This window comes from Canis lupus, chromosome 11 (assembly GCF_048164855.1).
Source record: "Canis lupus baileyi chromosome 11, mCanLup2.hap1, whole genome shotgun sequence".
Taxonomy (NCBI): Eukaryota; Metazoa; Chordata; class Mammalia; order Carnivora; family Canidae; genus Canis; species Canis lupus.
In genome coordinates, this window is record NC_132848.1 from 43,687,693 (window position 1) to 43,759,268 (window position 71,576).

At 47.0% G+C, this 71,576-nt stretch overlaps 1 protein-coding gene across 3 annotated transcripts; it reads right to left on the bottom strand.

Moving 5' to 3' along the window:
* Positions 1-1,546: 1,546 nt before the first annotated feature.
* IL1R2 (interleukin 1 receptor type 2) lies at positions 1,547-37,661 on the bottom strand. 3 transcript variants are annotated; one of them, XM_072844430.1, is made up of 9 exons: positions 37,503-37,661; positions 20,772-20,899; positions 19,759-20,023; positions 13,574-13,754; positions 10,985-11,159; positions 8,827-8,889; positions 6,402-6,537; positions 4,587-4,729; positions 1,547-2,436 (listed from the first exon to the last, which is right to left on the bottom strand). In XM_072844430.1, the coding sequence occupies exons 1-9, from the start codon at positions 37,514-37,516 to the stop codon at positions 2,294-2,296; spliced, it is 1,248 nt and encodes a 415-aa protein (XP_072700531.1). In that variant the 5' UTR covers positions 37,517-37,661; the 3' UTR covers positions 1,547-2,293. The 3 variants fall into 3 exon arrangements, with proteins under 3 accessions (XP_072700531.1, XP_072700530.1, XP_072700532.1); XM_072844429.1 differs by lacking the exon at positions 37,503-37,661 and adding an exon at positions 21,115-21,276; XM_072844431.1 differs by lacking the exons at positions 6,402-6,537; positions 37,503-37,661 and adding an exon at positions 21,115-21,304 and having other exon boundaries at positions 10,966-11,159.
* Positions 37,662-71,576: the final 33,915 nt, after the last annotated feature.

The following is a 71,576-nucleotide window of genomic DNA, read 5'->3' on the forward strand; positions in this document are numbered from 1 at the left end:
CCTGGTTGTCACAACGACTCTGCCTTCAAAGAGCAAAAGCAGCCACTGGCAGTACATCAACAACATGACTGGCCTCCAACAGGACTTCATTTACAGAAACAAAGCGCGGGCTGCATTCGGCCAGAGGCTGCAGGTTGTTGACCTTCAGTCTACACAGTACCACTGCTTTTATTCCTGTATATTCCTCCTATGTTGTTGATGATTAAATACAGCACCCTAGGAGAGTTCCTGTCGGTATCCCCATTTTCAGATGAGAAGACGGACCTATGGCAGAACCTAAGGCCTTGACTGGAAGCAGAAGCACCATGTGGTGAGCGTGCATTGGACCCAAGAAATCTGTCTTCAGAATCCTTGGGTTTTTTCTCCTTTTTCTAAATGCACATGAACTTTAATATAAATTGCATAAACAATATGCCATTTTTCCTTAACATCACAAATATTTTAGTCTTGCATTCTTGCTAATTATAACTTATCGTTGACACATAATAGCTCATCATCAGGGTAATAAGTTTCACTGAAATTTTTCAAACATCCATTTATATTCTCTTGTTGAATTAGTCTAAGGTTGATTCCCAAGAGCAGCATTCCCAGGGATCTCTAGGGCCCTGCAGCAGCGTGCTGGGGGGTGGAGAGGGGAGCGCTGGCCTGTGGCATTTGCCAGTTCCTATGGTGTCAGTACTCCCACTACAGTGGATTTCAAGCTACCGACATGACATCCTGAACAGAGCTCAGAAGAGATGCCACACTTGGCTCTTGCAAGGAGCAGGCTGTACCCAGCAGCCCCCTGGCTTGCTACAAATCGCCTTTCTACTTCCCAGTACGAAGATATAAATGGAATTACAGGATGTGGGAGTTACTATTTGGAAATGACCTTGACGTCGCCTTTTAAAACTTGATAGTGTGTGACTGCGTTGGTACCTCAATACTGCTTTAATTCACATCTCTATTACCAAAACAGATCGTTTTTCCATGGTTCTGTTATGTGTGTTTCTTCCACAAATTCCCTATTTGGGTTCCCCCATGCATGAGGGTTATGATGCCTTTGATGCCTTTCCTTAAACCCTGAATTACTCTATACGTTGTCATTATTAATTCCTTGGACTCGCCTAACATAATTTCCTTTACGTTTTGCCTTCATTCTTTTGTTACGCAGCAATTGTAACACAATCAAGCCTGTCCACTTATACTCTGGCGATTCTTTTATTGGTTGTGAACGCAAGAAAATTCATTCTACTGTCATCTATTCTACAAACATTCATTAAATGTTCAGTGTATAGCAGGCATGATTCCAGGTACTAGGGATATAGCTAGCCGTGACCAAAATAACATCTCTGCCCTCATGCAATTCCCGTGGGGAAAACTGAAAATAAACAAGTAAATATGTAATGGAAGCTGTGGTGGTGATAAGATCTATAATAACACAAAGCAGAGGGAGAAACAGAGAGGGATGGAAAGAGGTGCTATTCAGACTTGCCTCTGGGAAGGTTACTTAAACAAAGACTTGAATTCAAGTGAAAGAGTGAGTCATGCAAATTTTTCTGCAATCTGATTTTTTAAATTGAATTTATTAAGTTAACTGGGATTTGGGGGGAGGGGGATGGGTATATGCCATAAAAGAGGCTCCGGTTAATTTTTTTCCAATGTGTATGCAATTATCCCAATACCTTTCCATCCTCCTTATTTTCAGGAGCTTTGTTAGAAAGTTGAGTCTATTTCTCAGTTCACTAAAATGTCCTAACATGTATTTTTCTCATAGTCTATTCTATATTAACTGCTATTTGGGGGCTCATCCTTTTGAAAAAATTCACCAATTCTTGCTGATGCTCCTTCTTCGACATTTCTAAATCACTCCTTCCCGTCTCAAAATGAAATTCCATCTTCCCAAAAAAGGCAACCTACGTCTTAACTATCTCTGTATCTGGAACACCTTCCACGGAGCACAGCCAAAATTGATTTTTATTACATTTGTGTTAAATGAAGAACAAATGAATTATAAAACTTATTTCGATGTTTTTGACTCCTGCTCAGGCCTAGGGGCACCTCACTCTTCTCAACAGGTCACACAAGTGGCCGCAAGCCACTCTGCCACCCACAAGGCACACTTGCTCCTGTCCTTCAGTTTCAGAATAAACGTCACATTCACACTTCAGTCCTTTACCATAAACACAGCAGCTCGTTAAACCAACTGACGGAGACCAGAGTCCTCGCCAAGGCCAAGTCACTTCCATTAAACAGGGTATCACTTGTATTTGAATTCTTTTATTTCATTTTCCTTGGGTACGAGTGGGAAATCTTAGTGGCCGGTCTTGAACATGGTCCGACTGTATGCCTTTCCGCTTCTGTGTTTACACCGTCTATGCATCCATATTATTCCCACCAAAACCAAGATGACCAGGGAGAGGGGGGCCAGCACCATCCCCCAGGAGAACGAGGCAGCTGTAGGAAGAACAGAGCCACATCATGCACGGAAGGAACATTCTCCCGCTGCCAAACGGGACGGTGCAGTGCAGGTTAACAGAGCAGACAGGAACTGGAGTTTGTTTTCTCTAATAATTGTACACTTTTCAGAAAACACGTCCCTCATGTCAGATGATGGATATTTGAGAAGGGCATCTGCGGCATCAGGGAAACAAGCAAGGTAGGACAAAAATCCCCGGGAGAGAAAGAGCACGGCAGGGGGCGAGGCTGTTCTACCCCCGAACAGTGTGCAATAAGGTGTTAGTTACCCGTTTAGGTCTCAACTAGCCAACCGGGACGTGCCCAACGCCCAGCGTGCCCTCTTCCAACGAGCGTGCATGTCAGGAGGATTACATAAAGTGACACAGGACGAGATGACAAACTGAATAAAGGAGCTTTAGGTGTCAAGATGATTGCTTGGACCCAGTGACTTTATATTCTACCACTTGGCATCTTAGTGTCACAAAAGTGCAGAAAGAGTACGAATGAAGACGCAACAATCACACACCAGAACATGAGTGTTCTTGGACTCGTTGATAACGAGGCCAGAGTTCACGTTTTAAAGCTTCTATTTCTCATCATCTGTCTGGGCCTCCGGGAATCAACCCAATCTCAGTGTATTTCCCCAGATGCTTCTTCTACCTTAAAATCCCCCAAGGTTTAGAAATGCATCAAACTTGGCGCACCTGGGTGGCTCAGTTGGTTAAGCAGCTGCCTTTGGCTCAGGTCATGATCCCAGGGTCTTGGGATTGAGTCCCGCATCGGGCTCCCTGCTCAGCAGGGAACCTGCCTCTCCCTCTCCCTTGAACCCTTCCCTGTGTTCTCTCTCTCTCTCTCTCAAATGAATACATAAGAAAACTCTTAAAAAAAAAGGGGGGGGAAGAAAGAAAAAGAAATGTATCGAGCTTTAATTTTCTGCGCAGCCATCCAGATGCACCTCTCAAAGCTGGTGACAGGCTTTCAGCTGTGCCCTCTGCCATGAATCACGGTCAACCCAGCAATGGACGTGCAGGGAGATGGCTCATGTCATTGAAATGTTTGAAGGTTCTCAGCTTTGGGCCCGGACAAACCACAGGTTCCTTTGAGTCAAAATCTGAACCCTGGGAGTGGATTCTGGTTTTTCTGAGATGCTTCCTTTCCAAGTCTGCACAGCTACTGACTCTTTCATGGAAATGATCCCTTTCATTGTATATAAATCCTAGCACAATGGTTCACAAACCTGAATGTGAGAGGAGCCTGTGTGTCGTCTCTGGCCTTACCCTGGGAGAATCTGGGTAGACCTGGGGTGAGCCCAGAGCTCTGTGTTTTCAACTAGTGGCTCAAGTGGGTGATGCTGGCGGTGCTCAGACCACAACTGGAGAAAAGTGGTCTGTGTTGTCATGCTTGCCCCGAGGCTTAAACAAATCCTCAGTGTATCAATTACAAGTACGTCTGCAGTTGCCTTCCCAGCAAACACAGGGAATGTGGAGCAATTTGATTGCTACAGGCTGCCCAGAAGGCATAATTGAGACTGCAGCTGGAGATCACTTTTTGGCTGGTGCCTCGGTTTCCTCTCTGGCTGTCAACAGTCTCTGCGTTACCTGCGTTTCCCTTCCCGCTTGGTACTTAACACTGGGAAGAAGTCAATGTGGTCAAACTGATAGCACGAGTTTCTCTTTTCTCCTTTTTAAAATGTCCTTAAATGGGCACTGGGCTGATCTGATTAGTCAATCAAGGACTTTGCCTTAAAGCTGCCCTGAGCCCTGTGAATGTCCCAGTCCCCAGCTCTTGGAGAAGGGAGTTCCTCAATTTGGGGATAAAGAGTGCCTCACCATCCTGGAAGTGTCATGAAAAAACAGCTGATCCTGCTGAGCCAAGGGCAGAACCACACAAAGACACAGGGGTTTTTTGTTTATCTTTTTTCCAAAACTCAACTTGCTGTTTAAATTTTTATTTGAACATAATCTCCCAAAGCTGGCCCCCAACCTACAAAAAATAAATCATAAAAAATGAGAGATCTGCTTTGGGGGCTCCACTAACAGGAAACAGGGGTCTTCCTACGTGATCACCTAGAGAGCTAGCAGCTTTGTCTAGCACCCACAGAACACTGACTGTGCTGGTTTCCCCTTTAATGGTCCCAAAACACATACCTTCCTTGACTGTGGCATGGAGCATCTGAAAACTCAGTGTGTTTCGGACAAAGCATTTAAAATCCGTGTTCAAATCCTCTCTTATGACTGGATCAAAAATCAGTGGCACTTCGATGTAGTTCTCATTGTTTTCTGAGTATTCCCTGAGTGAGAAAACACGTACTTAAACACGACATATCAAATGCAAGCCCAGAGACATCCAAACATTCTCAATGGGAAGGACCCGCTGTGCTTAAATAGGTCTCAGGATTCATAAAGTCAGGAAAACTTGCCGTGATATTTGCTCCCTATTTGGGAGACTTTCTAAGCCTGTGCCTGAACATGGGGGTGACACTGAAGATGTGGGCCCCTGTAACAGGACACTTGTCACAAGGAGCCAGTTTCGTTTGGATAATGGAAAAATTCTTTTTTTTTTTTTTTAATGACCATTGATGAACAGAGAGGCAGTGGTGGGAAAAGAATGTCTGCCTTGAGGAAACTTGACTGTAAGGCCAATAAATTATTTGCATACTGAGGAGGAGGGAGTTTCCAGGAATCCTGGCCTCCACCATGTTTCCGCCTCTCATCTCCCTTGCCAGCTGTCATTCTGGAAACAAGTTCAGAGTGAAGGACCGCAGACAAGGCCGGGCCAGGGAATGGCTCTAGCCAGCATTACTGCTATTTGTAATGTGATCATAATCCGAAGATGCTTCACTGCCATCCAGGAGCATGAATAAAAATGTCACTGATGTGGATCTGCTAGAACTATCTTTTTAATCCTTGAGGGAAAACTAGACCCCTTTAAGCGAGTGGATGGTATGAGTAAGCTGACATGGGACATGTTAGTGATGCCAAGCTTTTCCCAACAAGGACTTTGCAGGCAGGCAGTTGTGCTAACCACATATAATTCTGATCCACTAGACTGCACCCAGAAACTTGCACAAAAATCAGCAAGCGGAAGTTCAGGCTAATTCATAGTACTGGAACTGTAATCTTTAAAATACTCGATAATTTGCAACATTGAATGGTCTCCCTTGCTCAAACACAAATGGTTCACATTTGCAAGATCTGATTACTCTACATTCGGAGTGAGAAAACATTTTCCAGAGATGAATGCTTATGAGAACAGAATTCTTCCTTTCTTTTAATATTAACCTTCCTCAGTGCCCTTGGCCGGCCTCAGATACTGTGGCTATTTTTCAGACTCTTTTGAAGGGTTTGCAAAAATGTCTGATGCTCAGGTTGCAGGGAGCGAAGTGGAAATGTATTAACTCCAAAGTATTTTTTTTTTAACTGCAAAACTCAGGAAACAAATGTTTAATGAAACAGCTAGAAAATGCAACATCAATGCCAAGTAGTAGATTACCACTCAGCTCCTAAAGGAAATTTGATCCTCAAGAACAACTGGTAATACTTAGCAAAACTCAATTTTTAAAATTCTAAAAATCTGGGGTGCATAGCTGGCTCAGTTGGTTAAGTGTGTGACCTGATTTCAGCTGGGCTCATGATCTCAGGGTTGTGGGATGGAGCCCCACGCTTGGCTCTACACTCAGCGTGGAGTCTGCTTGAGATTCTCTCTCTCTCCATCTCCCTCTGCCCCTCTCCCCATTTGTACACACTTTCTCTCTCTCTCTCTCTCTAAAATGAATAAATAAATCTTTAAAAAAAATTTAAAATTCTAGAAATCCAAGAGTTTAGAATCAAAAAAATTATTTTAACTATAGTGCCTGTGTCACATGAGTAGGTTTGGTATGACACGGTCTCTAAAAGGAAGAGTGAAGCCCTCAGAAGTCCCATAAGATGCTTCTCAGCAGACAAAGATCTTCACCCACTTACTGGCGCTGCCCCTGGGCCACACGGCCACCCTGGTAGGCGTTCTCAATTTTGGTGTTGTTGGCCATCCACCAGAGCATGGTGGTCGACTGTGTCCCAGCTCCCAGAAACACCTTACATGGGATTGTCAGTCTTGACCCTGTGTACAGCAAGACACCACACATCAAATGTCAGAACCCAGCCAGGGAACAGGGGTCACACAAATTCATGTGTCCACCAGCAAAACTTCCCCATTTTCTCAAACACCTCTCACCAGACAATTCTTTCCTTAGGAGGGAACCTAGGTCCCTGAAACAATTCAATTCAGATAGAACACTAGTATTTATCAAGTGTCTCCAGTTCCCTCTTGTCTTCTCAAGAGGTGAAAACCCCAGGGGGGGGGCAAATGGCTTCCTCAAAGCCACTCAGCTCCTACAAGGCCTTCTATTCATAGATGCCTTCTCCCACACTGTATTCTAGGTACCTCAAAAAGTCAGATTAACATTTGGATTCTTTCTCTCTGCCCATTGCTGGTCTCAGCCCTCATGTTCCCCCCAGGAACTCCCCAATCCCACATCCTGTTCATTTGGGATTAACTCTTTCAAAAGTCACTGTATTGGGGCACCTGGGTGGCTCAGTGGTTGAGCATATGCCTATGGCTCAGGTCATGATCCTGGAGTCCTGGGATGGGGTCCCATATCAGGCTCCCCTTGCAGAGCCTGCTTCTCCCTCTGCCTGTGTCTCTGCCTCTCTCTGTGTCTCTCATGAATAAATAAATAAAATCTTTTTTAAAAAGTCACTGTCTTTTATATGAATGGTGCCTTCTACAGTTGTTTGGTGTGATGGTACTGGGCCCTCCTTCTCACTCACTCTAAGTTATATATATATATAGATTTTAATTGCCAAAGGGGAGGAAAGAAAAAAAATGAACAAATCCTTCCCGTTTGTTTCTTCCTCATGGGTGATAAGCCTCCCTGTGGTGTTTTAATGTACGTAGCTTCACTTCAGACTTGAAATGCTAGCTCTTCTCCCTCCTTCACCACCTCTTACAACCTTCAAGATTTCTTGGCCAAAAGTGATCCATTAAATCTGGCCCCATGTGATTTTGCCACGCACATGAGTCCATTCAAAACAACGGAGTAGAGAACCCAGCTGACTGGGATTCCAAGTGCTAGAACCCAGTCAGCACCGACCACGTCTCCACTCCCCCAGGTTTCCAGGTGGTTGTTCCAAGGGCTTAGGCAGCCATCAGGAGCTGCAACTCATAGGCCAGGCAGCAGTCCCAGGGTTTGCACAAAAGTTCCCCTTTTCGGGGATCCCTGGGTGGCTCAGCGGTTTAGTGCCTGCCTTTGGCCCAGAGCACAATCCTGGAGTCCCGGGATCGAGTCCCGCATCAGGCTCCCAGCATGGAGCCTGCTTCTCCCTCTGCCTGTCCCTCTGTCTGCATCTCTGCCTCTCTCTCTCTCTCATAAATAAATAAATAAATAAATAAATAAATAAATAAATAAATAAAATCTTAAAAAAAAAAAAAGCTCCCCTTCTCTATGGTCACTAACTAAAATTTAAAATATAAGCCCAACACCGAACAGAAGAGAGAGCTGGATAGGTGGATGGGAAGGAATGAGGGAGGGAGGGTAGGAGGGGTGGAGGGAAGGTGGAAGGATAAGGCCTTCAAAACCATTATATGAAAACAAACACCAAAATGGTACAGGCTTCATGAACACACGGGCCTATCGGGACCCCAGCCTGACTTGCGTGTGGCTTCTGACCTTCAGTGAGCCACAGGGATGCCCTGAGCAGCTTTTCCTTCTGGGAAATGGGAGAAATGGGGCCTCCTGCAGGGTCGATGTTGGCACTAAGTGGCATCCTGTAAGACATAGTGACAGGCAACTGGGAAGAAAGCGCTGGTAGGGACAAGCCAGGCCACAGGCATAACGGGGTGAAAAATGGAAAACCCTGTCGGTCACTCTCTTTATCCAACCTGACCAGCTGACCAGCTATCTTGGCAACAAGAACTGTCTCGTGGGGCCAGCACTGGTAGAGTCGGCCTCACTTCACAGATGGACTCTTAAGGAAATGCTATGCATCAGCTGAGTTTTTGTAAAGTGAATTTTTAAAATATACTGCAGATGCTGGCTACATGAGAAGATCATGCTGCTAACCCTCTCACACAGTTGATAACTACCACCAGAACGTTCAGATTTTTACATTTCGATTTTTGTAGGGGGCTTTCACGTAACAAAGGATACCTATTTCCACACAATGCCATGTCTAACATCTGACAGAAGGAAATGTTCCCTCGAATCTGTTATTTCTGCCTCTCACACCGGGGTTCCAGGGTCCACCCAGGCATGCTGCACACCAAATGGGCAGGTGTAGTCAGCGGGCACAAGGGGCTGGGACCCCGGGCTTTGGGGTCTCACAGGGTGGCAGTTCTTGTAGGCCTTACCCAGTGAAGCCAATATGGTCTGGTGGGGGGAGATAATCACAGGAATTGTCTCCTCTTCTTTTTCTGAGAAAGATATGAAGGAAGAGATCCAATGAGGAAAGCTTTTGTTTCAAGCTGAGATTCAAGTTCCATTGTTTAGCTAATTAACAAAGTTATCCTCCCCAGGCCGGCCAGCCATTGTAAGATTCGACCTTTGTCTGGCAAAGGAAACAGGCTCTCCACAAAATTGAGCATCTTTGGCCAATGCCTTTCCCAGAAGAGATATTACTGGAAGAGGCCACAGCTAAATACACATTCCACTAACAGATGTTCTTTGCTCTGTGAAAAATAATTAACCATTCCCTTCCCTGGCTTCCTGAATGAATTCTTAATAGTAATGTTCTCAATGCACAAGATAGGCTTTACCCCAACATCTATTTGCCCTAAAATCTCTCCTTCCTTTCCATTCCTGCTTCCCCAAGTCCGTGCCACCAAATACTGCAGAGTCACTTCAAAAACAAACAGAGACACAGGAATGTGGGAACCACCTGTTTATCCTGCTAATCCCACACTGAGTGATAAAGAGCATAACCCAGCATTGGCTACTGTGTCTTGTTAACTGAGGACATAAACCCTTCGGGAGGCAGACAGAGGTAGACCTCTGAATAGGAACCCAGCTCCCCCAAGAGGCAGGCCTCCCAACAGCTTGAAGAAAGTAGGCACCTGAACTGGAGCAAAAAGCATGGCTAGGAGTGGGCCAAGGGCTGGCCATCTCCACACCTGCGCGCTCCATCCTTACGTCTTCCCTGCAGAGCATTTTGAAATCCTAACCTGAGTAAGCATTAGGCAGCAGAGGAACAGATGGCTTCTGGACCAAGACCAGGAGCCTCCCTACAATGGCCCTCACCCCCCAACACTCGCAACCACATGGCTGCCACCAAGGTTGGGACAACAGAGGCAAGGAAACAGCCTAAGAGGCTAAATACCTCTGTGTTTCTCAAACCTGAGGGTGCAATCAGTATCACGGGGCACAGCAGGTAGGGGGGCGATTGCTGTGCTCCCCACACCGTACCCCTGTTTCTAACCCAGTAGGTCTCGGCTGGAGACAGATTTTGCAAGTCTACTGAGCACCCCGGTGCTGGGCCACTCTTGGAGGAGCCCTGAGAAACAGTGTGATCACAAGCCCCTGTAACATGTGGTTTGGTCGCCCCCTGGCGGTCCTGTGCAGTATCACATGAACAGGATAATTCTGAGCTCCTTCAAAGCCACAGGAAGGCTCGATGATTCTCCTGGGGTGGGGGACAAGGAGTTGCTACGAATGAATCCTCACAAGACTGTGTAATCTAGAGATTTCCGTTCATGAGAGACACGATTTTCCCTGTGGTAAAATTGAATATCCGGATTTCTGGGAAAAAAAAGTTAATCTTCTCCCTTCATAGACCAACTATTTAACCTTAACGTATTTCCAAAGCCTTCTGAAATGCCCTAAAGGACTCCAATTGTGTATTCAGTATATAAAATAAGGAAAAGCAGTGGACTCCCTAGGGCAGATTCCAGGACTCAAATACTTTGATGTTCCTTGCACTAAGCTTGATGTCCAGCTTGTAGGCGGTAAGTGCTAAACCATTTTAATTACTCATCAACACTGTTCACGTTATTTTCCAGTAGAACTCATGAGAGCACTCACTATTTGAAATTCTGGTTTCAAGGGCCACGTGCCTTAGGGAAATCCAAGAAAGGGGAATTTCCACTGAATCTGCCAATGCATAGCCTTCTGACTGAAAAATCCAATAAAATCCTAGTGTCCTAGAATTATACACAAAGTTATGGCAACCATGTTCTGATGGCTGGCTCTGGAGGTGCAACCTTCCAAAGGGGGCTTTTCAGAGGGACCTTCAGAGTGAACCATTGTTTGGCCCCCTCTGCTGGTGTGTTTTAGCCACACGTGGAACTCTACCAACTACCCAGTGATGCACCTTTCATCATAAAAACACCCCACTTTCTATCTTTCAGAGCTTCACAACATGTCTTATTAGCCTGCTGCTTTAAGAGAATTGATAGGTCTGTTTTCCTTTCATACCAAAGACATTCAAGGAATTCCATGTGAACCCTAATTTGTTCTTTGCATGTGTATTATTGACAGGGTGGAGAGGTAGGTACCTCAGCAGCAAGTACTCACTGTTGACACGTAGTTCAATATTCCTGGACACGTTGTACAGCATGCCTTCGTGGGTGAATGTCACGGCACAGCTGTAATAACCCGCATCCTCCACAGATACATTATGTATGAGTAAGCGAGAGGTTCCCTTCACATTTAGAAACTTCTCGTTGTCTTGATCCAAAAGGACAGAATCCTTAAAGGAAAATATTTTTCAAAGTTATGCTATATACTAATTTATATCTCAAAAGCTATATAATAACATCTGTATTGTCAATGTTTTTTTTTTTTGTTTTTGTTTTTTTTTGTTTTTGTTTTTTTTGTATTGTCAATGTTGACTATGCGAGCCAAGAATTGCCCTGGTATTTACTTGGCAAACATACTTTGGACATAACACTAACTGTAATTTTTTTTTAAGATTTTATTTATTTATTCATGAGAGACACAAAGAGAGAAGCAGAGACACAAGCAGAGAGAGAAACAGGCTCCATGCAGGGAGCCCGATGTGGGACTCGATCCCAGGATCCCAGGTTCACACCCTGAGCCAAAGGCAGAAGCTCAACAGCTGAGCCACCCAGGCATCCCACTAACTGTATTTTTTAATAGAGGGAATTTAACATGTAAAATGAAATTGTAGGATTTGTTTAACCACAATGTTTACAGCACATCTGTGTGAGAACAACAGGGGAAAAAAGAAACTATCTCTTAGTTGATAAAGTAGGCCATTAACACCCTGGGCAACATGGAGAGAAGAGTAGTAGTATGTAGTCAGGATGACCTGAAAACTAACATTCAGAAGAAATGAAGAAATGATGTTGCAGTAATGACTTTAAAAATCATTTCAATTTTAGGAGCCAGTAAATGATGGAAAAAAATTTGTAAGAAAAAAATAAGTGTGAGAAACCAGGGCACAGTTTCCATATGGACAAAAAATTCTGTGGGCTCTGCACTACAGAACCCTGAAGAGCAGGCCTCCAATAACAGAAAACATTGAATGGGACTCAGGAAAACATCCCACTGAGCACAAAGTGTTCTTTCAAAACCACGATGATCAAAAGCTTGTGGTAGTCAAACATAACCTCGAGTCATCTCAAAATCTTGCTCTGAATACGAGCACACACATAACTAGAATAGTCTGTCAGCTAGTGGCTCATAAAGTATTATTTTACAATATATTTAATTTAAAAGAGAGAGTTGATTGTTCCTAATATGAGTCCCCAAACATGAAAAAAGCCAAATGGGGTTCAGCACCCCAGTTCTCCCAAGGCCCCAAGTCCCCAAGGCTCCCCCACATGGCAGTCGTATGTGCAACCTGGCCTCCCGTGCTGGAGTTCTGGCTTCACCATCTACCAAATGTGTGACCTTGGGCAAGTGCCTTACATTTCTGTCTCTCCATTTTCTAATCTGTAAAATGGAGATATTAACAATCCCTATTTTGTTAGATTATTTGCCAGGGAATCTAGAACAGAATTATACATAGTACATAATCAGTTATGATTAACGTTGATACGGTGTATATATAGCTCATAGCCATATCAGTCAACTGGTTGACCTTTTCTTGATTAAAGAATTAATTTCTATCAAAATTTAAACAAATAGCTGTACTTTTCAGTATCAATCTATGGTCTGTCTATATCAGGAGTCAGTACATTTTTCCTATAAAGCACCAGACAATAAGTACTTCAGGCCTACAGTCCATATGGCCTCTGTCCTCCGGTAAGTTTGAAGAGCTACTCAACTCAGCCCTTGCAGTATGAGACCACAGAAACAGCGTGGCCACATCCCAGTAAAACTATATTTATGGACACAGAAATTTGAATTTTATATCTTTTTCACATATCATTAAATCCTAGTCTTTTTTAAAGATTTATTTATTTTAGAGAGAGGGAGAGAGACAGAACACGTGCATACTCAGGGACAGGGGCAGAGGGAGATAACTTTGAAGCAGACTAGCCCCATGTGGGCTTAACCCTGAGATCATGACTTGGGCCAAAACCAAGAGTCAGACACTCAACCAACTGAGCCACCCTGATGCCCCTCTTTCAATTTTTTTTAATCATTTAAAAAAGTGAAAACTATCCTGAGCCGTCAGGCAGGTGGCAGGTCAATTTGGCCACTGGTTATAGCTAAAGTTTGCCCATACCTGGTCTACACAAATGATGTACAATAGTATTTATTCAACCAGATAAGAAAACAAACTGTTTACATTTACTCCTTTAATCCAAAAACTCTATTATCATGTGCTTTAAAAAAGCTTCATTAATATGTGTACACAGTTGTTAATGAAATCAATAGTCCTCTCTACATTTCTACAAATGACAGCGTAAAAACCTATTTTCTTCAGCTGTCACTTACTCTGCATTCATTTTGCATTCTGGCTTCTCAAAGTTCTACTCTGAAGACCCTTACTCAAACCACACAAAGATGAACAGAACACATTAATCACACCCCCTTTTAAAATAACTAGTTGGAAAAAAAACCCAAAAGTATAAAAGTGAATGTGTTGTCTTGAGAATAGGTATTTTATATCTTTCCTGTGGTTAGTAAGACACATTTTAATCAAAGTGTCAATTTTTTTTTTAATCAAAGTGTCAATTTTTAAAGATGTACCTTATACCACTGAATCTTCATGTCCATTTTGTTATGGGTAAATTCACTCAGATCAGGACAAACTAAGAACCCAGAGGTTGACAAGGTTAAAATTTGCGGGTACGATATGAAAGGCAGGGAAGCTTCTGTCTTCTCGAAAACCCTGAGCTCCACGGACATTTCATCACAGTAAGAGGCATTTCTGAAGTCAAGGGGAAAAAGCATAATAAGTAAAGGCAAAATAACGGTAAAGCTAAATGAAATTGAGACTAATTTCCCAAATCCCATTAAATTCTGTGTTCTGCATTTTCTTGATTAGTATTGCAACGCTTCTCTTCCTGAACTTTTTGAATCCTTAAGAGACAAAAAAGGTATCACATTATAACTACTCTAAAGAAATGATGACACGGTCTGCATTTTTCCCCAAGGACTCCCTGCAAGCCTGATTTCAATGCCATCGAGGGCCACTAAGAGATCCCCAAGTACCCTTCAAATGGGCCTGAACACTTCCAGGTTCTAGGAAGTCCCTGAGCCCAGCTCCAACATGCTTCAGCTTCCTGGCACAGGATACCATATCCGAAAGGAGGGCTGTTTCCTAAGAGCCACTGTTTACATGGGAAGAAAATTCCCTTTACTTCTCTTGAAAATCATCTATCAACTGAAGTCAAATCTCAGAAAACCGTCAAGAACTTTGTGGAAGATATCTAAAGTATTGTTGCAATACTGCACAGGGGAAATGAACTTGGCAAGTTTGTTTTTAATTTGGGTGTTTTTTTTGGCTGGCCTAAGTCTAATCTCAATATTATAACTGCAGCAAGACCTTAGAACTGGGGAAAGGGCAAACATGGATAGAAATGTGGCAAACATGGATAGAAATGTGGCAAAAAATAGAGAAAAACATAAAAATATAGTGATCTCAGCTAAGTTCCTGGCTACATAAGAAACAGGACATCTACAGAGACCCTGAGAATGTGCTGTATAAGGAGGGGAGTGAAGGGAAGGGAACCTGCACAGCAAAAGGTAGAAGTCTATATATCTAAGGAAGGAACAAAATATGAAAAATGGATATGACAAAAGGAACTGATAAAAGCTTGCCCTTGAAATTAAAAAGAATTAATTCAAAGATAAAATCCAATATCTATATTATATTTCTTGTCTGGTTAAAAAAAGGAAAAAGATGAACATTTTATGCACAAAGAAATGCAGAAAATTAACCATCACCTTGAAAAATACATAATCTCACTGTAAGTCAAAGAGCTTCACATGAGGACTGTCTAAAGGACAGTACACACTTGAAAATCATCATCCCAGCAGCTGGAAGAAGTGCATGCCAGGCCCTGTGTTGGATGCTCTACATGTGTTATTTTATTCATTCTCCAACCCTAAGCAGTAGGAATCATCATTTTTCGATGAGGAAAATTAGGCATACAGAAATTAAGTCATTTCCTAAGGCTGTAGAGCTACTAAGAGGTCAAACCAAGGTTAGAAGGCCAGTAAAGCTCCGGGAAAACCCGTAAATTAGGGCAATATCTCCGGAAACCAAACTTACTACACATATCGAGAGTTACAAACCTATTCACGTTTTCGATCTGGTAATTCCCCATGGGCAAGACAGTCCATGAAAATAACTCAAAAGAATGATGAGGGGGGTATAATTTAATCACCACTCACATTCTCCAAATAGTGTGGCATCCCCACAGCAAAGGATGGTGATCATTAGTGCTGTTCACCAAGTATGTCCAGTTTCCCTATCCTGAGCATACAATTGAATTACACATCGTAGCCCCACTGTGGGTGGGTGCAATTATATGACTCTTTCTAGTCAATGAGATGTATGTGTGTCACTTCCACACCAAAGTTTTAAAAGCCATCCAAGATACTCTAGAGCAAGTCTCCTTCCAGTATGGCACCAACAACATTTGAGATAATGGCGGCTCCTTCAGTTTTGGACCCTGATTGGCTGCCAACACATCATGGGCTTGTAGTCTTGCTGCATGTATGATAAATAAGCCTTTGTGGTTTTAAGTCACTGAGATTTGGGAGCTGTTTGATTTAGTTGCATAACTTGCCCACCCTGGTTGACAGAAAGAAAGGCTAAGTGGTTTCTAGATCAAAAGATTATACAAAAATCACAAGAACAGGGCTGTTTCCTGGCCTATGACTGTAAATGACAAAGAGTATTATGGCAACGACTTGGCAAGTCTCATCCCACTGGAACTCCAATTTTAGACCTGGAATAGAGTTCTAGAGATCAGCCAGGTAGACTCTGTCACATGCTAAGAAAGTTTGACCCACACTGGGATTTCTGCTGCCCTCTCAATCTCAGATTTCTTCATTTCTATAAGAATAGAAAACAAATGGATGCCTGGGTGGCTCAGTCAGTTGAGTCTAACTCTTCATTTCGCTCAGGTCATGATCTCAGGGTCATGAGATGGAGCCCTTCCTTGGGCTTCATGCTCAGCAGCAAGTATGTTCAAGATTCTTTCTCTCCTTCTGCCCCTCCCCTCTAAAATAAATAAATCTTTTTTAAAAAAGAAAATAAGGGTATTAGGTACAATTTTTTTTTATTTTTTTAAGATTATTTATTTGAGAGAACGAGAGAGAATGAACAGAAAAGGGCAGAAGGAGAGAGAATCTCAAGCAGACTCCACATTGAGCATGGAGTCCAACAGGGGCTCAATCTCACAACCCTGAGATCACAACCTGAGCAGAAATCCAGAGTAGAACACTTAGCCAACTGTGCCACCCAGGGGCACCTGTATAGTTATTTAAATCAAATATAAAAACAAACTTTAAATGAACAGGACTCAGCTCATATCTCCTTGATTTTTGCATATTATCACTTCAGTACTCAATACATCTTGCCTTTGGGAAAGAAAAGGCATTCCTATGTATATATGCACCATCTTCTATGGTGCTCCCCATAACTAGATGCTTCACATGCTGCAATTCCACAAGACTCTCCCAACAAATCCCTCTACAGAGGAGAAAGCTGAAACCCATAAATACCAAATCACAAGACAAAGGTTCTACCAGCTAGAAAATGAGAGGGCTAGGATTCATGCTCACACAATTCTAATTCCCAATTCCATTCTTTTTCTACCACACTATGAAGTTTCCTGGTAGCACTCTGCAGGAAAACACATTGGCATTTTCTACACTAGAAAGAAAGAAAAACCATCCATTTATAGCTATTGTAAAATCAGACATCCACATTTCCCTGATACAGAAATAAGAGACTTGTCTATTTCCTAGGCAGGGTTCACTGACAATCAGAGTTCATTGATTGAACACACACACACACACACACACACACACACACACCCCATCTGGGACTGGGGCTGATGTTGTTTGAAATTCTCCCATTCTCCAGTAATTCCTTTGTGCTATAAATGTGCTTTCTTTGATTCTCTTCCTAAGTGAAAATAATCACAGGTACAGTGTCTCCTAAATCAAACAGATGGAGAGAGATCCTAAAGCTGGCTGATAAAAGGAGTGGGAAGGACACAGGGGAGAAGACTGTTCCCAACCAATATGCCCTGGTCCTTTCAGGAGAACTTAGCAAGGAAATGTTTAAGAGCACCAAAACTAACCACCCTTACAACTTCCTTCTGCATGAAGCAGCAAGCTTTTCCAAGACCATTCAATGAGGAATGGTCTTTTCAATCAAAGGTGTCAGGAAAAGTGGATAGCCACTTGCAAGAGAATGAAGTTGGGACCATTACCCTCTATATGTATATACCCATATATATATACATATACATATATATATATGTATATGTATATATATTAACTTTAACTCAAAATGGATTAAAGACCTAAACATAAAAGCTAAAACTCGAAAGACTATTAGATTAAAACATGAGGCAAAATATCTAATGATGTATTAGATATAGCAATGATTCTTTGGATAGGACATCAAAGCACAGGCCACCAAAGAAAAAATAAATAAGTGAACTTTATCAAAATTAAAAACCTTTGCACATCAAAGGACATTATCAAAAGAGTAAAATGGCAACCTGTGGCATGGGAGAAAATAGTTGTAAATCATATCTGGAAAGCAATCAGTATATAAAGAATTCCTACAATTCAGAAATAATTCGATTAAAGAATGGGTAAGGAAGTCACACACACACACACACACACACACACACACACTGGAATATGACTCAGCCATAAAAAAGAGTGAGATCTTTTACAATGACATGAATGGATAAATCTAGAGGGTATTATACTAAGTGAAACAAGTCAATTAGAGAAAAACAAAAACCATATGATTTCACTCACAGTTGGAATTTAAGAAATAAAACAGAGAACAAACAAAGAAAAAAAGAGACAAAGAAACAAAAAGATTCTTAAACACAAAGAACAAACTGGTGGTTGCCAGAGGGGAGGTGGGAGAAATAGAGGAAGGGGATTAAGATTGTACTCAGGGATGAGAACTGAGATGTATATAGAACTATCGAATCATTATACTATGTACCTGAAACTAACATAACACTGCATGTTAATTATCCTACAATTTTTAAAAGAAATTAAAAAGATTAAGACAAAAAAATAAAAATTAAAAATTAAAAATAGACAAAGGACTTGAATAGACATTTAGCCATAAAAAGGCATGGAAAGATGCTCAGCATAACTAATCATTAGGGAAATGCAAATCAAAACCATAATAATATATCACTTCATGCTCATTAGCGTGGCTATTATCCCTCTCCATGAAAAACCCAGAAAATAGTAAGTGTTGGTGAAGATACGGAGAAACTGGAACCCATGTACATTGCTGATGAGGATGTAAAATGGAACAGCCACTGTGCCAAACGTTATGATGGTTCCTCAAAAAATTGAACATAGAATTACCTTATGATCCACCAATCTCTCCTGGGTTTATACCAAAAAGAATTAAGAGCAGAGACTCAGATAGATCCTTGTACACCTATGTTCAGAGCAGCATTACTCACAACAGCCAAAAGGCAGAGATTGTCCATTGACAAATAAATGGATAACCAAAATGCGGTCTGTTTATGCAATGGAATATTATTCAGCCTTAAAAAGGAAAGAAACGCTTTTTCAAAGATTTTATTTATTCATGAGAGACACAGAGAGAGAGGCAAAGACACAGGCAGAAGGAGAAGCAGGCTCCCTGTGGGGACCCCAATGCAGGACTCAATCCCAGGACCTTAGGATCATGACCCAAGCCGAAGGCAGGCGCTCAGTCAACCATTGAGCCACCCAGGCACCCCAAGGAAGGAAATTCTGATACACACCACAATATGCATGACCCTTAAAGACACTGTGCTCAGCCAGTCCCAAAAGGACAAATACTGTCTGACTCCACTCCAATGAGGTATTTAGAGCAGTCAAATTTGCAGAGACAGAAAGCAGATGGGGGCTGCCAGGACCTGGCGGCAGGGGGGATGAGGGGTTTGTGGTTTAATGGGCACAGAGCTATGGTGTGAGAGGATGAAGAGTTCTGGAGATGGACGGTGGTAACAGTTGCACAGCAACGTGAATGGCTTAATGCCCTAAATTGCACATTTTCAGAAAAAGGGATAAAATGGTATCTTATATTATGCATATGTTACCACAATTTTTTTTTTCGAAAAAAGCAACAGGACAAAGAGGAAGGGGGTCACACCCCACATCAGGAGCTGTGGGTTCGCATCTCCACACCCACTGCCTAGGAGCCCTTGTAAGTGAGATTGGCCCCCTCACACGCACAATAAGCAGTTGGATGAACTCATTCCTAAAGCCTCATTCAGTTGTTCTACATTGATATCTTCTGTCCACGTGGACACAGACATGAACAAAATGCATCAAGTCCCTGTCATCCTGGAGTTGACATTCTAATGGTTTAGACAAATGTTAACTAGGTAAACACACGGTGTGTCAGGTGAACAAAATTACCAGCAGGGGAAAGAGAGAGCGTGTCAAGAGTCCTGTTTCAGGTAAGGTGGCCAGGGAAGTCCTCTCCAAAGAGGTGACATTTGAGCAAAGGCTTAAATGAAGAGAGAGAAAGAGCCCCAGAGGCATCTGGGGAAGGCTCTCCGGTAGGACGTATTCAGGTAAGGTGAAGAGCACAAAAGGTAGATCCTCACCTCTACACTGGACTTTGAAATCCAGGGCATCACTAAAGAACTGTGTAGAAGCCCCTTCTGGAAGGAGATCCTCTCCCTACCCTAGTCCCCAGGGTGGCGGGGGCTTACCTGGCAGTGCAGATGTAGGTGCCAGAGTCCTCCTGCAAGGCTGGCAAGATCCAGAGAGCACCATCCTGGACCCACATTCTCGTCTCTTCTTTCCCTGGGACCATTCTAGCAGAATCGTTTTTACGCCAGGCCAGGCTGGTGTGGGGGCTGACGGATGTCCACAACCAGGGCTGAACCTGGGGGCACCTCAGGACCACAGGCTCCCCTTCCACCCTGAAGTCAGTTTTGAAATACTTGCCACGAAACTGGCAGTTTTCTGCAGCCCCTAAAGGACAGGGAGACCACAGTCAAGGCTTTGAGGCCTAAACCTCTTCGATGGGCGCATCTGAAGAAGCCACGTGCCCTTAACAAGTGGCCTATATCCTGGGGACCCCATTAACCCCTCCTGTTATCATGATTTCAAAACTCTCAAAAACAACTTTAGGGCTTCTATCAATTCCAATTTAAATTTTGTGGGAAAAGTTAAATCCGGTTCACGTGGTGACAAAAAAAAATGATTCAAAAGTTTGGTTGTATTTTTTTACTTGTTGACCATTAACATTAAAAGCAGATCTCGGGCAACCCAAGTGGCTCAGGAGTTTAGCGCCGCCTTCAGCCCAGGGCGTGATCCTGGAGACCCAGGTTCGAGTCCCACATCGGGCTCCCTGCGTGGAGCCTGCTTCTCCCTCTGCCTGTGTCTCTGCCTCTCTCTGTGTCTCTCATGAATAAATAAATAAAATCTTTTTAAAAAAATAAATAAATAAATAAAAGTAGATTTTGACTGAGTTCAAATAGAAAAAGAGCTTAGTTGTGACAGTACATGTGGTTAAAATCCAGAAGCACCGCTTCCTTGGCCCACTCTTGGGCAGGAATGATTGATGCCCAGAACAAGCACCGTGCAATGGAGGAGATGGGCAGGAGGAAGGCTCTGTCCCACCTCGTTTTTCAAAAACAGCAAACTTCACGGATAAATGACTGCTCTCCCCAGAGACGCTGCAGGCAAGCCCTCTTCAGCTGAAGGACTCAGTTCTTACCTGGGTGTTCCTCAGGCTGAATGGTGAAGGCTGAAACACCCATTATCAACATGTACAAGATAAACATTGTTTCTGGCAACTTCCGGAGGACACGGGAGATGGAGATCTCAGATCCAGCACTCTGTAGCCTATAGGAGGAGACAGAGGGGTCAGCAGGAGCCACACACAGCCAGAGAGTGAACTCCTTGAAGATGGTCCAGCAGCAGGTTCTGGAGGCTTCTCCTGGTGTTAGAAACCTATTTGCCCAGATTTTTTGGACAAGAAAATGCAGAAGTTTTGGAGTTTCTCCAAGAATAGCTATATTCACTGAGCACACCTAATACCAAATCCCCAGAGCACTTACAAGGTGTCTTGGAATAGATTTTCCATATCCTCAGTGTCTCTCTCTCCCGAAGTGTGTCTTAATGTTCCCTGCCCCACAGGAGAATGCCTCAGCCACGGCCACTGCTCAGGTTCTGTCCTCCTTCAGGTCTTTACTCAAGCATCACTGTGGTGAGGTCTTCCCCTGACCTTCCTGTGTAAAACTGCACCACCCTTCTGCCTCCATGCTCCACATTTTCCTTTCCTGCTGTATTGCTCTCTGTGGCATACATCATCCACGGTGTCTCCTCCCTCTGGAATGTCAGCTCATGGGCTCAAAGATCCTACTTTATTTTATTTACAAGCTATAGCCCTAACTTCTATTTGTTGAATGAATGAGTGAATTAATCACTAGAAGTCAAAAGGTCCTCATATTTTACTTGTTGGTGAACTTTTTCCTATTGTCTTTATGGATCAGCTCTTACTTTACATACCACTCCGACATACACGGATGGGTTAGATATACCACCAACTACCTGGTCTAGAGTATCCTGGGGGAAAAGTGAAATAAGGTCCAAATAGTGAATAAATTACACAAGCTCATGAAACACTCCTCCCCATATGCCTCCCCGAGACCGGAGCACCAGACACTTCTGTACCTCCCTGCAATTCTCACACTGTATCGTTATTACCTGTTGTGTTGGCTCACCATTGCCACAACAGTACTGCCAACAATCCACCTCAAAACTGAAATGCGTGAAACAATCGCCAGGCAATCACACCAATGGTGTAAAAGGATTCTGGCTCACAAGTCTGTGGATCAGATGGGGTTGGCTAACCTAGATCGCCCTGGGTTAGGCTTGGCTCCACCCTTTGGGTGGGATCTAAGTCAGCTCCATGTGTCCCTCATCCTCCTTGGACCTACGACTTCCTAGGAGATGATCTTCTGTGATGGCAAAAACACAAGCAATGTGGGCAAGGGCACTCAAGGCCTTGCTCAGAACTAGCTGACGCTTGTCTGCCCCACATTCCATTGGCCTTAACTAGTCACGTGGCCAAAGGTGCCACCAGTGTGGCCTACCACACCTGTTTCTTGTCTGGCTCCCCATGGGTGGGGACAGCCTTGAGAACAGAGGCTTGGTCTTATTCATAGCCCTCAAGGCCTGCAAGATACCCAGTCCCAGAAAGTACCAGGGAATATTTATGATCAGAAACCTAGCAGAGAGTTTAAAGAGATGAGTGAATGCAGATTTAAAAAAAAAAAAAAAATTGCTTACCACCACTCCTCCCCCATTTCCTTAAAGCTTAACTTGTTCCCTGTTCTAGAACATATATCATTCTGAATGTCTCACAGTAAACCCAGATGGCCCTTAAGTGGCCAGGGCAGGGCTGGCAAACCAAGGAAATAACCGTTGCACGCTAGAAACCCTCTCTCATCAGAAGGCGTGCACTCAGAGTTGCAGTCTGAACTCCTCCTCTAGTGATGAGGAGCCAGGACCTGAGATTTTCCCCTTAGCGGGGTATCTGCCCAGGGCTGTTTCCCCTAAACTCTTCCCACTCCTGCATCATCCTAACCTTTACATGTTTCTGAAACACAAACATTTCCTGTCATTTTAACCACTAACCCCAGCCTCAGGTTAATCAGGCCACCTGGTTAGCATAAAGGTCACATCAACATTGGCGAAGCCGCTTTGGGCTCCACACACACATTAGCTTCTCGCCTCCCCAAGCGTACCAGTCCCAGCCAGACTCACTGGTTCTCTAGAAAGGATATGAAAGAAGTTGGAATCAATCACACATGTGTAACCAATACCACATATCCAAATACGTGAATGAAGTTAAAGCTAGTGACACAAGGATGGGTGTAATAGTGACAGCTACTGAGCTGAATCCTGAGCATCTATTCTCTCATTTTACCCCTGTGATGGGAATATCATGCCACTTTGGCAGATCATATAATAGAAGAGGGAGGTTATGTAGCTTGACTAAAATCTTACAGCTAGGAAGCAGGAATTGAAGTTCAAACCCAAGACTACTGATTCCGTAGCCCTTACTCTTCAAAAATCGAGTCTCCATGACAGATGCTGTTAAGTGTCCTCTAATATCTGTCCTCCCAGCTTCGCCAATTATAGGACCCGACTCAGGGAGACCCATCACTGGCCCACACAAAGACTATATTTCCCATCCTCCCTTGCTACCAGAAGCTGCCACGTGACAGAATTTAGGCCAATAAAATGTAAGTGGAAATGTGGGGTCCTCCTGGGAAGTCGACTTCAAAGTCTCCTCCAATGGCTTCCGAGTCTCCCCAGGTCTTCCTTCCTGCTGGCTCAGTAGGGGTGTGGTGGTGGGTTGTAGCCACCATGTTGGGCCACAAGGCGCAGACCAGTTGCTGACAGGGCTGGGACAGCAGGACAGGAGCATGAGACCCTGGTGGCTCCACTTCGTGGAGCTGCTCTCCCACCCTAAACTATCTTTTCCTTTTCTTTTCTTTTCTTTTTTTTTCTTTTCTTTTCTTTTTTCTTTCTTCTTCTTTTTTTTTTAACATGTTTAGGCTTCCTGCCATGCACAGCCAAACCTAATCCCAATATGCAAACTTTCCAAAGTTTATAAAAAGGACCCTAAGGGAAGGAGCGACCAGATAGGGCTGTCACTAGTCCTCTTTCTGTTACTCGACAGTTTCAAACAGTTTCTGCAGATTGACATTAAAAGTCATTTCAAGGGCAGCCCAGGTGGCTCAGCAGTTTAGCGCCACCTTGGGCCCAGGGCCTGATCCTGGAGACACGGGATCGAGTCCCCCACATTGGGCTCCCTGCGTGGAGCCTGCTTCTCCCTCTGCCTGTGTCTCTGCCTCTCTCTCTCTCTCTCCTGTGTCTCATGAATAAATAAATAAAATCCTAAAAAAAAAAAAAAAGTCACTTCAACTTAAAGGCAGGAGGAACTGAGTAGCCTCCTTTAGGATGACCACACTCCTCTACCCCCAAGACAGGTGCAGACTTAGCCTTGAATTCTGTGGTTTGTAACCAAGCTTAGCATTACTTTTATAGCACAGAGTCAGGCTGTGTCCATCCAGGAGCAGTTGTGAGCTGAGGATTCACAGAGCTATGGAGCAGGAAGGGTCCTAGAGAAATCTAGTCCACTCACTTTCTCTTTCAGGTGTTGAAAGCACCTGGAAACCCTCTTCTCAAAATCACACATGTGGTCAGGGTGAGAAGTAGAGATGTTTCAACAAGGACCCCATTCCAGTGGAACGAAATCCTACAATCTTGTCCTCCTCAAGCAAAGGCTATTCCCCAGCTGCCCCACTTGTCCCCCCTCCAACCCCACCCTTTGGGGACCTCTTCAGCCAAGGGAATTGTGTTGGTTTCCTTCTGAGGACTTGGGCAAAACAACTGCTTTACTGTGACCTCTTCAGGAAGTGGCTTCAGGCAATTAAATCACAAACACATAGTAGTGATCATTTTCAATAATCAAAACCTCAGGAAAAGGCTGGAATCAAAATCGCTGGAGTGTGGGAAACAGTAAGTCTCTGGCAGGCCCAAAGGAAAAAGAATTCGTTCTGCAGAGGTTTGCAGCAAAACATTCCTCTCCTGCCCTACTTTCTTTCAATGTGTCTTTAAATGACAGACAATTTGACATTTCTGCTTCAATCTAAGTTGACCTTCTTACTGGCAGAAAGAAATTTTAAAGGCTGCTGGTTCCAAGAATTTGACTGATAATTTTTTGGGGGGAAAGGGGTCACACAACCATACTATACCCAATGTCCAAAAACAGAAGAAAGAGATGAAAAACATGGCCAGACAAAAGAAAATGACCAACAATGTGTGAAGAGTTCAAGGAAGGAAAAAGAATACAGTAAGTGGAAAGAACTAGTGGCACCACACTGAGTCCAGCTCCACAGGGTCAGCCTCCTGGTCGCGGACGGTACACACGGCCTACGAGTATGTAGCTGTTTGCTTCACCTTTTCATTTAATTTTGAAAAGTTTCAATGGACTAAAAAGGTGAAAGAATGGTATTACACCAGCATGTATTTCACTTACATTCATCAATTATTAATATTTGGCTTTATTTCCTTTCTCTCTGTCTCTCTCCATGTATATAATATGTGCACACAGACATATATATACATATACATATTTTTCCCCTGAACACAGAAAAGTTGCAGACATCCTCAAACTTCACCCCAAAAGCTTTTTTTCAGTATTTTTTAAGTTTAAATTCAATTTGCCAGGGATACCTGCTGTGGCGCAGCACTTGAGCATTTGCCTTTGGCTCAAGGCGTGATCCCAGTATCCAGGATCAAGTCCCACATTGGGCTCCCTGCATGGAGCCTACTTCTCTTCCTCTGCCTATATCTCTGCTTCTCTGTGTGTGTTTCTCTCATAAATAAATAAATAAAATCTTAAAAATAAATAAATAAATAAATAAATTCAATTTACCAACATATAGTATAACCCCTGTGCTCATCCCCTCAAGTGCCCTCCTCAGTGCCTGTCACCCAGTCATCACCCCTAAAGACTTTAGAATGCATGTAGGAATACATTTTTTAGCAGACTAAGAAGAAATTACAAGTAAATGATAGCTCCAGAGATAAATCTTCAGGCATTTGAAATGATTCATCTCACTCTATAGTACATTTTAATATATCTCTGAATTCAGTGAGAAGATTAAACTTATCTTTAAGTTGTTCCCAGACGTTTTTAGGCAACTGTCCATCTATGAGTCAGGAGGTACAGTCATCCAAAAAAGCAAAACAAAGGTGACAGATCTTGAATATTAATGAAGCCAAATAGTTATCAGGCCCAACGCATACCATTTAGTCACTCCAGTTTGTAAAATAAATTCCCAAAAACCGACACATGTTGTGGCAGGCATGTGGTACAAAATCTTTTGTCACCCATGGGAAAACAAATATTTGCATCAAAGTTAAGCTTGGAAATTTTTTAAAATTCAAGGCAGAAGTAAAATAAGAAGTATTTTTTAACTAAATCTCTGGAAAACACAGAATGTGAAGAGTTTGGGGAATAAGGAAAAATAAATAGATAGATAGATAGATAGATAGATAGATAGATAGATAGATAGATAGATGATAGAGAAGTCTAAATTTCTCTGCCTCTAGTTTCAGAGGCAGAGAAATATACCTGGTTTGAGGCATTTTTTTTTTTGAAAGCATACTGGCTCAAAGCAAATGGGTTGGCCACAGATTATTTTTGGTTCCACAGAAAAGAGAGAAGCTAGTTTCCCCACCACACACATACACACCCCAGAATTGAGGGATTTCAGTGCAGCAGGGTGGGACTATCTCTGGTCTGCATGGCCATGTCAAAATGAGAACACCTCAGTGGCTTTGGCCTTGGTGGGGCCTAGAGAGACAGAATTGTTTCCTGAAAGCCATACCCCTGGAAGACCCATCTTTGGGCCACAATGAACTGAATCTCAAAGGGAAAACCTAGAGAAGCTAAGACTTGACTCCACTAAGGGCTACAATGCTATTTCACTCTCTGCCAACAGGTATCTCCCTAAAAGCAACCTTTTGCTGTCAAACCTTTTGGCCAACTTCTGCCCCAGTAAATCAACCCAACTCATCTCCTCACTCATTTGAATCCTCTGTTCGTGTTTTGCATTCCCAGTAAGGGTGAACCATTCAGAGCCCCCAACAGGCTGGACCATCAACCAAAGACATTTCATTCACCTTCTTCCTGAATCAGGCCCTCTCACAGGCTAGCTCCTGACAAGACCACTCCTCTAGCTCAGAATAATTGCCATTCTCCTGCAAAATGACTGATATGGCAGCTCCATCCATGACGCCCTCAGCACCCACAGTATGAATCCACTAGGCTTCAAATTCTCTCACCCTGCTATTTTTAGAAGAGGAATTTTTTGCTCTAGGCAATTCTAGAAGGTAAAACTGATGAGTCTGGCAGACTGCATCATCCCCATTATAAACAGGAAGCAATGGAAATAGATTCAGATTTGTTAAGTAATTTACCCAAGGCCACAGAGCTAATGCAATGATGGAGTGGAATGCAAACATGAGTCAACACAATCTTCAGCCTTGGTACTCATTCTCTGCTATGTAGAAGCACCAGAACCTGGAGCTAGAGGGGGCTCCAGAAGCCATTATGCTTAGCAGCCCACCCTAACAGTCTTCCCAGACCCAACATCCTCCATAGGTAGCCAAGTTTACCCCATTAGATGGACACTTCCAGTCTTGGGAAGTACACTTGATCAGATACCTCTGACAGTTCAAAAGGCAAATTTGCCTTCCCCTAAGCTCCATTCATTGGTCAGATTCCACCCTAGGAGGCAGCTCAGAAGTCTATCTGCATCTCAAAGTAGTCCTGAAAGTTAGGGAGTCTATACAGGAGAACACTGTGGACAACACATGGTCTTGAGAGTCTGATAGAACAAGTGTGAGTCCTGCCTTCCTGGTATGCCAGCTGGATGGTTTGGTGCCAGGGGGTAGATCATACTGCTTCTGAGAGGCTCAGCTTACTAATCTGCGAAATGCCTGTAGCCTGGCATGTTGCACAGAAGGGGCAGATGGCGGGATCCCTGGATGGCTCAGCGGTTTAGTGCCTGCCTTCCACCCAGGGCATGATACTGGAGTCCCTGGATCGAGTCCCACATCAGGCTCCCTGTGTGGAACCTGCTTCTCTCTCTGCCTGTGTCTCTATCTCTCTATCTCTCTCTCTCTCTCTCTCTCTCTCTCTCTCTCTCTCTCGGTGTGTGTGTCTCTCATGAATAAATAAATAAAATCTTAAAAAAAAAAAAGAAGGGGCAGATGGCATGTGATATGTAGAGAGGTCAGCACAGAGCTGGCAAAGAGAAAGCACTCAACAAGTGGTGGCTCTCATCAGCATTTTGCAGAAGCAGACCCCAAAACTCAGGAGTTGATTAACTTTCTCAAGAGCACAGAATTGACACAACTGAGTGAGGAGTCAGAGCTTCCACCTTCTACATTCTTCCTAGCTCCTGCTACAGGTCCATCCCACAGCCTGAGAACGTTTGGTATCATAATCAATAACTCACCTAATACCAATTACTATATTAGAAAGGTGTTCAACTTTACCTAATGGAATCAATAAGCCTGATGCCTAAATCCATATTATAGAAGTGTATGTATCGTGTAAACATACGATCATAAAAACACGAGTACATGCATTCAAGGCCTACCATGGAATTCTGATCCTTTCATTCAGACTGACATCTTAGTGGTAGAGTCTTTAAGCACAGAGAGCAGGAGATTGAAGCTGGATTCCTGGAAGCTGGATTCACTCTACCATTAACTAGCTATGTGATCTTAGGCAAGCCACGAAGCGATTTACCCAATCTGGGTCAGTTTCTTCATCTCTAAAATAAATGCAAAGACTGAGCTGCTTGCTGAGAGCTCCCAGGTTCCTCCCAACAACTGGAAAACCTGAGGGTTTTAAATCAGTCTGGATCCACACTTAGGCTTCAGCCCTGGGCACAGCTTCAATTTCTAAAGCACCAAGTCAGGGCCTTCATCAGATAACAACCAAATCTCATCAACTCGCTTGCATGAGTCCCAAAGCCAGCAAATAACAATGCCAAGACTCAAGACTTCTGAGTTCCCCTAGTAGCTGAGCACTCTGTGCTGGCATGGGACACGAAGCGCATCTTTTAAGCTGACTGTGGCTTTCAACCTCTTGTAATCAGTGTATGTAGTAAATACCTCAGATATTTGAATTCTCAGTCATCCAGAAAACTTGTCCATCTGAAATATAATGTGGACAGAAGAAACAAGGACAAAAAGATCTGAGGATGCCTGGGTGACTCAGTGGTTGAGTGTCTACCTTCAGCTCAGGGTGTGATCCCAAGGTCCTGGGATCGAGTCCTGTATCGGGCTCCCCATGGGGAGCCTGCTTCTCACTCTGCCTGTGTCTCTGCCTCTCTCTGTGTGTCTCTCATGAAAGAAAAAAATAAATAAAATAAATTCCCAAAGTCTTCTACAATCAAAAAAAAAAAAAAAAAAAGGACAAAAAGAGCTTAACAGTTGAAAGAGAGCCAATAAGATCCTGGCACAAACACATGTATATTTTACTCAGAGAAAAAACTTTGCAGCTCTCTTGCAGCATCTCTTTCTCCATGTATATGAGTGTTGTAGCTTCTTAGAGTGGCAATTATACTTTCTAAGGATGGCCACAACCTTATAACCCATCTTATGTGGTCTTCTATGATGTGACTGTGCTGCTATGTCATCAAAATGTGGAGGCCAACTCACCTCCCTTGAATGTGGGCCAGCTTTTGATTGTAATGCTTCCACCTGGCATCCTTGGAATGCTTGCTCTGGGAAAAGCCAACCACCATGTAAGCTGTCCAACCACCCGGAGACCACCTCTCAAGGGAGGCCACATGTAGGGAGTCCGATTCACAATTCCAGCTATAGCTGGCCTCACAGGCATCCCCTTAAAGGCATCAGCCATGTAAGTAAAGCCATCTTGGACTCCCCAGAAGAGTCCATTCACTAGCTGAATATCATCGTTTGAACTCAAACCATGTGGAGCAGAAGAATCACCTAGCTGAGCCCCTCCCAAATTCATGCCCTACAGGATATGCGAGTTATAATAAAATGTTTGTTATCAGCTGCTAAATTCTGGGGCACTTTGTTATGCAGCAACATGTGACCAGAAGGCTTAATCAAAAGCAAATTAGAGATAGCAAACTAGAAAGACGTACTGGGCTAGCAGAAGAGAACACGTAGGAAGGGAGAGCCAGTTGATGGCAGCTGATGGCCCATTAACACAGGAGACAGAAGGGCATTAAGATAGATGTGGGGGGGGGGGGGAAAGAAACACATCAAGACAGTGCAAAAACCAAGGAGTACAGCAATCAGGAGCCATTAAGAACAGACATCAATGGTCCCCTCCACCTCCCCATGCCCAACTGAGGGTATGGGGTGTTACAGCACAAAACAGTTGATGTTCACAATGATTTCCCTGAATCACAAAGAACAATCTAAATTTTGTTCAGGAAAAAAATAAAAAATAAATTTTGTTCAGAATCCTCTTTTCTAGGATGGGACAGTGCATAACATATGCAATGGGAATAACATTTTAATTTACTTTCCAGTGTATTTCTCTTCTTGCTGTCTCCACTTCTGCCACTATGGCCCAAAGAAAAGGGAAGCACAAAGTCCCCCTCAGAAAGGAGGGAAGGAAGTGCGTGCGATGTGTTCCTTCCTGGTAGGAAGGGGAAGTAAAAGAAAGGGCTCCAGGGGTTCCAGGGTAAAAGGAAAGAAACCACAAGAGGAAGTAGGCATATTGGCCCGCTCTCAAACCTGAGTTCAAAACCCAAGTGCAAAGAGACAGAAGACCTGCTAGCCTGAGTTTCTCACTGATGGGCAAGAAATGCAGGTATTTCCCAAGGTTCCAGTGGAGAATGGGAGGTAAACTGAGATCTGGGCTAATCTGGTGCTGCTATGATGAAGGACAAGCTGACCTGGGGCTGGATATTCAGTCCATAAGGAGCAGGGTGGCCAAATATGCAAACATGTCTGTACCAGGGGTAAATCTCACTTACTTAAGCCCTGCACTCTCTGTCCTCTGCTACCATGCCTTTCCTGGGGCTCCTCTGAGATACTGCAGCTTCTGTTCCAAATGGTTGGTGCTCGTCCCCTGCTGGTCATCAAATATTTTGAGTATCACCTGCACAAATGGCCAGTCTAAGCCAAGGGAGAAATGTGGCCAAAGGCAAGACACAGAGGACCTGTGGAACTACTGAGGGGCACAGTGGACCCAAGTTGGCTATTGTGGTGGCTCTGACCCAGCTGCAAGATCAGACCATGGGTCCTCCCAGCTGCAGACCTCAGCAGTAGATTCAGCAGGACACCTCAGGACCAGCCAGGTCCAAGGACATCTCCATAGGAATTCAGTGAAGGCCCCAGGCCATCAGAGGTTGACTGCCACCCTCCCCATCATGCCCTGGGGACATGGCTTCCCTGTTTTCAGGCTCCTTCCTAGCTAGAAGAAAGCAATGAGGTGAGAAACTCTGAAAGTCTAACCCCAAAAATATTGAATAAATATAAGAGAGGTAGATGTGAGCTAGCGAGATGGGGATGACATGGTATTAGTAGGTTTAATTACCCTTCCCTGGGCACCACTCAGTCATTGAGCATCTGCCTTTGGCTCAGGTCATGATCCCAGGTTCTGGGGATCAAGTCCCACATCAGGCTCCCTGCAGGGAGTCTGCTTCTGCCTATGTATCTGCCTCCTTCTTCTGTGTGTCTCTCATGAATAAATAAATAAAATCTTTTTTTTTTTTTTAAGAAAATTCCCCTTTCCTAATGAAAGGGGACCTCAAACACCAAAGGAAATTCTTTTAGAAATGTTACGAAAGGTACATTTTTTGGGGATCAGTTTGCAGTGAGTAGAAATTTTCACCATGCTACATATAGTTTAGGAATATCTCCTTCCAAAATTAAGTGGTCAAAAACGGGGGGATTTTCTCTTAATGGATTGAAAGATCATCTTCTACTCTCTGGAAAATGTGGAAAATGTGCCCACCCAGAATGGCCTGTCCTCTAAGCATCACAGAAGGTGGCGGCTTCTCCAGCCCTGTGTCCAGCATGCCCACGAGAGTGGATAAAAGTCAAGCAAAAACAAGCAATTGAAAACCCAAGCAATTTTTCTTCTACTGTGTGGGGAAAACCCTTGCCACATAAAGCTCACCATTTAGCCTGAAGACAGCCCAGACTTACTGGTTTTTCCACAGACCCAAAAAGTCCCAAGATGCCCTCCCACAGGGGAAGGCATCCCCTGTGACTGGGAGTGAATGTTCCATTCACACACATACCCCCTCTGGCTGCTCTCAGCGTTACGATGCCCCATCACCCTGCCCCAGCGCCAAGAAGAGATCGGTGAAGCTGAACAATCTGAAACCCTACTTCCTCCCCTGCCACTCCAACTCAACTGCGCAACATGCTGTGGTGGAAAGACTCACACTCACCAATATCTGATGCTCTTCTACTTTTGGGGTACACACAGAATTCCCCTTCTCTGTACCTGTTTGGTTTGACATAGCTGCAGGACTGGTTATAGCCATGAAAAGGAAGCAGGAAGGACTTGGGTCACTTCCAAGCCTGAGCATTTCATTTCTGGTACCCTATCGTCCAGCACCCCTTTCTCTGAGCCATGGTTTATTGACTGTGGCCACAGAGGATGATCGGGTCATCCTGATAGGAAGCTGAGGTCCACTTCCATCCATGGATCCACCTAGTTGGTCTGTTTCTTCTGCCGCTGAGTACCAGAAATACCTATTTCCCACCCTAGCACCCATGTCAAAACAATCCAATGGATGATCTCCATGAGTTCTCTTTTGAAAATGTCCTGAAGTGGCTATGACGAGCCATCATAGTCTGACACAGCTGACCAATGACAATGATACAGCATGAGCAAAAAGAAACTCATGTTGTATCAAGTTTCTGAGATGTTTTAGGTTATCTAGGCCTTGGACACTATGCCCAGCAATCAAACGGAAGAATTAGGACATCGTATTCATTTTTCTATTGCTGTGTAGAAATCCCACAAACTCAGTGACTTTAGAATAACACACACTCATTAGTCATACTGCCATGGGTCGGATGTCTGGTCTCAGCCTGGATGAAGTCTCTTCTGAGGGTGTAACAGACTACCAGAGCTCAGGGTCCTGTTCCAAATGTCTGTTCATAGAAGTCAGTTCCTTATGACTGTACAAACGGGGGTCCCCACTTTCTTGCTGGCTGTCAGCCAAGGCTACTTTCAGCAGCTTGAAACCACCCACCATTTCCTGCTCCACAGTCAGCTCCACAACCTGACCGTTTATTTTTTCAAGGCCAATAGAGCAACATCAGATGTTGCTTCATGTCTCTCCGACCTCCTGACTCTGACCTCTAGACCTTTTTATTTAAAGTGGCCACCTGGTTGTGTCAGGCACATTCACGAAAATTCCTTTTGATTAACTTCAAGTCAGCTGGTCAGGGTCCTAAATTATGCCTGCAAAATTCCTTTACCTTTGTGGTATAAGATAAACGATGAAGACATTGGGGCTTACAGGAGGTAAATAACTCCTCTAAGGAAATATCCAAAAGAGTGGGAGGGCCGGGATTTGCCCCTCATCCCATTTGCTCACCGGGTATGTGATCATATCATCAGAAGCTGTCAAAGCCAGTCCACAAATCCCAAACTGGGGTCTGGGCCAATTCAGCTTGTGAGTATGCATTATTCAGCCAGAATGTTGGTGTTACTCTTCGCTGAATGTCTTTCCCCAGAGACAAGCTCATTCCAGTTGGCTACTGGCCTTATCACTCACAGCCTCACAGATTTGAATGGCCCCCGAATACACGCAAGTTTGAAATCCTTAATGAAATTACATAGTCTTAAATTTCCCCTTGATGTTTCATAAAAAATTCAGGTGGTATGAATACTTTCCAGAGATCCTTTACAAGAGCAAAAAACCTCTGCTCCCTACCCTGTCCCTGTCACCTGTCCCTGTCCCTGTCACCTGTGAGTGAAACTAACATCCAGAAGCTAAAGTTCCATCTCTAAGCCACATAGCAAGTCCAGTTTTAGATTGGACTATTATGACCTACAATCAAACGCCACAATCATCCACCTCCTTGTGTTTAGGTAATTATTTATGTTTAAGATGAAACAGAGATTCTCACCAAAGTATATTTCAGAAACGTTTCCAGGGAGTTTAATACAGATTCCCAGATTTCTGTTCATGCTACTGGTAAATAAAATGCCCATTTTATCCAAAATTCATCAGATAAATTACAGATTCAGAACACAGGGTTTGAAAGGAGAAAAAAGGAGTCCCCGAATAGTTAATAAAAGGTGGGACAGTAAGGAGTGTAAGAGATGGAGTAGGGCAGTGGATCTCAGCCTTGGTTATACATCAGCACTGGTTGGAAGGCTTTAAAACCAATGTTCAGAGGGACGATTGGGTGGCTCAGTGGTTGAGCATCTGCCTTTGGCTCAGGTCGTGATCCCGGGGTTCCGGGATCGAGTCCCAAAATCAGGCTTCCCACAGGGAGCCTGCTTCTCCCTCTGCCTATGTCCATACCTCTCTCTCTCTTTGTCTCTCATGAATAAATAAATACAAATATAAAAACTAATGCCCAGGTCCCAGCCCCCAACGTTGATGATGTAACTGGTCCCAGGTACAGCGATTTTTTTAAGAGCTCCCCTGGGTGATTTTAACACTCGTCCACAGCTGGGAACTACTGGAGCAGGGACTCTTGAGATGCTAGAGGATCAACAACCCCATCACTGTTTCTCTTATGGCCTCACTGGGTTTGGCCCATACACTGGCCACAGAACCTTCCATATTCCCTTCATCTCCGTGCAGCCCTTTGCCACCCTCTTCCCTCCTATGTTAAGTAATGTTTCTTCGGGAGTGGAGAACAAAACTGATAGGAGACTGAGGTCAAGTTCCAGACACTGAGATACTTATTGTTCCTGCTCTACCTATTTGTCCACCTGGCTCAACCGCTGAGCCACCCAGGCACCCCTGTCCACCTGTTAAACAGAATTCTCCTATTTATGGCCTCCAGCCTCGCACACTCATTTCAACCCAGTAGGTCTCTGTGAGTTGGGTCTTGAGAATGGCCTCGAAAGGTACTTGTCCTGAAACAACTCTCTGGTCAGTTTGCCGCTGGCTGTAAAACTTCTTGTTATCACCTAAGGAAGCGGTTCTCAAAGTGTGGTCCCCAGACCAACAGCGTCAGCATGACCTGGGAATGTCTTAGAGGTGCAGGTCCTCAGACACCCTGCATGCAAGTACTGAATCAGAAATCTCAGTGGATCCAGCAGTCCGTGCTTACTAAGCCCCAGGGGTGCTCGTGCTCCCTCAAGTTTGAGAAGCCCTGGCCAAAGGCACTGTCGTGACCACGTGCCCCCAACCGGACAGCAGGTGACGGTAACAGGAAAAAAAAAAAAGAAAAAGACAACTCAAAGCCACATGACCCACGCTTGTCAGTCATGTTTTCATGTGACACTGACTCTGCTGGCCTGGGGGAGGGGAAGGGGGATGGTGTCTGAGGGTCTCTTGGTCGCACAGGGGTTCGCACAGGGGTTCGTTGTCTGAAGCTGGGGTGTGAGGCCCGTGGGGAGCTGGGAGGTTGAGGGGACACCTGCTGGTAGGGCTTGGGAAGTGCTCCCGGGCGGCCAGCGGTCCTCACAGCAGCTCCCACCCAATCCAAGCTTCCTGCTTCCCTTTCAGGGGAACCAAAGAAGCCAAAACCTGGAGAATGTGGTGGAACTGGACAAAACTACTGAGCCGTGAGACAAGGGGCTCCCTGTGCTGCGCAGTGGGAATATGGCACTGAGTGCTGGGAAGGAGCCCCCAGCCCTCTTGGGACAGCAGAGCTCAGGGAGACAGGCCAGGGCAAGGAGGAGTTTGGGGGGAAGCCAGCCGCTGTGGGGGGGCTCCCAAAGTCAAGTCCCTCCACTGCCTGTTTGCAGAAGAGGAAACCCAGACAGAGACCAGCCTTGACCTGGATCACACCACATCAGTGGCAGGGCTGGGGGCCACGAGGTAGGGGACTCCTGAGGGAGCCGGGGTCCCATGAGGAGCAAAGGCCTCCAAGGGGGATGGGATTCGAGAGAGAGAAAGCCGAAGAGTGAGGGCACCGTTTGGGCCGCACCCACAGCGAGCCAGGCTACACTCCAAGTGCCTACAGGATTCATCCGCACTGACTCTCCCCACCACCTTGTGGTCCTCCTCGGCAGAGTTCACTATCTACAGATGGGGACACTGAGGCACCGAGAGGTTAAAAATAAACTGTGCGATTTATTTCATTATGATTGAGGACAGAAAGCAACTTTATTTTAAAAATTGTAGCCAGTTTTATTATTTCACAAGAACGAAGCAAGGGATAAAGGTAAGTTTACTACTTCCTGGCTATCGATAACTGGCCACCTGCTGGCCACTGGGTAGATGATCTCATCCAAATGGCACCCCTTCCTTATCCACCAGAATATAGAACAGAATTTTTTAAAGACAGTTATAACCCGGGGGGTGCCTGGGTGGCTCAGTGGTTGAGCGTCTGCCTTTGGTGCAGGTCATGATTCCGGGGTCCTGGGATCGAGTCCCACAACAGGCTCCTTACACGAAGCCTCTTCTCCCTCTGCCTGTGTCTCTGCCTCTCTCTCTCTCTCTCTATGTCTCTCATGAATAAATAAATAAAATCTTTAAAAAAGAATGAAAGTTATGATGTGGGCACACGTGGGACTTCATACAGCTAGTAGGAGCAAAGGCAGCCTTGACCACAGACCCTTTAGCCCACGGCTCACACGTCACCACCATCTGTTTGCTACTCGGCTGAGACAACCCGGAGCGCTGGCGCCCAGTCAGCTCTGAAAGCTCAAGTGTTAGAAAAGCTACACCTACTTGTAAAAAGAAAACACGCCATCCTCGAAAACCCCCTGATCTTCCAAAGAAGAAAGCCTCTAAATTCGGTGGAAGCCTCACAAGCACAGCCTCTCCTGAGGTGACCTGTCTGTAGCAACGGATCTCCTTATTGGATTCCACAGCTTTTTTGTCTGCAGCTTCGAATCACAGAAGATCCTCAGAAACCCTCTGATCCAGCCCTTTTGTGACAGAGAAACTGAAGCCCGAGAAGGTCAGGGTCACCTTCATACAAACGAAGGTCGCAGAAGTGAGGAATGTCACCCAGAGAAGGACCCAAGGTCCAGAGACATCAGGAAAGCCACCTGAAGTTCCATCCTGAAATGGAATCCAAGTGCCTGACCCCCCAGATTTCTCCCTCTCTCTCCCCCTCATTCTCTCATTCTCTCTCTCTCATTCCCTCTTCTCATTCTCTCTCTTCTTATTCTCTTTCCCTCTCTCCCTCTCTTCAATTCCCTTTCCCTCCCTCTCATTCCCTCTCTTCTCATTCCCTCTCTCTCCCTCTTTCTTTCCCTCTCTCATTCCCTCTCTCATTCCCTCTCTCTTTCCCTCTCTCTCATTCCCTCTTTCTCTTTCCCTCTCTCCAATTCCCTCTTTCCCTCTCTCTTTCCCTCTCTTCAATTCCCTTTCTCTCCCTCTCTCATTCCCTCTCTTCTCATTCCCTCTCTCCCTCTCTCTTTCCCTCTCTCATTCCCTCTCTCATTCCCTCTCTCCCTCTCTCTTTCCCTCTCTCTTTCCCTCTCTCATTCCCTCTCTCTCTTTCCCTCTCTCCAATTCCCTCATTCCCTCTCTCTCATTCCCTCTCTCCAATTCCCTCTCTCCAATTCCCTTTCCCTCTCTCTCATTTCCTCTCCTTCCCTCTTTCCCCCTCTCTTTCCCTCTCTCTCATTCCCTCTCTCTCATTCCCTCTCCAATTCCCTCTTTCCCTCTCTCTCATTTCCTCTCATTTCCTCTCTCATTCCCTCTCTCAGTCCCTCTCTCTCATTCTCTCTCTCTCTCTCTGTCTCTCAAAAGCCTCTTACCTGCAGCCCTGCATTCTTTGACCTTGTTGCTTCTTGCCTGGGGAAGTCTGCCAGGCCTGACTTTACCTTCAGTGGAAACTCTGAGGTCCAGGCAGGGATTTATACCCCGTCCTCCTGGGATTTCCTAATAGGGCTTGTGTCACTCAGTCTGACTGAGTGGCTGTGGACACACCTTCTCCCTCCTCGCAGGGGAGCTCCCTCGCCTGCGCTCCCTGCGTGATCACTCGGATGGGGAAGTGGCCGAGGAAACTGTGCGTAAGTTTCCCTGACTCGCTAAAACTTGCGTACTTCCAGCTGAGAGGCTGTTTTGAAGCGATGTGTGTTTTGCTGACCATGGTCCCACCAAAGGAGGTCCTCGGGTCCTCAGCCTGGGGATAGTTGGTGTTTGCCCCCATGGAGCATCCCTCCCGGGATAGAAGAGAAGTGAAGCTTCCATGATCTTTCATGGCTAAGTGAAGGAAGGGGATGACTTTCCAAGTCTTTTTTTTTTTGAAGATTTTATTGATTTATTCATGAGAGACACAGAGAGAGAGGCACAGACACAGGCAGAAGGAGAAGCAGGTCCCTGCGGGGAACTCAATGCAAGACTCTATCCCAGGACCCCGGGATCACCACCTGAGCCAAAGACACAAGTTCAACCACAGAGCCACCCAGGTGCCCCACTTTCCAAGTCTTTGTTACAAGTTGTGGAATTAAAAAAAAATTTAAAAAAAAAACAAACAAGTTGTGGAATTTGCCAAACTGCATAGTTTGTCCTCTGGAAATGGAAATTCAGTCCTAAGTCACACCTGCACGAAATAAATGTCTCCTAATCCCCTTGACAGGCCTAAAGGTTATGTTGATGGCTCCTCTGTCCCCCTCACCAGTGGCCAGGCTGCCAGGTGTCAGGGAGGAGGGAGCCGAGGGCGGGGAGCCTGACCTGCATCTGCCTCAGGAGCTTGCGCAGGGCCCACCGGGACCCCCTGCAAGTCCTCAGATGCAGGACCAAGGTCAGCCCTGCCTGCCCCCTACCGGACTCACCACCCCTGCTGTCCGCCTGGGTCCAGTGCCCTCCTTGATATGAACAGGAAGCCATGTGGGAGAGGGTAAGAACTTGGCCAGGACCATCCCATGGGGTCAGAGCATGAACCCTCTGAGTCCCCACGTCCTCTTATTGGGCCGAGTTGCATAGTGTAGGCAGGGGTGTAATACGGATCCCCGTTGGTGGATGGAAAAGAACACTTATCCAAATGTCCTTTAAAATCCATCTTATTAACCTTAATGACACTTTCCGTCTAATTTACACAGATGTAGGGCTCTTACAGATGAAAAGGCAGATAGACAAATGTTGATAGACAGGTCTTGGGACTTTCATACCCCGAACAAATAGTTCGAAGTTAAAAGGGCCCATTGCCCCTAGCTTTATCCTTTGGCTAACAAGCAAGAAAACTCCCAGGGAATGACAGCTCTGATTGAGTAAATGAAATGGTGGACCTAGACAAAACCTAGAAGTGGTTGTAAATTGAGGTCCAGACACTTAGGGGGACCACAGGTGAGTAAGCTGTATTAATTTATGTAACTTCATGATGGAAGCTGTAATACCCCCAAGATGGAGTTTGTTGGCCAAAGGGTAAATGCTACACCGTATCCATGTTTATTCTTTCTCCGAGGACCAGTCAAAGGGGGAGTATTTGGTTTTGTTCCCAAAATTCTGACATGGTTAACTTGAAGTTGGAGCTATAAATTTTGGGCCAAGCCAAGTAATTTCAAGGGTGTGAATTCACTCCTACAGAGAAATTTCCCCAAATGCCTCACCATCCCAGAATGAAGGGTATGCAAATAATTGACTCCTGTCCTCACCCTCTCTGTGGTCAACCAAACACGCCAGTCCCCAATAACCTTGCCTTGGTTGGGATCATACTCGCTAAATAGCACAGGGAAGCCCACAGCTTAATATAGCCAAAGAGAAGAAGTGAAACCATGTGGTTGGCTGTTGGCCATATTGAAGTATAACTGCTGATCTTGTGATCCATAAAGAGGAATTTACATAACCTCACTTCTTCAATGGGAAAATGTGATCATGGAGCCACAAGAATTGTTTGAATGGCCCTTTCAAGAACTAATGCCTCAGACCCAACAGTCACCAAAAGCATCCACGGAACGATGGTGACCCTCCCTGCCTTCCTCCATTTCCGATCCATGGTCTACACTGTCTTCTCCTCGCTTATCACCAGAGCATTTGGGTCAATTTCTCCACCAACTAATGGGAAATGGACGAGCACAGAATGTTCTATAGTATCTCGAAATCCTTTGAGGTTTGAGGTGAAAGTAACCCAGGATGTTTATTGCAAGGATTGAAGCAATGAGTCTTCATTTTTTGAACCCAGGCCTTTCCCAAGTCTATTTTGAGTCAGAAATCAACAGCATGCTCTGAAAACCTCTGTGGCAAGGTTCCAACCCCCCTTCCTCCCCTGTGATGTGGAAGCCAGAGGATAGGGAACCATGAGAAGGAAGCTTGGAGGAGCAAAGAACCTGCAGTGGCCACTATATCATGGATTATAACAGAGACTGTTTGTCGCTGGTTTGACAGGATAGCCTCTGTCAAATTACCCACCAAAATTCATTCATTCTTAGGTGGGAGACCTGAATTTGGGTTCAACAAAATATGGTTATCGAGGGACGCCCTGGTGGCTCAGTGGTTGAGCATCTGCCTTTGGCTCAGGGATCCCAGAGTTCCAGGATCAAGTCCTGCATCGGGCTCCCCACAGGGAATCTGCTTCTCCCTCTGCCTATGTTTCTGTCTTTCTCTGTGTGTCTCTCATGAATAAATAAATAAAAATCTTAAAAAATATATATATGGTTATCAAACCCATAGGATCAATTTAGCAATCAGAATCCATAAAATTGAAAATCCCAAGGTTTGTTCTGGTCAGCTGGCCAATAACAGAAACAAAACTCTTGTGTCTTATTCATAGAGGTAGGAGAAAAGTCCCTATACATAATTAACAAATTCACAAACTAAACATGAAAATACCACAAACCAGCTCCAGGCTCATCTGTGAAAACAGCAGGGGTAATTGGGATTCTGTATCAGTTTCCTGTTGCTGCTGTAAAAAATTACCTCAAATAGTGGCTTCACACAACACCCATTAATTCTCTTAGAGTCCTGGAAGTCAGGTGTCTGACATGGGTCTCTGTGGCCTGAAATCAAGATGTTAACGATGCTGAGCCTCTTCTAGAGGCTCCTAGGGAAAATGCACCTCTAGAGGTTGTCCTCATTCGTTCACTATGGCCTCCAGTACACCCCCTGTCTCCCTTGCTCCCATCATCATGTGACCTTCTTCTTCTTTTGAGGTCCTTGCTCACTCTTATGAGGACCTTGGTGGTTATATTTGGGGTCCACCCAAATAAGCCAGGATAATCGCCTCACCTGAAAATTCTGAACCCCATCTATAAAACCCTTTTTGCCACAGAAGGTAACATAACCATAGGTTCCAGGAGTTGGGACATGCACATGTTTAGGAGACCACTGCTCAGCCACGCACAAGCTCAAAGATCGCTTCCAGTTTTCAAAGTCTGCGCTTTATGGTTGTGAACAAAAGCCTAGAAAAGTGCTCTACGTAACTGTGGATTGAACACGACAGTCTCCTCTACACCAAGGGGCTGAGCTGGTCTAGCAAGCGCAGAGTAGCACAGAGCTTTCGAGATCCACAGGAGAGACTGTATTTTGCTATTCAATTCAGGGGAAATCCGATCTTCATTATGAAAAGTCTTTGAGTTGCCAGCCTTTCCTTTTGCTTCCTTCTCCCCACCTTGCTTTCTAAGAAAGCGAGACCCTGGAAAGGGACGAGAATGTGCCCACTCTCCCTACTAGCTGCTTGCAGGACCCAGGGCACGGGGGGAGGGGAGCAGGACACCAGTCCCATTTCAGGCTAACTCTCTTTGTCAATGATGCCCAGGCCCAATGCAGAGCCCTCCACCCCCTGTTCCTCCAACCACACGACCAAGCTTTGCGCTGCGGTGGGGCTCCGGAGGCACCAGCAGGCCCCCCACGTGCTCTGACTGGAGGCCTGCTGCCTCCCCTGCACGTCGTGGACACTCCTGCTTCCCTGCCTTGCACGTCCACCTCCTGAGCCTGAGACATGCCAGTGCCGGGGATGTGTCCTGCCCGGGAGAGAAACCTAGAAGCCCTCCATCCGGGCCACTGTCAGGCTACTTACAGAAGGGAGCACATGCTCTGCTCTACGGAAGGGGTGAACCAAAATGTATTTTCCTTACAACCAGAAAGAGGGGGCCGATCTCCTTAGCTATCTGACCTCTGTAATGGGCCATGCGATGCTCATCCACCGGCCCGCCTCAGCTCCAGTCCACCCACCGGGAGGAGGCAGGACTCGGCCTGCCGGTGGTCCACGTTGCTTTCTGATCAGGTCTAGACCGCAAGAGAAGACCCCGGACCGTGACCTCATAGACATGGTCAGGTCGGTCCTCGGCGCAGAGCAGCCTGCGGCGTCTGGCCACAGACATGCTGCCCACGTGGGCGGCTGGCGTGTGCTCGTCCCCCCTTTGCCAAGGCCGGACTGCAGACGAGGCCGAGGAGGCACAGCCAACAGGGGTCGTCGGGACAGAGCTGTGTGCCTTTGCCCCCACTGGCCTTAGCGGGAGGGGAGAGTGGAAAGCCCATCAGAGAGCAGCTTCTGCACCCCTACGGGTACAGACCCCCAGAGCCCTCCCCCATCTCGGGGCCACCCCAGCACAGCCTAGGCCTTCTCTTTCCCGCCTCTAGGCCTCCCGCTGCCCACCCACCCCCTACTCCGTACCTCACTGTCTCCCCCCACCCCTGTGAGTACAAGAGTTAGCAAGTTGACCTGACACTCATGATAAAGGCAGTTTAAAACATGGTCTCTATGCCAGGTCTTTGGGGTGCGTGTGTGTGTGTGTGTGTGTGTTGGGTTTGGGGGGCGGGGGTTCTCTTTAATGAAGTGCTACCCTTTCTCCTAGCTTCCCCAGGGCCAGGCCAGCCGGGCTTAACCAATAATCACCACTTCTAGCGCCTGGCAGGGCTCCAGCAGGCAAGGGGAGAGACCCGGCCACAAATTTGCAAAACTTCAAAAGAAACTGTCGGTGTGTTAAAAATTAAGGGTCCAAAAAAAAAAAAAATTAAGGGTCCATGCCCAAGCTGAGAAACAGGCATCGGCATATATGACGTGTTTACATTTTAACAGTCAGTGCGAGCGGACTCACACAAACCTCAAAGGCAACATATGGACCCTCGTTTGAAGATAAACTTCAAAGTCACCACCCCCGGGCTTATGTGATTGGAGGGGGTCACGGGCCTTTCTGGCCACCATCACTCACACCCACCCCCCACCCCCCACGCTGCCGTAATAGCTCCCGGTTTCCAGCCAGCTCTTTTTATCCAATAATCTCTCCGTAATCTATAGAAAGTGCTGTTTTGTTCAGCTGACAGCTGAGCCCTACACTTCTGGAAAGCAGGGAGGGGGCTGACTGGCCCTGCAGGGCCCCAGATGCACCCACTACCTTCTCATCTGTGCATCATGCTCCGCAACACACAGCCTCACGGGAACCCCACCTGCTGGGGAACAGGCCAGCCCTTTGCCAGGCACGCAAGCGTCATGCAGAGCCCTGACCCATCTGTCCCCTTCAGCACACTCATCGCCCCCGGGGCACGTAGTCACCTGGGCTCAGCACGTTGAGCAGCTGGAACAAGGACCTCCCTGAAGTTAATCCACGTTCCTCAGACTCCTGTCACAGGCTGGCACCCCCGCTTCCCCAGGAAATGACATTCGGAGAGGTTACACATGGTCCCACTTGGCCCGGCACTGCCAAAGCCGCTGGCTCTGTCCCCTCGGGCCTGGGGGCCGTGACCTCCACGCATGGCGGTAACCCAGGGGGACAGGGACAGGGATGGGGACAGGGACAGGGACAGGGTGGTGACGGCCGTCCCCTCACCTGGCCTAGGAGAGGCTGGCCGAGTTTAGCGGCTAGAGGCAGTTACATGCCAAGGTGTATTTTATGGACTAGATGGTGTTTTTAGAGTGACTTCATTTTTTTTAAAATTTTTTATGATTTTCTTGTTTCAATTCAATTAATTAACATAGAGCGTATTATCAGTTTCAGAGTAGAGGTCGGTGATTCGCCAGTCTTACGCATCGCCCAGCGCTCATCACATCCTGTGCCCTCCTTCCTGCTGGGCACCCAGCTCCCCCATCCCCCACACCCCTCCAGCGACCCTCGGTTCGAGTCCTAGGATTAAGAGTTTTAGAGTGACTCTAAAATGAATCCGCAGGGAGCTCATCGCTGTCTGCCCAGCTCAGGGCCCACAATTCTCCTGTATCGACCAGGACTTTTCTTAACCGTGGCTGTGCTCCGAGGCTCTGACACCCAGGCCTTGCTGACCCCTCAAGGGCTAGCCAATCCCGAGAGGGAGCACCCGATCAGCCCCATCACGCCCCACTCCCCCACACATCCCATCCAGAGCCCATAACCTGACCACCTCTGAATGTGTCCACTTCCATGCGCTTGGTCCCCATTGGGGGGCGGGTCCATTTCCTCCCTCAGATCAAACACCTTTTGAAGCATTCCGATCTCCTTTGGGTGAGAAGAGTAGATTTATTTTTTTTTAATTTTTATTTATTTATGATAGTCACAGAGAGAAAGCGAGAGAGGCAGAGACACAGGCAGAGGGAGAAGCAGGCTCCATGTACCGGGAGCCCGACGTGGGATTCGATCCCGGGTCTCCAGGATCGCGCCCTGGGCCAAAGGCAGGCACCAAACCGCTGCGCCACCCGGGGATCCCAGAGAAGAGTAGATTTAAAAAAAAACAACAACAACAACAACTGTTTTCTTCACCCTGTCAAGAATAGTCCAGTCAGCAAAGGGCAGGCCAGAGCAGAGGGAAAGCGAGCGCCCCAGCTGGAGGAAGGAAGACCCAGCCAGCAGGTGCAGGAAGCAGAAAACCCTGCGTCAGGGAGAATCAGGGGCAGCCATGCCCCTGGCACCGAGGCCAGAAGTCCTCAAAATCGTGGCCCAGGCCAACAGCAGCAGCACGTCCTGGGAGCTTGGCAGAAAACGCACATTCTGAGTCCTCACCTCGGACTAGGAATCAGAACCTAGGGAGGCACAGAACAACTGATGCCTGACAGCAACCCCCCACCCCAGACAATGTCTTCTCTTTTCTTTCAATTTTTAATTGAGGTATAGTTGACATGCGATATTATATTAGTTTTCAGGTGCACAACAGTGTTTGGGCATTTACGTACCATGCGAAACATTCATATGGTAAATATAGCCGCCACCCATCACCGTAGTTATTACAATATTATCGACTATGTTTCCTACACTGTTCTCTTCATCCTTGTGACTTACTTATTTTATCGTTTTATGCCTCTTAATCCGTTTCATCTATTTTGTCCCTTCCCCCAGCCCTTCCCCTCTAGCAACCACCAGTTTGTTCTCTGTATTTGTGAGTGTGTTTCTGTTTTGTCTGTTTTGGGTTTTGTTTTGTTTTGTTTAAGATTTTATCCATTTGAGAAAGAGACAGAGATAGCAACAGAATGAGGGAAAGCATGCACCGGGGAGGAGAGGGAGATAGTGGCTTCCTGATGAGTAGGGAGCCCACCGTGGGGTTCTGTCCCAGGACCCTGGGATCATGATGTGAGCTGAAGGCGGACACTTAACCATCTGAGCCACTCAGATGCCCCTGTCTGTTTTTTTTATTTTAGTTTTCAAGTAGAAGTGAAATCCTAAGGCACTTGTCTTCCTCTGTCTGATTTATTTCACTTAGCTATATGCCCTAAATTCATCTGTGATGATGAGATGGTAAGATTTTATTCTTTTTTATGGCTGAGTGATATTCCATATACCATATCTTTTTTTTTTTAAGATTTATTATTTGAGAGAGAGAGATCATGTGAGTAGGGGTGAGGGGGTATAGGGAGAGGGAGAGAATCTCAAGCAGACACCCCTCTGACCATGGAGTCTGACATGGGGCGTGATCTCATGACCGCAAGATCACAACCCGAGCCGAAATCCAGAGTCAGATGCTTAACTGACTGAACCACCCAGTTGCCCCCGTACCACATCTTTATCCATTCATCTATCAATGGACACTTGGGTGGCTTCCATGCCTTAGCTACTGTAGTGCTGCAATAAACGTAGGGGTGCACATATCTTTTCGAATGAGCATTTTTGTTTTCTTCGGGTAAATACCTAGAAGCAGAATTCCTGGGTCATACGGTATTTCTAACTTTTTGAGGAATCTCCATACTGTTTTCCACAGTGGCTGAACCAGTTTATGTTCTCATCGACAGAACATGAGGGTTCCCCTTTCTTGACATCCTTGCCAATACTTATTTCTTGTCTTTTTGATACTAACCATTCTGAAAGGTATGAGGTGATACCTCATTTGGTTTTGATTTGCATTCTGTTGATGATGAGTGATGTTAAGTACCTTTTCATGTGTTTGTTGGCCATTTGGATGTTTGAAACTGACAAAATTTCGAGAAGCGCTATTCCAGTGGTTCTCAACTCTGGCTGCACAGGGGAAGTTTTAACAAATACTGGTGCCCAGACCCACCTTCATACCAATTAGACCTTGAAAGGGGTGGAGCTGGGCTAGTCGATACTTTTTAAACTCCCCCCAGTTATTCTACTGTGTTGCCTGCCAGGGCTGAGGGCCACTGCCTGAAGAGTTGAACTGCTCACACTCTCCAGGGCTGTGTCTATGCCTCCTACAGGAAGAAAAAGTAATTAAGTGGGAGAAATTCCTAGGCTGACTCACAGAGGACAGTTAATAAGAAAGACAAAGGTGAAACTGGGCTGGCTCAGAATAGCTGAACTTCCAGGTTCCACCCTAGAATCAAGTCAGCAAGGGAGATCAGACTCCAATCCACACTAACCAAGCTCAGAAAATAGACCAACGTCTGGGGCAGCATCCCCATTCATTCATTCATTTCACTAATCCAATTTTGAGCACCTGCTCCAAGTCCAACTTCGTTCTCGGCCCTGGTAACTCACACTCTAGTGGAGGAAATGATGATAATAAAGACATAAATAAATGAATATCAATTTATAACAAGCAAGAAACTGGTCAGCCAATAACCAATACTAGGGTCATTCAGATGTCATTTCAGGGGCATCTGGGCAGCTGGGTGGTTGAGCGTCTGCCTTTGGCTCAGGTTGTGATCCGAGGATCCTGGGATCGAGTCCCACATCGGGCTGCCTGAAGGGAGCCTGCTTCTCCCTCTGCCTATGTCTCTGCCTCTCTCTGTGTGTCTCTCATGAACAAATAAATAACATCTTTAAAAAAAAAATTCAGATGTCATTTGTCACTGGGTTTGGTCTCCGCAACTGGAATCATCTGTTCTCACCCATCAAGTATGTGGTGCATCACCTCCTTACCTTTGGGGTGTTGATAAGCCTTGATCTGATAACACTAATCCAGTAAAAGTAGGGGCATCAATAATGCTGACCGTTTGGGAATAAGTCCAGTGTGAAATTGACTCTGATTCCATCTGTATTGAAAAGGGTTGCTAAGTAAAAAAAAAAAACAAAATTATAGTGAGTATACATTACATTCTTGGGGAAAATAGTCACATAGCATAAAGTGATGATGCATTGATAACAAATCATAATTATTTATTCTAGATGTCTCTATTCAGAACACTCTGTTAGCCTGGATCCATTTACCCAGTGTACTTGACAGATTTCCAACTGCTTTTTAAAATATATATATAGGCTCAGCGGTTGAGAGCCTGCCTTCAGCTCAGGGCATGATCCTAGGGTCCCAGAATCAAGTCCCGCACCGGGCTCCCTGCATGGAGCCGGCTTCTCCCTCTGCCTGTGTCTCTGCCTCTGTGTGTGTGTGTGTGTGTGTCTCATGAATAAATAAATAAAATCTCTAAAGATAAAATAAAATTATATATATAGATAGATAGATAGATTCCCCAGTAACTCAAACTAATCTGTTTCTGAGTCAAATAAGGTAGTAAATGGTCTCTTACTTGAAATCATGGTTCACACCTTTTCTTCCACCTTCTGCAGGCAGAAGTAAAAGCCCCTACCCTAATGCTACAAGGAAGTACCCTGTCACCTCCATCAATGTCTCAGGAAGATGAGTGACCCCACAGTCATCCTGGCCACTCTCCAAGTGACTAAGGTGATCAAGAAGGCAATGTTAGGATCGTACACGAGCAGACATGCCCACCCGACTTGCCCTCTTGGGCCTGTACCCAAAGGAAGTTTATCCCCAGACTTCATCATAGCCCTGTTTGAAGGGTGGGGAGGAAGCTGCCAGCTTCTCTAGGATTCAGTCAATCTAACTATTAATCGTTTGAGGATTTAGAACCCCAAGGGCTCCCCAGCTCCAAGCTCTGGCTCCTTTGGATCCTGAAAGACAGAAGGAGCCAGCTGGGCCCGCTCTAACAAGCCCCAAGGAGCAATCCAAGTTTGGGGGCCATTTTAGGCTAAATACTAGTGGAACTAAGGAAAATATTATAGGGCCTTGTTTTGTCAGACTATCATGTGTTTTGTTCTCGTACATGGAGATGCACAGATTGTCAGAGTAAGAAGAGAGTTGGGGCCACCTCTCCGGGGCACCCTCTCCCTCTGCAGATGAGGAAGGGATTTGTGATAGGACTTCACCCAAGCTGAAGACTGAGGGCTAAAGCCATCCTCCACCCACCTCCCCGATGAGTACTCGAGTGCTGCTCTGAGCCTTGCTGGCTTAGACAATTCTTTGAAAAAGTAGATGGAGAAAACATTTTCCAGACTAGGCTCTGTGCTCTCTGGATGCAGTTGGCCTCCTTCCTTCTGTGGCACGGGGCCAGGCCGCCCAGCGTAATGCTGGTCTCTGGAGGCCTAGCCCAGAGCCGTCTCTGGTTCCAGGTAGACTTAGGTTCGACAGCCAGCCTCAAACCCTCAGCAAGCATGGTAACCTCCAGAGCCTGTACTTCTGCAACCATAAAAAGAGGGGATCCCTGGGTGGCTCAGCGGTTTAGCGCCTGCCTTTGGCCCAGGGTACGATCCTGGAGTCCCGGGATCGAGTCCCACATCGGGCTCCCGGCATGGAGCCTGCTTCTCCCTCAGCCTGTATCTCTGCCTCTCTCTCTCTCTCTGTGTGTGTCTCTCATGAATAAATAAATAAAATCTTTGAAAAAAAAAAAAAAAAGAGGGTCCTGGTAACAGCTGCTCCGACACACAGAGCAGTGACTAAGTGCCTGCCTCTGTCCCAAGCACTTTATTCACATATCCACTTATGTCATCATCCCAACAGCCCGAGGAGGTAAGCATTATGACGTATTGGCAGCCCTATTTTACAAATAAAGAAACCAAGGCATGCAGACATTAGTAACTTGTCAAAGGTTATGGGTTATGTTATGGGTTATGTTACAGGTTGAATTGTGTTTCCCTCCAACAACAAAAGAACCATGTTGGGATTCTAACTCCCAGGACATTGGAATGTTACCTTAGTTGAAAATCAGGTCTTTACAGAGGTAATCAAATTAAAATAAGGTTGTTGGGCAGGCCCGATCCATTAGGATTGGTGTCCTTATAAAAAGGAGAAATTTGAACACAGAGACAGACACACACAAGAAGACAGCAGTGTGGTGCATGTACAAGCCAAGTCACCCCAACGATTGCTGGCAACACCAGAAGCTGGAAGAAACGAGGAAGGATCCTACCCTAGAGCAGTCAGAGGGAGTGTGGGCCTGCTGACACCCTGGTCTGGGATTTCTAGCACCCAGAATTGGGACAATAAGTAGCTGTTATTCTAAACTCCCCAGTTGGTGGCAACTGATGCTCACAGGGGGTTAGCGCTGGAGCTGAGATGCCAACTCAGCCTCTCTGGGCCCAGAGCACATGCTCCCATCACACCCCAGGGGGCGGCGGTGAGGGGGACAGCTAGCTGCCACCTCAGTGTCAGGACAGGACGTGGCTCACCCATGCTGGTGGTGGAGGAGGTTAGCTAAGAGCCCCACAAAGACGAAATAGGCAACATTTACCAGCTGGCCATCCACATTCTCACAAGATAAAAGGATATGATGGAGATGGCAAACATCTCCAGGACTGAAAGTGTCCCCAGCTCCCTAGCATGTAGCAACAGGACGGCTCAATCCAGAATGTCACGTACCCTGCAGAGATGAGAAGGGTGTTTACCACTTTCTTCTTAGAACTGATATTTCACTCTGTGATAGTTGAACCTATCACATTCCATCAAGAAGTTAATTGCTTTGCTACTCCTGCCAAGTGTTTGATTCCAGAGGCAAAAATGCCTTCCCAGGTGGGGCAGGTGACAGGCCCTCTCCAAATCCACCGCCCTCGAGCCTGGCCACACCTCAGGGTCAACACTAGGTCTCAGACCCGGCATGGCAGGAGATCAACTCGGGGGGCCCCGACAGAGGCACAGCCCTCACCCTGCCCAAGGGGACAGTCAGCACCACTGATCTTGAACTGTCACCCCAAAAACAAAGGCACGGTGAGCAAGAGTGGGAGTGTCATCAGTCACTAGTTCAGTGGAGCCTAATAAACATATATTAAGTGCCTGCTGAGTTCAAGGAGTTGATGTGCACAGGTGAGCCTGTCTACTAGTTAGTGGCCTTGGGCACGAATCTTAACCTCTCTATGCCTCTGCGTTGGCCTCTGTACACTGGACACAACAACTGTGTCTGTCTAGGGTTGTTTTCCAGCACAAGAGAAGTGCTCGGCACCAAGGAAAGCACCCAGCGACTGCTACAAAACTAACACCAACTCATTAATGCACTGGACGTGAAGACCTGGTCCGAAGCACAAGGCCACAAGGTACCAAGAAAGTCTGCGGGGTGAAATCCGCCTAGAAATGGCTTCCTGTTTATCCAGAGGCCGGGTAAGGGCCTGCCCCGCTCCCAGCCTTGGCTGCCAGGGCTCTTGGCACCACTCATGAGCACAGCCCCACCTTGGGCGCGGGGAGCAGCCTACTGCAGTCAGAAGGAATTTAGGGAACCCAGGATCCTGGCTCAGTGTCGAGTCAGCCTTGCCAGGCCTCTGACCTTATTCCTGCCAGTCCCCTCTCTCCAGTCAGGCCAAGACCTGCAGGAGCTGCGTGCACAGGCATCTAGGGCCAGAGCCCAGGGGTGGAGAAGAGAGGTCAGAGGCCAGGAAACTGGTCCAGGTGCTTGGAAGGCAGTGACATCAATGGAAGGCCAAGTGGGTGAGTGAGGTGGGAAGCATGGGTGGGGAAAGGAGGGGAGTCCTGTGAGATGGGCCCATTCCCCTCACAGAGGTATTCCTGGATCCCAGCTAGAGAGAACCTTGTGGCGGCCTGGCCTTGGGGGTCAGGCCCCTCAGATCCCTGGTTCTGATGGCTGAGCTCTTCTTTCTCCAGATCAGCTCTGGGTCACATGGAGGGAGACAAGGGAGCTGATGTTTATGAAGCCCATCTGTGCTCCAGGAACAGGGTTCAGTATACAACACACATCATTCCATCTCACGTCTCAGCACCCCACGCACTGCGTGGCACCCGCTCACTATACCACGGATCGAGAACCAGCAGGGCAGCGAGCCCACCTCATGGAGCAGGTAAGGAAGAGAGCCGGAGCTCCAACCGTCGGGTGTCCGAACACCAAACCCTGTTCCCTGATCCCAAATCCTGGGGATGGCGCACAGACATGCAGCCAGCCGTGCCCCTGCAGCCCCGTGCCCCGCTCCCTGGGGTGGACTGGGGTGGAGGCCACTTGCCTGGCCTCTGTCTCCTGACTGTTTCTAGAACCGACTGCTCCTGGTTGCCCGGGGACTGCAGGTGCACCCCTGAGTGGAAACTGTCCCCAGTCCGGTCACTTCTGCATTCCTCGGAGCCCCGGTCCTCACAGGGATAAACTTAATAACTAGGCCGACAGGGCTGAGATGTCTAAGCACCAGGGCTTCTACGAATTCCTAGGCTGCATGTGACAGGTGGGAAATGGGCCGTCGGTCCACTCCGGGTGGCACACACACCACAGGACTGGGGGTCTTGGTCTGTGCAGAGTCGGGGATTCAGAGCAGCCCCTCTGAGTTCCCAGGGAAGGTCTTGGCTGCCTGAGGCCCCCCAGAGGCCCTCAGTTACCCACCCAGGGACCAGGGTCCCAGTCTGCTAGGGAGAGAGGCCCATGGCGATCTCTTCAGTGGGCAAGATCAGGGCATGACCTTGTGGCTACAGGAGCCTGCTGGCCTCAGTTGTCCTGTCTGTTAACCCAGACCCAGACCTTCATTCCAGGCCCTCATCCTGTAGACACTCGACCCTCCCAGGCCAACACTAGGCCCCCTGCTGCCCACGCAGGGTTGTCTTCCTCACTCCCTCTCCCGAGTGGTCGCCTCTTCAGACAAAGCCCCCCCCACACCCCCAAGTTAACCACTCACAGTGGACTTACTCTCCCAAATGCTTCCCAATTGGCTTTTGTCCCTGAAATCTAAAAGTCATTAACACTGGAGCAAGAGAGCCAGAACTCACACATCCATGCCACTTAACAAGCCAAGGGAGACCTTGCTGTGTTTGCTTTTTCAGACCCTCCCGTCACCCTGAGAACCAGACAGGAAGCAATTATCTCAACAGCCTTCCCTTGGAAAATAATTGGGCCAGCATGGAGAACTTTGATCCCCTGCCCATGCCCCTAGGGGAGGAGGGCTGAGTGTGCTACAGGTGCCTGAGGACCAATTTGGCCAACCTTGGCCTGCCCCCAAATATCCAACCAGGCCTTCCTTGTCAGAGCTTTTCATCCCTCAATGTTGACCCCCCCCCCCAACCTTTCCAAGATGCCAAGAGACGAAAAGGAGGAGTTACCCCAAAGTGGTGGGGCAGTGGGGTGGCATCCATGGCACAACCAGCTCCCCAGCTTGTCTGACATCCACCCCCAGGAGGACATTCCAGTCTCTCCCTGGCCTCCTGGTGGGTCCGGCTCCCTGGGCTGGCAGGAGGATAGGCCCCAGGCATCTAATCTCCTGTGGGCCTGGGATTCTTCCTCCAGCTGTTCTCCACCCAGGCCACACCTGATTATCACCTGGGAGCTTTAAAAAATCTGATGCACTTCAGACCTGTGATATCAGAAGGTCCGTGGTTGGGGCCTGGGCATCAGATTTCTAAAGTTGCCCCAGGGAATTGCAATGTCCAGCTGAGTTGAAGAATCACAGCCCTAAGCTTTGAGCAGCACTCACTTTGGTATCAGGCTGTGTTCGGTTTGCAAATGCAAGATGGCATCCAGATCTCCTCCGTGCCAAGTTAAAAGGGGGCACTTGGCTTTATTAAACACTCAGTGAGAGTGCTGAAGGAACTTCCCCCGTTTGCAAAGTGACCTGATAAAGAACATCAGCTGGCGAAGTCTGAAGCTAGCAATCCCACTCCATAGCCTTGCCACCATGTCATGAGGAAAACAAGTCTATGGCCCCCACGTTGTGAGGAAGACAAGTCAATGACCAACGTTTGCCTAATACATGTAGACATTTTTTAACTAAAAATGTTTACTAGCACTAAAGGACAAAAAAAATAAAATAAAATGTTGATATATCTTATTGGGTAGGCTCAAAAAGTTACAGCTTTCCCTTCGTACAGGTACTCCAACCCACGGCCTGGCATGAAATAGTCCTTCAAGTCAAAAGCCAAGCCAGCCTTAGGCCATGAGAATCCACCAGGGACCTGGACAGGATACAGGATGACAAGACATGATCCCTAAGGGGGCTTCTCATGTCCTGTTTAAGCAAGAATGGAAAAAGTTCTCTGCAATATCTTAGTCACACATCTCAAATACCTTTAATGTCAGCGATGAGAATCGGTTTCTAAATTGCACCATGCACATTAGCTGGTCACTGTTCTCACAAAAAAACAAAAAAGAAGAAGGAAGGAAGGAAGGAAGGAAGGAAGGAAGGAAGGAAGGAAGGAAGGAAGGAAGGAAGAAGTAGAAGAAGAAGAAGAAGAAGAAGAAGAAGAAGAAGAAGAAGAAGAAGAAGAAGAAAAAGAAAGAAGAGAAAGAAAGAAAGAAAGAAAGAGAAAGAAAGAAGAAAGAAAGAAAGAAAGAAAGAAAGAAAGAAAGAAAGAAGAAAGAAAGGAAGAAAGAAAGAAAGAAAGAAAGAAAGAAAGGAAGGAAGGAAGGAAGGAAGGAGAAAGAAGAAAGAAAGAAAGAAAGAAAGAAAGAAAGAAAGAAAGAAAGAAGAAAGAAAGGAAGAAAGAAAGAAAGAAAGGAAGGAAGGAAGGAAGGAAGGAAGGAGAAAGTAGAAAGAAAGAAAGAAAGAAAGAAAGAAAGAAAGAAAGAAAGAAAGAAGAAAGAAAGAAAGAAGAAAGAAAGAAAGAAAGAAAGAAAGAAAGAAAGAAAGAAAGAAGAAAGAAAGAAAGAAAGAAAGAAAGAAGAAAGAAAGGAAGAAAGAAAGAAAGAAAGAAAGAAAGAAAGGAAGGAAGGAGAAAGAAGAAAGAAAGAAAGAAAGAAAGAAAGAAAGAAAGAAAGAAAGAAAGAAAGAAAGGAAGAAAGAAGAAAGAAAGAAAGAAGAAAGAAAGAAAGAAAGAAAGAAAGAAAGAAAGAAAGAAAGAAAGAAGAAAGAAAGAAAGAAGAAAGAAAGAAAGAAAGAAAGAAAGAAAGAAAGAAGAAAGAAAGAAAGAAAGAAAGAAAGAAAGAAAGAAAGAAAGAAAGAAAGAAAGAAAGAAAGAAAGAAAAGAAAGAAGGGCAGCCTGGGTGGCTCAGCAGTTTAGCACCGCCTTCGGCCGAGGGTGTGATCCTGGAGATCCAGGATCAAGTCCCACTGCCCAAGTCCCTGCATGGAGCCTGCCTCTCCCTCTGCCTGTGTCTCTGCCTCTTTCTCTCTGTGTGTCTCTCATGAATAAATAAAATCTTTCAAAAAATGTTTAAAAAAAAAGAAAGAAAAAAGAAAAGCAAAGCCCACTCACACCACCAGTTGTTGACTGAAACAGAGATAACAGGAAACCTCCTCTGGTGGACGTGTTGACCTTTGGCTTGAGCTCTCTTGACCCGCACGCTGGCAGCACCGGAACCACACATGAAGGCCCATGTCGATGCTCACGTGGTTTCCAGGTCAGTTGTCTGAGAGGCTGGAAGGAGCTCAGCCTCACCCGCGCCTCCCCGCCGAAGGTGCACCACCTGAACCCAGGCACGGGGAACTCCAGACAGAAAGCACGGGACCCTCTATAGAACTCGGACCCCTACTCTTCAAAAGGGACAATATCATATCAGGAAGACTAACCTGCTCCAGGTTACAGGAGACTAAAGAGAAGGCAACCAGAAGCCACGAACGACCTTGTATTCTCTTTTTCTCTCAAGGGCATTATTATGAAAAGTCAAGAAATCTACTCGAGGGACGCTGGGTGGCTCAGCGATTTAGCGTCTGCCTTCGGCCCAGGGCATGATCCTGGAGTCCCGGGATCGAGTCCCACATTGGGCTCCCTGACAGGAGCCTGCTTCTCCCTCTGCCTGTGTCTCTGCTTCTCTCTGTGTGTCTCTCATGAATAAAGAAATAAAATCTTTTTTAAAATAATAAATAAAAATAAAAAATAAAGGGACATGCCTACAACCTATTCTTCATTGGTTCAGAAAAAAGCAATACCCACGTGCATGCACACACGCACATAGGAGACAGCAGAGAACAAAGTAAATATGATAATATATTAACATTTGAGGAATCTGGGTGAACAACATGAAAATTCTTTTTGCTACTTTGGCCACTTTTGTCTAAATGTAAAATATACCGAAGTGATTTTTTAGGTTAACAAAGCCGGCCCTGTACCACTATCCACACGTGGCTGGTTTTCTCATCTGCTCACAGGCCTGGGTCTCCCCCCACCAGGCCCAGACCTCTTGATCACACCCAAGGCTACCTGCTGAGGGCAGCCACATATGCCTGTTGCCAAGCTTCAGGGACCCCTTGACTCCGCAGCTGGCTTTCAGGGGAACCCTGCTCTGAAATTCCCAGGAGCCTAACGCCACAGTCAGGACCCCCAGTCTTGTGAAACTTCCTCCCATCTCCCTGCCCTGGAGCCTACGTGGGAGCCACTAAAAATGTCCCCCAAACTTTGTTCTCCAACCGCCCCCCCAATCTCATTCCAGGAATTCGGGGAATTGGGAGGAGGGCAGGGTCAGGAGCCCTCTGAACTGGCCCTACTTACTTTGGGTTAGGTTCTTCATGGTTCAGATCCAGGCTTGTGTGGAAACACACGAAGACCACTCACAGGAGGACCAGCAAAGGCTATTTATTCAGAGCTGGCTATGGCAAGGGAGTGAGCCACCATCGCTGCGTTTAGGGAGAGCTTTATAATGGAGAAAAGGGGGGTCCTGGATGGAGGCCGTGGGCCCAGTCACCAGGAGCCACCCAACCTCTGTGATTGGTGAGGGTGCAGAGTTGGCTTTCTCTGGCTGTTACAGGGCTTACTGCTCGGCTTCCTGGACTGGGTGCTAGACACGTACCCCGACCTCCCTCCCAGGCTGCCCTGGAGACGGCGGGCTGGCTTCCTGGGCTGGCTACTGCACACTGTGGGCCAGACTTCTGATTTTACGGATTTTCTGGCCATTTCCATGTGTCTGTTCAGTCTCCCAATTACCAAGACCAGAGACCTACCAGGATCCAGTGATCTCGAGTCCCAACCGTCAGCCCAGAAATGCGAGGTTTTTAAGCAGCAAGAACGACCAGTTCTCTGATAGGTGCCCCCAGGTGTGGTGCGGTCTGGGTCTGGGTCTCGGGCCAAAGTCACAAGGGCGCACTGAGAGCCCTGGGGTCTCTCCTCAGCACCCGCGCATCTGGGCCTCCCAGAACTGCCCGCACTGCAGGGCTCACCTGAGCCGCTTAGCAGAAACTCCAGCCCTCCTCTCCGAGGGTGGTGTGTGGTCCCCAAAAGCTGCCTCCGTTGCTGGTAGCTCACTGTTGATAGCAGCAGCAGCAGCAGCAGCAGCAGCACAGGGGGCGACCCCTGCCCCTCTGGTCGCAGGAGTCAGGCCCAGGCCTGGGCGGGAGGGGATCACACCGCATCCCCACCCTCACTCCTTCTCTGGGAAGGGTTTCCAGTATGCAGAACTGGATTGTTTTTATTTAGGGAAGCTTTGGTGGTGTGACTGTTGTAGCTGCCACTTTGAGGCAGAGTCTGAAATAGGATCCTTAACATCACCTTCCATACCCTTGCCTTTCTGAGTTTGCGCAAACCTGCCTTCTCCAAAACCTGCCTTCTCTCTGGTAAAAAGAAAGCCACAGGCCCAAGGTGGGGTCACTTGCCCAAGACAGCAAACCAAGACTTAATTGTAGTTTCAACCTTCTCAAGAAGCCAAAGCTTACGCCAATCAATCTGGAAATTTCTGGTCAGCACCACAGAGGCAATCTGGGCCTCTGGGTCACAGTCACAGGCCTCTCGAGCTCTCAAAGGAGGATGAGATGACCCACTTAGTAAGACCTCCTGCCATTCCTCCTAGGGGAAGGTGACCCTGTCTGAAACAATCCTCTTTCGCTAATAACTTCTTGTCCCACCGTCCTTCCTATAATAACCTTCTATTTTGTATTCCTTGCTGCTCCCCTATACTTGCTAGACGGGGTGCTGCCCAATACATGAATCATTTAATAAAGCCAATTCGACCTTCAAATGTACTTGGTTTCAGTGTGTTATTGAACACTCCAGTCAAGTGGTTAGCTCAGTTGGTTAGAGGGTGGCGCTAATAACACTCCAATCAACCGGAGCTGTGCAGTGAGTTTGTGGTGCAGATGCAAGCAGCACAAATGCTCTCCGAAAGCCCAGACCTACCTCCAAGATCAAGCAGCCATGACATCTGCTTCTTCGGGATGTGGTTTGAAATGCGCTTCGGGAGCCAATGGCCAAGAAAGAATCTGTGAGACCTTTTCTGTGCAGAAAGGTGTTTTTAGGGCAGCCCAGGTGGCTCAGGGGTTTAGCGCCACCTTCAGCCCAGGGCCTGATCCTGGAGACCCAGGATCGAGTCCCGCGTCAGGCTTCCTGCATGGAGCCTGCTTCTCCCTCTGCCTGTGTCTCTGCCTCTCTCTCTCTCTGTGTGTCTCTCATGAATAAATAAATAAAATCTTAAAAAAAAAAAAAAAGAAAGGCGTTTTTATAATAGCATGGGGACAGGACCCGTGGGCAGAAAAAGATGCACTTGCATTGTAAGGGATGATTGATTATATACTTTCAAGTTGGGGAAAGGTAAAGACAAGGAAAGTTTTCAAAAGGGCTTTCATATATTAAAGAAGACTTACAGGATCCTGGAGTCCTTGGCTATTTTCAAGCTACCAGTTGGTTTTCCCTCTAGCAAAGCATTAAGATTGGGAGTTCCTAGAGGAAGTATTTGTCATGGGGCTGCCAGTCAAAAGGAGATTTAATTTTATCTACATTTCTTTTGTCTTTGTTCTCCAAAGCAATCAGTCTCAGGTGCAAGAAACTACATTTCTTAATTTTCCACACCAAATCAAATCTGGCTCTGACCACCCCCAATCCCTTCCCAAACACACGCACACACACTCTTTAGTCAGAGCTGGTGAGAAAGTCAATCTCAGGCTAGTCCAGGGTCAAACAAGAATCCACAGGAAGGAACTTACTACCATTACCTTCTCTCTTTGTCCCAGAGACACATGGAAAACCTTCTCCACAGACAAGCCCAGCTCCAAAGCCTTGTACCTGTGAGACCAAGAAACCAAAGGGCCCCCATGAAAGACTGCTTCTTTGCTACCTCCATTCTTGCTAGGACCTACATCCCCATCCTCCATGTACTTTATAGCACATATGATGTATGTACCTTGTAAAGGTCAAGGAGTTGATGTCTCTGGACCTTCCAACGCAACAGATAACATCTAAGGAGTGAGCTGGTGAGGTCTTCCAGGCCATTGACTCACCAAGACTCTCAGCCCTAGGATATAAGTGGCTTATGGAGGGCATCTAAACATTTGTCTTTGTTTTAATCAGTTTCTGGATGCCAAGAAACACATCACAGGATCACCACCACCAATAAAAACCCCAGACCCCAAGCAAAGACAAGACTCGCTCTCCTTTCTGAGTCTCCCATAGGCTCTGTCTCTATCTGCGCTCTCTGAGCTCACTTTTGCTTTCTGTCCCATGCGAAGCCAAGGACCCTCTCGGCTGTTCCTATGGGACTGCTTGTAGTCCCTTGGACCCAGCCAGCCTGTATCATCTGGTGTCCAGGGGCATCTGCCACAATGCATCTTTACACAAGTGTGCATGCACCACCACCCCCAGGCCACTGTATTAAAAGATATTTTAGAGGAAGAGGTAAAATCATGGTTCTTACGCAAATATAAAAATAAATATCAAAAGCATTTTTCAAAACATGAGGGCGACAAGCAGATTTTATAACCAGATCAGAGGAAGAGTCAAAACAGCACAGATTATTTGGAAAAAGCAGTAGTGGGATGAATTGCGAATGGAGGTGATGAGGGAGCAGATGGCAAGCAGAGGGCAAAGTACAAGCACCAAAAAGCAGCAACACCCCCACACACACTCCCAGAGGGGTGTGTGTGACATTCCTCCAGCACTCCTGGCTGCCCTAAAACCAAGAGAAGGGAAAAACAAATGATTAACTAATGGAGATCACAGTCCTGCAAGACGTGAGCCTCTATCAGTTTGCAAACGTCTTAGTGGTTTCCATGGAAAAACATTCTTATCAATAGCATAACTTTCAGAAATCTGTAACCTCAATTTCCTGGAGCCCTAACAGCACCCGCCCATCCATGGTGACTTGGGAAGCAAAGGTAGAAGGAAGTGTAAGTAAAATAAAATAAAATGTCCTTATAACCTGCAGCCCATTACAAGTACTTGAGGCAGGCCGAGTATCACCTGCCTCCAGGAAGCTCCCAACACTCTTAATGTTAATATCTTGCTAGAGGCAAAAAACAACCTTAGTTTGACTTTAGCAAGGCCTCCAGGGTCCCATGAGTCTTCTCTAGCATATGAAAACCCTTTTCGTGGGCAGCCGGGGGGGAGGGGGGCGGGGGGAGGGGGCCTGGTCCTGGGGACCAGGGATCGAGTCCCATGTCCAGCTTCCTGCGTGGAACCTGCTTCTCCCTCTGCCTGTGTCTCTCTCTCTATGTCTCATGAATAAATAAATAAAATCTTAAAAAAAAAAACCCGTTTGGAACTTCCCTTACCTTTACTTCCCCTGCCCTCAACATATATATAATCAGATGCTCCTCACAATCACGGGGCAGTAGCTCATTCTACCCCTGGATCCTGTCCCCCTGCTTTAATAAAATCACCCTTTTTTGCACCAAAGACGTCTCAAGACTTCTTTCTTGGCCATTGGCTCTGGACCTCACCAACATCCCAAACTACATCAGAGGCAAAATTGGTTTTTCCAAGAGGGTAGGGGGAAGCCAAGTAAATCTCAGCCAGACACAACAAAATCTCCATTTCTACAAGCTCCCCACAATTTACAAAGGGTTGCAGAATGGCTCCTAGGTGCTGAATAGGGCTGGACTCTGACAACCCAACCCCCCAAGGCTATACAACAGTGAGGCCAAGTTTTCCATTGAAACACACATTATTTTCTTCAACACAAATCTCACCCAGCTCCACCCTTGCTCTCCCATCCCACCCTCATCTGGGTCCATCCAGGCTAATCCTGCACTGGGCCCATCCCCTGGAGGGGGAGAGAAATGAGAGGCTGAATGTACACACAACAGCCAGACAAACAGGGCCAGGGCTTGATTCTTGATTCCTAACTCACAGCTGCCCTGACATCTGTCCCCCTCTCCCATGCACCCCTAATTTAGGACCAGCCAGAGAAACCAAATGGGCACCAATCACATAGGATGCCCGGCTTCTAGTAAATTCACTGTCAGCTTCCCCAAGCCAAGTATCTCCAATCAGACCACACCCCAGACCTCCCCTGTTGCCACCATAGCTTTCCCCTCCTCGGCCTGCCTTCAATCTGGGAAAACCAGTGATGGTGGCTGACGCCCTTGCTAGAGCCAGCTCTGAATATACAGCCTTTGCTGTTCTCATTTGGCTAGTTTTCACTTACTTTCACAAGGTCATGCTCTGCACAACAGGATATAAAATATTTGTTTACCCGCCACAACAAGCGAGGCTATCTTACATGGCTTCTTCTCTACAGAGGCAAGAATAAGACAGTCACACTTCAAGCACCATCCTGTCTGACAGGAAGTGTGTGTGGAGCATGGGGGATTGGCATTGTAAGTCCCCCCCCCCCCCACCCTTTCCTGGTCACTGAAGACTGTGGAAGGCAAAAATTGACAAACAAACAAAATACGTCTTTAAGAAGCATTTGAGGGATGCCAGGTGGCTCAGTGGTTGAGCCTTTGGCTCAAATCGTGATCCTGGGGTCCTGGGATTGAGTCCTGCATCGGGCTCCCTGCAAGGAGCCTGCTTCTCCTTCTGCCTGTGTCTCTGCTTCTCTTTCTGTGTCTCTCATGAATAAATAAATAAAATTTTAAAAATAAAAAGCAAAAAAAAAAAATTAAAAATAAAAATAAAAAGCATTTGAGGGGCACCTGGGTGGCTCAGTCCATTAGGTATCTGACTCTTGATCTCAGCTCCTGTCTTGATCTCAAAATCAGGAGTTTGAGCCCCATGTTTGGTTCCACACCAGGTTAAAATAAAATAAAATAAAACAGCATTTGATTACCTCAGCCCTCCCAAGCCTACCTGCACCCTACACATCTAGGCCTCTTCTGCTATATCAGGCACAGGACCACCTGTCCAAACCCCATCTTATCCTTGCAGCAGCTCCATCTGATGCTGAATCCCACTGCCAAACTCACCCTTCAGGTAAGAGAGCCAGCAACGGAGGCTCTATTCCGAGAGGCCTTTCTCCAGGGTCGTCCACAGAGGGCCCTATTCCCAACACCTTGGCCTTGCAATGAATCTAAATTTTCTTTACAAACTTGGGGGAAGGGGTGCAGGGGAGAGGCGAGCAGGGATAGAGAATGAGGAAAACAGGAATTGCAAGAGGTCTTAAAATCCGTAGGCATTATCAGGAGGGCAAATTAATTATATTATTATGTTCGTAAATTACCATTTACCAAGGGCATAGAGATTCTATTGTTGATCCATAAAATAAAAATTCGTGGAAAGCATTGGTGAATCCACTGTGGTTTTTGTAGTTATGTCTTTTATCAATTAATAAATACCCCAAATACCATTACTGTGATCAAGTGGAGACTAAAGCTTTTTGCTACCAGCCACTGAGCCCCCAACCCAACACCTTGAGACCACACAGGTCCACCCAAGCTGGACCCCCACCCTTGCAGGAGCCCCTCTGGGCTCTGGCTCCCTTTGTGCTTACTGGGACAGGAGTGAGCAGCAATCCATTCCAGGCCCAACTCTGTCACTTTCTAGCCCCTGGTCCTTGGGCAAATTGCTTGGATTTGCTGAGCCTCCTTCCTCAAAAAAGATGCAGCCATACCCTTCCTTTAAAAAAATATATATTTATTTATTTATTTATTTATGATAGACATAGAGAGAGAGAGAGAGGCAGAGACACAGGAGGAGGGAGAAGCAGGCTCCATGTCGGGAGCCCGATGTGGGACTCGATCCCAGGACTCCAGGATCGCGCCCGGGGCCAAAGGCAGGCACTAAACCCCTGAGCCACCCAGGGATCCCCAGCCACACCCTTCCTGAACAGCTCACCAGGCTGGCATGGGGCTCAGATCACATGATGCAGGTGAATGTTCTTTGAAAATGATTTGGGGGCACCTGGGTGGCTCAGTGGTGGAGCGTCTGCCTTCGGCTCAGGTCGTGATCTTGGGGTCATCACAGTCCCACATCGGACTCCCTACAGGGAGCCTGCTTCTCCCTCTGCCTGTGTCTCTCATGAATGAATGAATGAATGAATGAATAAATAAATAAATAAATAAATAAATAAATAAATAAATAAATAAATAGCAAGCATAGGCTAAAGACATCCAGAGCTGATAACCAACAGAACCAGAAGAAACCTGCAAAGGCCTAAGACTGATTAAATCCCTTTAAAAGGGGAAGACTTTTACAGCAAACTTTCAGACTCCAGACGCTGACCCTTTCACATCTGACCACATCAAAAAGGCAACTTGCCCCCGAAAGCTCTGCCTGGAGAATCTCAGAGCATAACAGATCCTCCACTGCTGGAACAGCAAAGCAGTAGCGCTGAGAGCCCAAGTGAGAGAGTCCTCATTTCCACTGTGCCCTCACTGACCCACTTTGCCTTTGGGTTGACTTTGGTCTGACTTGTTGTATCTTGCTTGTTGTGTGACTTTGTATTGTGCTTCACTTTGTGTGACGTGTATGAAGCCAAGTTAAATGCGTAGTGAAATGTCGTTGAGTCTAGAATCCTGAACCTGCTTTACAATTGTGTTAACCTTGCTTTATGATTAAATAAAGCTGGCATCGTGGAAAGACACAACCTACACAACCTGAGTGTGCGCCTTCATAAGGTGCTTGGAGACAGCTGTTGACCTCCTGAACCCCGGAAACTCCTAGAACCCTCCGCCTGTCATTTTCGTCTTTCAGAAACTAACTAATGAATTGCTGGAAGGGGAAAAGAAAGACTTTGAGGACAATGGTGCCTGAGCAGTTGAATCAGAAAATGCTCACAGCTACCTCAGCTTCATTATAATGTTAAAATCCTCCTCTGAATATTCATCTCAAGCCCTAATAAAGAGAGCCTGCTTCACCAACCCCTCCCTGGGCTTCACCAACCCCTCCCTGGGCTCTACTTTGCTACAAATGAAGATGGCCTTGGGAGGCAGCCCCACCTGGTGTAGTCTCTGCGTCTAACTCTCCAAGCAGGGGCCCCCCAAAAGGCCAGCCCCTTTCCCCACGCTCCTGCGACTTTGGGCACTTGATTCAGCAGCTATGAGCTTCCATCTCCTCATCAGTAGAGGAAGAGGTGAAAGTACCTGCTTACAAATTGTTGGGAATGAAACTGAGAGACAGGTTCTTGTCTCATGGAGTCAGAATGAATCTTGTGGACATAGGAGAGTGAGTAAAGCCCTAGAAGTTTCTTAAGCAAGGATAGTTTGCCATCAGGAGTGAGGGGGGCCCCAATAGGTTGCCAACGGGGGTGTCCGCTGACAGTCTTTTATTTAGAACTGACCAGGGAGCTTGTGGCCTTATGTCTTGGTTTGAGTGAAGACTAGTGATAACATCTTTCATGGCTTACTTCTTTGGGGTCTGGTTATTCTTTGTTGGTCACAGATGACTGTCATAAAAAAGACACCCTCCCCACCCACAACTAGGGCAGGGTGTTCTGGCTTGTTCCCTTCCCTCAGCATGTTTCCTTACACCTCAGCATTTGGGGGATTGCTGTGAGCCTCCTCACATAGCCCCGTATCCACCTCTCCCTACTTAGCCTCGCCTGTCCCTTACTCAGGGAGGATTAAAGGAGGTAATTCACAGATAACCCATTTGGCTTTAGTGTCTGGCTGCAGTAAGTACCTAGAGTAAATTCTTAGCAGTTTTTAATTTTTATTTTATTTTATTTATTCATGAGAGACACGGAGAGAAGCAGAAACACAGGCAGAGGGAGAAGCAGGCTCCACGCAGGGAGCCAGACGTGGGACTCGATCCCAGGACTCCAGGATCAGGCCCTAGGCCGAAGGCAGGCACTAAACTGCTGAGCCACCCAGGGATCCCTAGTTTTAAAATTATTAATAAAAAATTAATTTTAGTAGATCCCTACAGGGCCAGATCTGAAAAATCAGGGGTTTTCGGCCTGGGGTGCCTGGGTGGCACAGTTGGTTGAGTCCCCGACTCTCGCCCAACTCCTGGTTTTAGCCCAGGTCCTGCTCTCAGGGTCTTGAGATTGAGCCCCCAGTTGGGCTTTGTGCTCAGCATGGAGTCTGCCTAAGACTCCCTCTCCCTCTGTGCCCCCTACTCGCTCAAATGCTCGATCTCTCTCAAATAAATAAATATTTTTAAAAATTAAATAAATAACTCCCCAACTCAGCAAGCACTTATTAAGTGTCAATTTAGCATTGCGCCGAGCATTAACAGAGATGACCATGTTCGACCCAGACCCTCGACCTCAAGCCTCGAATCCCACTGGGAAGGTCAGCACATCCTTGACGCAGGACCCATGAGCAGGTGGCCTGTTTTTTACTTGCCTGTGTTCCACATTGCTCATTTGGACATTTAATGAGGCCCTGGGGGCACATGAGCAGCAGGGCCTGAGGAGCCTGGGCACCGAGGCCTCGGTGGCGCCCCTAGGAGGGAAGCCGGGTGCCTCCTTCTTACCTGGAAGTGTGGGTGATGTCGCTGAGGGGGCTCAGAGCGGGTGGGTGCTGGAATTCCCTTTGAAATCTCCTCTGAACATGTTTGGAAGGAGGAGCTGACCGTGGACCCAGCCAGTAGGACAAGAGTCATGCATTAGAGGACTCGGTATTTTGGAAGACTGAGGATGCCGAAAGCATCACTCTCCCAAGTAGTAACAGGAACCAACTCTTCTGCCCTTAGGGGTTTTAAGGCCCTTTATACCTGCTTTTTCTCAAGTGACTCTCCGCACTGTGCTGTGCAGTGTTCTTGCGCTCTCTCCCTGACAGAGGGAGCTTAGTTAGGGAGTTGGCCCAAGGTCACGCACGCAGGAAGGGCAGTCCTGCCTTTTGGATTCGGAGGACAGTCCGCTTTCCCAGGGCAGGCTGTTCCTGGGGCGCCCCCTCCTCAAGCTCCTGCTGGCGGAAGTCGCATGGGGAGCTGGTTGGACCGCACATTCCTGCACGGACCCCCACCCCCGGAGTCTCTGGCTCTGGAAGGGCACGGGGCCTGCGCATCTGCAGTTTAACCTGCCCAGGTGAGTCTGATGGAGGTCTCGGACCATTATGTGAGAAAAAAATAGACTGTCCAGAAGCTGCGAGAAAAGGATAGAGTCAGCCTCAGGCTCTCACTCCCCTGGTGTGTGTGTGTGTGTGTGTGTGTGTGTGTGTGTCCATTTTCCTCTCTCTCCTCTCTAGGGAGAAAGAACAAAGAAGCCCATTTGAAAGGAGCAGGATCCACTTGGGATCTGTTTTTTCCAGAAGAAAGTCAAGGTGCTGCCCCAGGGCGCAGGAAAAGAATTTAAGGATTGCAGACTCCAGCAGCCGTCCCTCCTCCCAGGCTTAGGCCGAGCCCTCCCCTGCCTGGAGCATGCAGCCCGGGGCCGCCCCCGCAACACCCGGAGGCCTGGGGGAAGCGGCCGGTTCCCACGAGGCCTGAGCCCCGAGCGGGACGGCCAGGTCCCGGGCACACTGGTGTCCTGCAGGTGGGACCCTGCTCCCACGAGGCCCCGAGCAGGGACGGCCAGGTCCCGGGCACGCTGGTGTCCTGCAGGGGTGACCCGGGTCTCGGCCGCTCCCTGCCCCGCAGCTCGGTCTGCGGCCTGGCCAAGGACATTACGCCCCTGCAGGGCTGGGCCCAGGTCCCCCTCGCCGAGGGCCTGTGACAAGTGCGCTAATAACGGAAAGCTTGCGTTGTCTGCGCTCTCCCAGGTCTGTGCTGACTTTAGAAATGTTAACTCTGAGTTTTCCGAAACCCAGTGGGTCTGGCCAGCGTCGGGCACCTCGCTAGGGCACCAGAACCCCACGAGAGCCGAGGCCGCCGCCGTCCAGCTCGCTGCCGCGGGGATAGGGCCCCCCTGCCCCCCCCCCCCCCCAGGTGCGCGGACGGAGACCGGCTGGCTGGGCCCTCACCTGGGAACTCACTAGTGTTTCCCGCTTAAGAAAGGAAAACGCAAATTCAAAACTGAGAGCCGAAATCTCCTTGTTGAAAATAAGGGAGGAGATTTTCTCCTCTCTCTTCGCTTAGGGCATTTACTGGAGAAACCCTGTGAAGCTCCTTCCCTCTTCGAAATGTATGCAGATCTTCTTTAGAACTGAAAGATGCCTCCTGCCAGATTTTTGACCCAGACCTGTCTTTTTTTTTTCCTCCAGGACCTGGGAGCCATTTCTTTGAAATGTAAACATCAAAGGATGTAGCCTATCTCTCGGGGAGAGCGGGAGCTTTAGGGTAGCAGGTGCCGGGTTCCAGCCGCAACACTCCCTGTCGCCGTGAGAAACACCGCAGAGGGAAACCCCACGGACCAGTCCTTGAGACCGGCAGGGTGACCTTCCTCTAGGGACTCAGCTGCCTCTGGGTCAAATAAATAAATAAAATCTTTTTAAAAATAAGAAAATATCATTTCTAATGAGAATAAGTAAGGGCTATTGAACCTCAAATTGAACATATGAACTGGATTCAAATGTTCTGTTTTTTGACTTTTATTTATTTGAGAGAGAAAGTGCACACACAGCAGGGGGTAGGGGCAGAGGAGAAGCTGACACCGGGGGTGAGCGGGGAGCCGGATGCGGGGCTCGATCCCAGGACCCGGGGATCATGACCTGAGCCGAAGGCAGATGCTTACCCGACTGAGCCACCCAGGCGCCCTGGATTCAAAGTCTCCTACTAATTTCTAAGCTAACATGGGGGAAGACCAATCCAGTTCCTGCTTCCCGCAAAGGGCTACATTCCCGCCGGCCTCCTCACCCCGTCCTGGTCCTGGCACGGGCCTGGCCAGCCAGCTCGCTGAAGGAGCTTTGCTGTTGCTGACAGAACCGAGCTGAGGGAGGCGGGGGGGATGGCTTTTCCCTTTTTATGGGTGAAGTTCAGAGCTGTTCAGGGACGGGCTGGGGATCTCCCATCAGTCAGGCGTGCTCCTCTGCATGCGCCCGTGAGCACGTGCCCCCCCCCCCCAGCTCCAGGCCTGGCCCGAGCCCCCCACGGCTTTCCCCTCAGCCCTGGGCGGGCCCTAGCGGGGGACGCAAAGGGGAGGAAGGCTCTGCTTCTCACCCGGCCCAGGCACCCCTCTTCTCTCCGTGCCCCCCAGCAGAATGGTACAGCTCCGCTGTGCGGTCCCTGGCAGCCCCACACCTTGGAAAATCGCACGGTGCCCACCTGCTTCCTGCTGCGACGCCGGCTGACCCAAGACCTCTGGCCGAGCCTCGGAACTGAAAATACCCTGGTCTCCGGCTCCCAGATCCGGTTTTGGATCTTACCACAAGGCCTCTTCACCACCCAGGTGAGTGCCTTCATTCTAGAATTGTCCGCAGCAGGAAGGGGAAGGGACAGGGTGAAGGACTCCCCAGGTCCTCCGACTAACGGCAGCTGCCCTGTGGCTGACGGGTTGCGGGTCAGACCCCCTCTCCAGGTGCCCCGCCCCGGGCTCAATCTGCTTTGCCACAAGCCACAAGCCGGGAGCTGGGGACCAGGGCGCTCCCTCGGCCGGAAGTCAGACCCAGCGAGCAGAGGTAAGTGCTCTGAAGATCCGCTTTCATTTATTTGTCTGACCTTCACCAAGTGGGGTACTTTGAGTCCCATTTTAAAGATGTGGACACTGTGAGACGCAGAGGCCGTGAGGTGATTTGACCACGGCCCCTCAGCAGTGAGAGGCACGGCCTGCCTTCTGGGTCTACGCGGACACCTCTTGGTGTTCCCACTCGGGAGTGTGCAACGGCCGCCTGGGAAGGGCTGAGCCTTCGGGTCAGAAGCCGAAAGCCCCGCGGTCTGTTTTAGAAGCTGTGCTGTGTCTCAACACGGGCTTGCCTAACAGTACTTGGCTTGCAAAGAAGCGATGCCAGAACTTCTCTGCCTGGTTGAGAAACCGCGTGTGGTTTACTCCATACAAAACAGAAACACGTTATGAAATGCCACTAAGCAGAGCCCAGGTGGCCACGGTTAGCTCCTAGTTCCAGGGAACAGTCTGCAGGAGGGGCTCCTGGGAAATGTTGCTGTAGGCCACGTCATTGCCTAACCAGTGGCTCCCAGGCCCCTAAATTCCTCAGACTCTGAGGTCAGCTCCCAGGCTCCCCCAGGACCCCGTGATGAAGGCCTTGGCCCAGGCTTTCCAAAGAAAATATTGGCTCTCTTCTGGGAAGCCTCCATTCAAAAGGCGAGTGAGCATGCGACCAGGGAGAGAAGGTGGCGGTCGCTCAGAGACTGTGCACCGATTTGCTGGATGCCCTTGGGCAGATCACTTAGCCTCCCTGGGTTCTCACCTTCTCCCCTGCAAAGGGCACAGCCAGCAATTCTGCATTCCAAGATATCAACTTGCTGGGAACCTCTCGACTATCTGGGTGGATCTGCACTACCTCAAGGCATGCAAAGCCCAAGGTGACAGTGCTGGCTTCTACAAATGGCTTTAAAAAAAATAATAAAAGCCATCTTCCCTACTATCTCATTAGCTAAAAGCTTTAGTTCTTGCACTTGGGGGAAATGCAAAGAATCCAAAGCCTTGGATCTGCAGAACTCAATAAACAACTTTGGACATACGTCAGAACCTCTCTGTGCTTCAGTTTTTCCCTCTGTCAAAGGAGGAGCATCACCTTTAAGATGACTTCAGGGATGGTTCCCCATTTCTCAAAGACCCTGGGATGTCTCAGCCCACCCCCCCATCCCCCCACCCCCCCTGGCCTGCCGGCCTGAGGGAAGCCAGCCCTCAAGCAACCTCCAGTCTGGGCTAGACCAATGGCAAATATGTCAGCCTGAACCCCCTGGTGATCCCTCTCTTGTCCTTCCCCCAGTGGCTCAGCCAACTGGAGACCACCTTAGAAAGAAATCCCCCTCCATGGGAACCCACCATTTCCCCTGATAATCCCTCCTTCAAGGAGGACAAAAGAGGAAAGTAGCAAGGGGTCACTGGGTCAAGCAAACCCCAACTCCTGTTTGGTTTGCCAAGACTAACCTTCACAATAGGATGTCTGGGCTTTCCAGGGCCATTGAGCTTTAAAGAGTGCTGATTATGTACAAGGGGGAGGAAGCTGCTCTTCTAGGCAGAAGGCATAGCATGGCATGGTGGAGGAATCTCTGACATGGTTGGTTCATTCTTCCGAACAAATGCCACCAAAGCTGTATCCTGAGTATGTTACCAACATGTGCTCCCCTCCCGCCCTCAAGGTTGACACCCAATACAGTAGCCACAAATTCTAGAGGCACCGTCTCCCTGTCCCCAAGCAAAACTTTCAGATAGGACTTTTAGTCTCTGTAAACAATAAAATAATCTGTTGTTCCACACCAAACAGGTGACATGGAGAGCCTCAGGTTTCTGCTTAGAGATCAGTCCAGATAAATAACCATCATCATCATCTAGGTTGTCGCCACAAATATGCTTTACAAGCCGAAGTGGGTATTGCAGGAAACACTGTTAGTGGAATCCCAGAGGTCCAGGACCAACTGCATTATTTTTAAGATATGTGGAAGACATGATAAGATGACATTTGGTACCCACACCTGCCTTCCCATACTGCGGATCTAAAAGCCCTTGCTGCTAGCATTCTGGACGCAAACTAGGTCCCATCAATTAGACGTGTTTCCTCATGGTACTGGAGGTCAAAGGATGGCAGTGCCATTTTCCAGTAGCTTCTGCTATTGCCACTGGCAAGCGTGACCATAGAGACGTTGTTTGTTTGTTTGGTTTTCCTGAACATCATTCTAGAGACCACTCACCAGCTCTGTGGGTGTGGAGAACTTGTTGCAGTAGGGGCACGGACAGCCTCCTATTTCTCAATCAAATTACAGGACAAGCCATTAACTCAATGGTTCCCGGGGCTGTCTCCTGATTTCCCACCTTTCCACTGAGCAGAAGCCAGTTAACGCAGAATTGTTCTGGCAATCAGCCCTGGAGACCTCTCCTATAGTCTGCTCCAGTCCTAATAGAAACACCCAGCATGTGTCCAGGACTGAGCTGCACACTGTGGCAACAGTAACAAACAGCTGATGATCCAGGTGGAAAAATACATGGAAAGAGACTGGTAGGCTTCCTTCTCTTTGCACCTCTCACTCTGCCTCAGGCCCATCTCTGCCTATTGAAATCCAACTCACCCCTCAAAACACAGCCAGATCTTGGGCAGCCCCGGTGGCCCAGTGGTTTAGCGCTGCCTTTGGCCCAGGGTGTGATCCTGGAGACCCAGGATTGAGTCCCACGTCAGGCTCCTTGCATGCAGCCTGCTTCTCCCTCTGCTTGTGTCTTTGCCTCTCTCTCTCTCTCTGAGTCTGTCATGAATAAATGAATAAAAAATCTTAAAAAAAAAAAAACACAGCCAGATCTTACTTCCTCCGGGAAAACTTCCCCAATGGCATGCTGGGAGCACTCTGTTCTATGACTCCCACTATTTCTCTCTTACAGCAGATAGGATATACACCTGGTATTTTAGCTATTTGAATACAATTATCCTTCCCCCCTCCCCCCACAGGATGCTATCCTTTTTGAGGACAGGGACTTTGTCTTTTCTGACAACACTTGACCTAATATCAGTACCTAACTAGTCCCAATAACCACAATGGAGTGACACTCATTGAGAAGACAAGATAGGACAAAGCCACTGGCACAGCACATGGCAATATACATAAGGGCTGAACGGAGGGCATCTTACAAAGAATATCAGACCCCTTCCTCCTTTTCAAGCGGCTACTCTTCCCCCACACTCCCATCCCCACCTCCAACGCCATTCACAGTAGAAAGAGGTATATTCTCTGAGCAAACTGAATCATGGAAGTGCCAAACTCTGGGATACTGACAGTAGTGAAAATTTGTGGCCAAAGACAGGAGAAATGAATTTTAATCTGATCTGGGTAAAATTATGTTTCCCAAGTCCCACCTACCACAAGAAATTAGAGGTTTTGTAAAAATTCAACACATCTCAAATCCCCAGGAAACTTATCTCCATATTTGGGGATCCTCCTATGGAAAGGCCAACCATCTGATCACCCTAATGAAATCCCAGACCACAAGGCCTGCACAGGATATGAGATTTCTAATTGCCATTTCATGTCTCATTTTTTAAACATGAATGGAGAGTGATGAATCATCAGACATTTCAGGAAAGTGCCCAATATGAAAAAGAGGAACTAAAAGAGACAAACAAATCCACAGAAAATTGAAAGGAGAAGAAATAGGGAACAGGAAAGGAAAAAAAAAAAAAAAAAACCCTAGAGTGTCCTTGGAGACATAAGAAAAGATATTGCACCCATCCTACAAGTATGTATTATAAGAATAGGATATTGGGAGAAAAAGAATAATCAGAGACCATGGAAGATTTCTTGAGAAACTAGAAGAATATATCCAATTACCAAATTAGTGGACACAGCCCACTCAAGACCTCCCTCAAGTCTGAGACCAATTGCAA

What these genes read in the sequence shown, in the direction of transcription:
- IL1R2 (XM_072844429.1), bottom strand. Translation starts at nt 21,140, where the DNA reads ATGGAAAATCTATTCCAAGACACCTT. An exon ending in AATCTATTCCAAGACACCTT is followed by an intron (nt 20,900 to 21,114) that starts GTAAGTGCTCTG and finishes CTCCTCCTATAG; the next exon opens with GCTACAGAGTGCTGGATCTG. An exon ending in ACCTACATCTGCACTGCCAG is followed by an intron (nt 13,755 to 19,758) that starts GTAAGCCCCCGC and finishes CCTTGACTTCAG; the next exon opens with AAATGCCTCTTACTGTGATG.